This window comes from Haemaphysalis longicornis, unplaced genomic scaffold, assembly GCF_048455015.1.
Source record: "Haemaphysalis longicornis isolate Haplotype H1 unplaced genomic scaffold, Haemaphysalis longicornis Haplotype H1 scaffold_6, whole genome shotgun sequence".
NCBI classification, from domain to species: domain Eukaryota; kingdom Metazoa; phylum Arthropoda; class Arachnida; order Ixodida; family Ixodidae; genus Haemaphysalis; species Haemaphysalis longicornis.
In genome coordinates, this window is record NW_027526407.1 from 98,241,285 (window position 1) to 98,312,815 (window position 71,531).

The 71,531-nt window shown below is 46.8% G+C and overlaps 2 protein-coding genes and 1 pseudogene across 3 annotated transcripts; 1 reads left to right on the plus strand and 2 right to left on the minus strand.

Annotated features, from left to right (window-relative positions):
* Positions 1 to 5,545: 5,545 nt before the first annotated feature.
* Positions 5,546 to 31,501, plus strand: LOC144141796 (uncharacterized). Its single transcript, XM_077673288.1, has 6 exons — positions 5,546 to 5,715; positions 11,680 to 11,792; positions 16,930 to 17,007; positions 22,206 to 22,241; positions 24,198 to 24,263; positions 30,440 to 31,501. Exons 1-6 carry the CDS (start codon positions 5,622 to 5,624, stop codon positions 30,539 to 30,541), a joined length of 489 nt encoding a protein of 162 aa, XP_077529414.1. The 5' UTR covers positions 5,546 to 5,621; the 3' UTR covers positions 30,542 to 31,501.
* Positions 31,502 to 48,755: 17,254 nt separating this feature from the next.
* LOC144141797 (uncharacterized) lies at positions 48,756 to 66,663 on the minus strand. Of its 2 annotated transcripts, XM_077673289.1 has the most exons (6): positions 66,528 to 66,657; positions 64,209 to 64,321; positions 55,260 to 55,337; positions 52,953 to 52,988; positions 50,618 to 50,683; positions 48,756 to 49,015 (listed from the first exon to the last, which is right to left on the minus strand). In XM_077673289.1, the coding sequence occupies exons 1-6, from the start codon at positions 66,619 to 66,621 to the stop codon at positions 48,914 to 48,916; spliced, it is 489 nt and encodes a 162-aa protein (XP_077529415.1). In that variant the 5' UTR covers positions 66,622 to 66,657; the 3' UTR covers positions 48,756 to 48,913. The 2 variants fall into 2 exon arrangements, 1 of the variants encoding a protein (XP_077529415.1); XR_013316703.1 differs by lacking the exon at positions 50,618 to 50,683 and having other exon boundaries at positions 66,528 to 66,663.
* LOC144141675 (protein GVQW3-like) lies at positions 59,572 to 63,164 on the minus strand (annotated as a pseudogene).
* Positions 66,664 to 71,531: the final 4,868 nt, after the last annotated feature.

Sequence of the window (71,531 nt, forward strand, 5' to 3'; positions counted from 1 at the left end):
TTCAATAACGTGACAATACATCGTATGTCCATGAAATATTTAGGGGCATCAAATTGTGCCATACAAAAAGACAGCGCGAGAAACCTCAGCCGGTTTATTGTCACGCCATTTGGGTACACTGCCTAATATATGGTAAAGGGAACTCATCACGGGATAGATTGGTCATTGATGTAGTTCCCGAAGAGGAAATTGAAACAATTCAGCGGGCTACTCACCACCATGTTTTACATGGACGCTTTATAGGGGTAGCCATCTCTACAACACAATCTTCACCACACAGCCATCAGCTGTGGCCCAGCTGTTTTTTTGTCAGAATTATTAGCCCTTTTTATGTAGACGACTAGTAATAGATTTTTAAAGGAGTTGTGCAGTTACCACTCTACACAATCTATGTTTCACCTGCTACCCTATTTATCTATACATCGCTGTATAATACCTGATCTCTGCTGCTGTTTAGGTAATACATCCAGACAACTGACGACGCTTAATACAGTTGTACTGGCCTGCCCCGTTGAATCAAACGGTTGCTGCTAATAAACAAACAAATCTTCTTGGGTTGCATCTGCATTTGAGAAATATATGAGCACAAAATCTTCCAGAACAAAAAATTGTGCCTAATCACCTTATCACCTGCAGCCCCGTAGTAACAAAACATTTCCTCTAGAATCGCCAAGAGCACGTGGAGCGTCGTTACCCGTCTCACCCTAAAGCACCTGTTGAGGCCACACTTGTCGGAATTTCTATGCTAGGCTTGAAAAATGACCGAGCCTGCAAACACACTGTTTCTAATATATGCTTACCGCCGCCTGGTAATGACGGCCAAATGTTGCCTGCTTAATCACAGGACCAACGAAAAACTCAAAACATTCTGGGGCGTACGCTGCACTAGGACATACAACGGCGCAGAGCACTGGGCTTGTTTGTTGACTATAGTTCATCCTGTCTGTGCCCGGCAAAAGGAGATGATAAATGAATACTCACGGCAGAAAAATGGACGCATTCGATTCATCTACGAGCACGGCACAAGGAAGTCGAAACAGCCTCTTGCATAGAAAGGATCACGTTGTCGTCAGGAAAACAGATCTGGGATAACCCTCAGGAAACTGCTGAACCAACTGAAGCAGGTATGCAAATATTAGAATAGGCAGAATCTAAGCTAGTTGGATCATACTTGAATTATACTGGTCAGCCTAAATTTAACTGGGTACGCAGACAATGACAAGAAACAAAGCACAAGCGCTGACCTTCAGCGCTTGTGCTTCGTTTCTTGTCATTGTCTGCGTACCCAGTTAAATTTCGGCTGACCAGTATTAATTCAATGCAGGTATGCATTCTTCATCCCATGTTTTACGGCATGAGACTTTGTAGCTCTTCACACTTAATATCCCTTATGCACCCAACTGCATTTTACGTTTATTCAGGGCTCGGAATACAATGCGGGAAGCTGCTATCTAATGAGACAGTTTTTGAATGATCGGTGTGACAAGAAATAGGGATGCATTCTTACGCGAAGTAGGTTTTTCTGTATGGTTTTCCTACAGAATTTCTAGGAAATCTACACTGCACGTTGAACATAGTTATCTGTACCGATAGAACGCACTCTACATCCTGAATGTGATTACTTTAGGGAACATATCCTTCAAAATGTACCAAACGATGAGTTTGGTTGCTGTTCGGTAAAAGATATAATGCAACACTTTAGCCATAACCTTTAGAGGGAACATGTATCCAAAAGGCCACAGTAGTCAATTCCTTCGGCTTGAGCCAGTTTCTCCATGCTGTAGTGAGTTACCAAAATGCTCGACACTGTTTATGCACATTGTGAAATAGACAAGCTGTGACACTTTTGGTGATGGCTGTTAACTGGAAGATGCCACATTTACAGAAAAGTTGCGCAGACACACGAAGGTTGTTAGGTTGGTCGGATGCTGCATAATTAGATTTCGCTGGAAGCGAACGTGACGCCAGAAGCGTTTGAAATGCTATCATGGGTCATTACCTCCGCTTTGCTCTTCATACCACAGATAAGTACTTAACATAAAACAAGACTAATCATGAATCAATTATTAATGCTAGCATTACGCTACACCTTACGTGAAATACGTCTTTAAAGATAGTATGAGAGCATATTACAACTGTGCACGCTATCATATCTTAAAAAATAGCGCCTTTTACTGTCAGTGCTAGAAATAGCAGCTTCCACGTTTTCCAGTATTAATAATACTCTCGTGTGCAGTGTTTAAAGAACCGCGCCCTTAGATTTGCAGCATCAATCTTTGGACATCGCTTTGGCGAATTACGCAGTTAGATGGCGGCAGTTGTCTCTAAAGTCCCAGATGGCATCGTATGGCCGCCTTCGCTCTTCACGCTCTCATCAATCATGCTTTTGCAGCATCTGGTACTTACACGGGTGGACAGACGGCTGCGTTTCTGGGTCCCACTAAATCTCAGTCGCAAATGCGTGCCAGCACAAGTTTTGTGCTTTTGTATTGACGTTGCTAACACTCCGCTGACGTCAGTTATCTGCTTGTACTAACTTTGCTAAGAACGCGGGATTGCGCTTAATAACACGTCTATTTTAGATGCGAAGCATCTAATGCTCGGGACTGTGTCCCTCTGTCCCTCGTTGTCCGCCGTCCGCCCTCTACTGCGCATGCGCGTCTCTTCAGCCCCCTCAGCGTTCGGGCTGACGTCAGCGCAGTCCACTATAAAAAAAGTAGTTAAGCGGCGCCCGATTTTGATCCCACGACTCTCTGGCCGCAATGGGAGGTACGTGGCGCTCTTCCTACTGCACTACCAACCGAGACGGGAGCATGTGCTACGAACGCGCCTTATGTCCTTCACTCATTTAAAGGAGCCATGAAGAGAAAACAAAAGTTTGTTTTATTCGAAAGATTAGGTGTTTCATAGTACCCCAAGCGCTTTCCCGGAAGCAAATGATGCTTTATTCACTGATAAATAAGGCAATTTAAGCCAAAATTTTAAATCTCCCGCTAAAATTGAACATTCCGTGACGTGTACAATGGCGTCATAGAGCCGGTCCATGAAACAGATACTTAGTATGTCGACTCCATATAGCACCCACACGCGGGAGTCGATCGAGACGGCGGCCATTTTAAAAATACTAGTAAAACCTAGTGCACCCGCAGCCCTAGTCATGGAATCGCCTGATCCGGAGAACAAAACTCTCGCCGAGGAGCTCGGGCTTGCATTTAACAACCTCACACCACAAAAACGCTCAATTCTTCTAAGTGCACGAGCGGCAAGAGTTGTGGGAAAAGCGGTGGACGTGAAAGCGACCATTCCGCGATAGCCACAACAGACGAACGCCCAGCCGTCGGCACCGCTGCCTCGTCAGCCCCGTCGCGACGGACGAATATAGACTGGTACGTATGTGCCGTATTTCGATTACGGTTAATAATAGTTCAATTTCAGTAGCAGTATCACTTATGCCAGTTGGCCGGTGTCGTGTATGGAAAGCCGTTCGCGCGAGCTCTCTGCTTCGACCAGAAAGATACGAGCGTCAATGCGCGGTGTTTACGGCATTTTTTCCCCCAAGGTCAGAGCGATTTGACGAAGTCGGCAACGAGCGCCAGCATGTTCCAGGAGTGAGCTAACGTAAGGGTCCCTGCCGTAACTGAACAAACTGAAGTTTTCAGTGGTTGTAAACTGGAAACGAGCTCGTAACGACAGCAGCAAACCAACACCATTCGAAACTTACGCGACGACTGGCACTATCTCGTCGCTTCTTGCTGTTCCTTACGCCCCTCGTTTCTATTTTTACCTTTGCTGGTTGGCGATATGACGGCCAACCTCCTGTGAAGGGATTACGATACGAAGCAAGGTCGCGGCTGTGCGTGCTGGAACGGTTCGTTGGCCCCGAAGAGCCTCGAACCCGAAAATTCGTCTGCGCGACGGCGAGATGTCGAGCTCGGCCGGCGCGCTAGTTTCGTACGCATTGGCGCACACGCTTGCGAGTTCGTTCGGACCTTCAACCGTTTACTCGACCGTTCTTTGTCATAAAAAGAATGTGCAGTATGTTTCACGGGCATTTAGCTCGCTATGCAAGCTGTAAGCCCTGCCTAACATGCGTTTGCTTTTGCCGGCCTCCGCCAATCGCAGAGCTTAGCCCATGTGACGGCATAGGTTCTGTTGCGGGAAATGAGCTGGTGGGTCGCATGACCATTCCCGTTTTTCCTAATTATGTAGCTTATTTGAGCGAAGTTTGCGTTATAAGTGGTGTCGTTATGGTTCTAACGAGGCAATCTTTCGAATGAACCAAACTTGTGTTTTCTCTTCATGGCTCCTTTAAACTACGTCAAGAAGCTACTGATACAACGAAGGCACGCGAAGCTGAACGTCAACAAAAACGGCGAACTGAAAACTAATGGGAACTTCAGTCGACCCCATGGCTGCTTCGCGTACTAATCAGGGTTCCCCTACGGGAAGATGGTGTAATTTGTTTAGCCTACATGAGCTACCCTGAGGGTAGCCTCGTATGGCGAGCGTCCCTATGCTGACTACACCAGTGTGGCGAGTAGCAGTTTAAGAACAGCCTTGGTAGCAGGCTCTTACAAAGCGTATGTTCGAAAATAATGACTCAATTTTTTTGGGTACTTAGCAAGTTTGACCATCCCGCATAAATAGTACCCTGCAATTCCCTGCCCCATTTGGTGGTTGTATTTCCTAATGGGCACGCTGCTACGCAGATATGTTGAGCCAGTGCGACATCAATTAGTTCGGGGGATGTTGTTGATATGGAGCCGGTACGGCAAAAAAGCAAACGCTGCGGGATTTCTAGACCGTCCGCAAGAAGGCGAAGTTTTGGAATGGGGAAAAACATTTCGTTTCAGTGAGGACGTTGCTCTCGTAATGGGTGCGCAGCAGCCGCACATGAGTATGTGTATATCCCACATCCACATTCCTGACGAAAATGCGCCTCCATTTGATGGGGCTCCCCAGTCAAGACGAATGGCGGTGAGGATGGTACGCGCATTAGTGGGGACAAAATTCTTCCGCCCATAACCACAGATAAAATTTCAAGGATATTCTGCCTTTCAAATTCGGATGCTAACTGGGCCTTTATAATGTCAGAGAGTTCTCTATACATGTGTAGATGAATCGTTTGTCACACAAGCCTTCAGCACAGCCCCCTGCATAAGCATGCCTTGCACGTCCTGCCCAGTTCAAACTTTCCCGCGCCATCCTTTGCAAAAAAGGTACGCGGTATCACGTTCATGGCATGTTCACGCTTCGCGGCATCTGCAACATTACCAATCACCCTCAAGACGTGCTCGAACTGCAGTCTGTCGCACGCCACAAAATTCAATCGGAACTGCCTACGTAGAATGTCGGTCTGCAATTTTGCGTATGCCCACTTGTTAGCGTTCAGTCTACTGACGTGGTACCCGTGTCGCTTCACCACATGCTACTGTTTGGTACGATTGGCGTTCGGCACTTTGACATGCCCCCGTCGCCTGGCGACCTATCGTGAGGCTTTCCGTCTTACTTTTTCGTTTCTCCCTTCACAGAGGTTGGCATCTGTAGTCTCTGACAAACCTTCGCCCCAGGCGAAGCAAGCACGCTACGTAAATTCGATTCTTCAAACAGAGCTGTCTGAAATGCACGTCAGCATGTTCTGCGTCATGATGACACACCTGCTCCTTGTGGCTTTGAACATGGATCCCTGTTCAGCATGTAATAGAAGACCTCCCCGTAAGTTCTTGGCATTGACTTTGCATGTTGTTCTCTAGTTATTTTATCCCATTTAAATGGAATACTTAGCACAATAAATAGGCGCTTAGAAGGGGAGTATGAATAAATACGCACGAATGGCGACTTGGGAACTTTGTTCCATTATCTACCCTGTGCGAAGGAAGGAGTCGTCGAGATAAATAGAAAAGAGGGGATAATGCAAGCTTGAAACATACTCGAACATGTTTTCCCTCAGCATTCATGGCTTGTAAAAACGTAATGTCAGGTAAGAAATCCGAAGAGTTCTAAGATTACGCCGAACTCCAGTAACTTGTCTTGAAACTCGCACTTTTATGCTTGCTTATGAAAGTAATACAATAGTGAAGGAACATCAAAACGGAGTCAATTAATTTGACGAGTTTTTGGATTTAGTGACACAAATGGGGATATTTTCAATGGGCGAAATATTCATTTGTATCACATTTTATTTTTTGCAAAAACGTAAAAAAGTGACACTGAAGTGAATTTGACAGACTGTTTTTGTTTCCATCGCATAGACTGGCTCAATAAACTCTTTTCAAAGTTTATTTGGCCGGTGACGGGGTATTTATTGTACATATTCTGAAAGAATAAAACAATTTGTGCCCATCCACTCTGTAAAGAAGGATGACCTGCGAAGCTGGACACAGCCCACGGTGTGCCCGAAACAGAAGAGGTTTGTAATTTACGATTCAGCATACTTTCCAGCCTATTGACTGAATGAAACTTGGAATGATCTGAGTTTTGTTCTGGCGGACAAACATGGAGTTGTATGTTTCACTGTCGAGTCATTTGAGGAACACACCAACTCAATATGCTCGTCCACTGAGACAGCGGACAGGTCACGCTGAGCCGTGTGGCGCCCACGTTTAAATTTCCCCCCAAAACAACGGGCATGTCATCAGTAAATGCCTTAAACCTACAGCTGCGCCTGTACGCCCCCACCCCTCCTTTTACTCTCAATTCATGCGCGCATAAACCCGGAACCGGTTTTATGTGCGTGCTTAGAACTGAAAGACGCCGTTGAAAATGTCGCTCAGAAAGCTGTTTACGCTGAGCAAATAATATTGGCTCACATCGGAGTTCCAAGCGGGCAGGTTGCTTTTCATAAGGAGGGATTTGCAGTTACTTGACGAGCTGGAATCTGAGGCAACAACGGCGGCGGCTGTGGCTTTGCATAGTTTTAGCGTCCATTCGCGCTTGTGTTCGGGCCGACGCTTGTTCAATTTCCGCTCTCCCTCCTGGAAGCGGACGCCATGTGTCCGGCTCATAGCGAGTTAAAACTTGGAAGGCCTCGAGCTTTACTCTAGCGGTCAAACATGTGGCTCTCAGTCTCCTTCCCCCGTTGTACGCATATTACTGTCTGTGTACACACCAACCCGGTCCCAAGCCACTGAATTATAGATGACTGCGGACAGAGCGTTTCGACACAAGTTCACGTTTAAATCTCTCACCAGCACAACAGGCATGTTATTGGTAGCTGCATTAAGCCCAGCTCTGTGGGCACGCCATCCTCGTTTCGCCCCAAATTGTGGACGCATCCGCTGGCAACCCGTGATGGGTGCATACTTAGGCGTTAAATACAACGGTAAAACCTTCGCTCGGAAAGCCTTCGAAGCTGAAGGAATATTATGGGCTCACGCCGGCGTTCCAACCGGCCAAGTTGCTCTTCAACCGGGCTGAATTTGAGCTACTCGGCGATGTGGAATTTGAGGCGCCAACGGCGGTGGCTACAGGCTCAGCAGGGGGGCTTTAGGTTGTTTATACGCCCTTTCGCGCTTTTGTTGATTCTCGGAAATCATGTGATAACGGCGCTACCGCCGTCGTCAGCCGATTGAGGATCTTGTGTAAAAAGGAATTATGGTGTGGAGGGGAAGAAAAGTTGTAAAAGAGGGGTCGGTAGTGGCGAGTAGGAGCCCCGGTGCGGTGCAGTGTACATCTGCTTCACCGGAATGGAAACATGGCGCGTTATAAATAGACTGCTTCGCAGTAAAAACGCGATGCGACATTTGCAGCGGCAGCAACAACTACAGTACAGTCACGCGCATTCGTATTGTGATGTGATTGGACGATGTCCGAAATTGGAGTTCTTCAAAAACAGTTTGGGTTTACTTTCTGTGGAACAACATGCTTTGCATCCCGAGTTATCGTTGGTTGGGAATTCTCGATATCGTTTTTGAATCGGCGTACCGCGCTTCTGCCTCGTGGTCGGCTGTAGAATGGGCCAGATAAGCCGGCCAGCACCGCTTAGAATCGCACCGTTCACTGGCCCAGGTCTACACCGTAGTGGCTGTACGGCCTCATCGTCAATGGAGGCCCTCAACTGCGAAGTGATCCCCCCCCATCGCTTGGAGCTTATCTAGCTCATTCCTGCGTCGTAAGAGACGCACTCTCACACCAAGCAGGCAGTCGGCTGATTCTGCACTATACTTGCAAGCTGTAGGTTCTTGCCATGCCAGCAAGAAGACGCGAGCGCGTCATTGTCAGTCTGCACGCAGTCTGCCAACTCACTCGTGGAGCAATGAAGGTTGCAGAGCGAAATAGCGAATGCAGTGTGGAAAACACCAACCTAAACAAAAAGAAATCGCCATCAAAACAGGACATCATAGGATCCGAACCAGTTCACTGCGACGCACTACAGCCAGTGCTTCAACAACTCGACCTTAGCCCACACATACCAGCGAGGAAACATGAAACATACGTGGGATAATAAAACAAAGCTGAAATGTGGCCTAGTTGGTAAACCATGTTTTACGAAAAAACACCGCGTAAACGGATGGGACGAAATAAAGGGGCACAACACAGGCGCTGACTCTGAACTGAAGGTTTATTCGAAGGACGAAAGAACTTATACAGGAAATGGGCACATGTATATGGGCTCTGGCAACACAGGGAAGCACGCAAAGAAAACACTGCGCGAAAAAAACTAAACACATGAAACAGCATATGTGAGGATACAGGCCGGTAAATCATTCGAACATGGAGCTGGTTATACGGGCTTCCTTTTCATGAAGTGTAATGGCAGTTGAGATGAACATTTTTTCTTCATTGCGGTTAATGTACAACGCTCCTACAAGGTTTCTTGTCGTCTTATTGTGGTATTTAAAAAGAAAGTCGGCACTATCAAAACGTGGCTTGTACCCATGCGGCTTAGACATTTTACGATGGGTAGGCAGGTTTGCAGACGTTTAATTTTTTATGGTCCTCTAGTGCTCTCTCAGCCGTATATTCAGGCTGCGGCCTGTCTGGTGCACGTACACGTTCCCACAGGACAGCATTCGGTACACAATTCAGGTTTTACACAGTACAAAGCGAGTGCGTGCTTAACAGTGAAATTGTTCGGGTTGTTCTTTTGTTTTGCAGTTTTTTGTTCGTCAACAAACACAAGCTGTGTATTTTTTTTTGGCTAAGAATATTGCTTCTACATCATATCGGCGTCAAGCTTTCTTCAGACCATGTGCCATCTTCTGGGTGCTCGGTATGATCGCCTGTTTATTTGCCTGTTCTTTTTGCGGTTTATTCTTGCCGTACATAATATGTCTAGCAAATGTTTTGCACACAAAAATTAGCACTGTATCTGGAAACCCGGTTGCCTGGAGACGTCTAACGTGCCCGTAAAAATGTTTGCTCACAACGTTTGGCGCTACTTTACCGCATCTCCAAAGTTTCACTTGGCGATACCTCTTCACTATTTTTGACTGGCCATAGGTGTAATTAAGAAGGTGTTTTACTAAGGTTTTTTCTCTCCAAAGTTTATGTCTAGGCTTAGAAATTGCATAACCACTTCTACGGGAAGCTGGCTGGCGAACATTACCCCCCACACCATTGTTTTCAAACACCCCGAGGATTCCCTCAACATCTGGTGGGGTCAAACCTTGGATCAGCGGTTTTTACAATTCGGTTGGACGTCTCCGTTTTTACGATTCGGTTTTACAATTCGGTTTTTACAAACGTTTTTACAATTAGGTTAGACGTTTCCAGGCAGACGAGTTTAAAGATACAGTGATAATTTCCATGTGCGAAGGCTTAGCTAGACAGATTAAGCAGGGCAAGAATATAATGCAAAATGAATGACCATGTAAACGGGCGATCATACCCTACGCGCACAAGATGGCACATGGGCTGAAGAAAGTTGGATACTGATATGATGTAGAAGTGATATTCAGAGCCAGAAATAAAATAGGCACATTTTATTCGCTGACGACAAAAAAGACCGCAAATGAGGGAACAAGCCAAACAAATGTACTCTTAAGCACACACACGCCTTTGTATTGTGTAAAACCTGTGTTGTGTACCGAATACCCCTGTCGTGTGGGAGAGTGTACGCGGTGCAGACGGGCCACAGCTTCAATATTCGGCTGAGGGAGCATTGGGGAGTCGTAAAAATGGAACATCTCAAAACTTGCCTACCCACTGTAAAACGTATCAGCCGCATGGATGCAAGCCTTTTTTGATAGAACCAAGGTACCTTTTAAACACAAAAACACAGACGACAAGACAGAGTGTAGAAGCATTCTAAAATAGCCGCAATAAAGAAACAAATGCGTCTGCTCAGTTGCCATTACACTCTTCCAAAAGGAAGCTCGTACAATTAGCTCCATGTTCGAATGATTGGCCGGCATGAATGTTCACTTGCGGGTCAGTCTTTGTTGTCAGTATGCCCACGCATGCGCACATTTTTTGTATACATTCTTTTGTCCTTCTAATAAACCTTCAGTTAGGAGTCAGCGCTTGTATTGGGCACCTTTCTTTCGGCCCCATTTGCGCGCTGTTTTTTCGTAAGAGTAATAGTAGAGGCTGCTTATTTTTTTAGCTTCAACATTCCCAGCTGCTTAGATGAGTATTTCTCGAACAACGATTGTGTAATAAGCGTTTCCCGAATCTCCACCAATGTCTTAACATTGCGGCTACGTTCATTAGGCAGAAAAAGCGATCGCAAATGTGTGGTCATGCTGCTGACCGCTGTGCTAGTTAACCCTGCGCAAGAAGTGCTTCCGGTACTTCGGTTTTACGCTTTACAATAAAAGTTGTGTGTGATTTTAATTTATTATTAGCTGTATTACCTTCGCTGACTGTGCTCGCGCCTATAATATGCCTTAGATTTTATGCGGGCGTACCAGTCCCACAGGCATCTGCAGCTCCAACGAAGTGAAGTCAGCGAAGCGTCGCGTGTCGCTTGGGTGGATCTTCTTTAACTTCGTCGACTGTACTAAGCCTCACACGGCCAAGAAACTTACGAATAAAGCCATATTTTTCCGGACACAAACCTTATGACTGAGGGAAAGAATTGCGACGACCCTCTTGCGGCCGGCAGACTGACTATGTCGCATGGTCTCCGAGCCGCACAGTTGCGCAGCCAAGTCAATCCTGCTTCAGTAAGCGTTATACGAAATTTCACCGGAAATGTGCAAGGAAGAGGCAGAGAGGAAGACAGCACATTAAGATTGATTATTCTAATAAACACGGTCACGTACACTTGCAGAGAGTTTCTAAACATGGCCTAGGCCTTAGGGTCTCCAGACTTCGTTTTGCAGAGGTAATCCCACAATGTTTACAAATAACTTCAGTGTGCCTTTAACCGGCCATTGACTTCAATACATTCTCTACTCGTTAATTAATCTCTTACAACATTTTCAGGATTCTACGTATACTATCAAGCAGTTGGTTTGGTTATGTTAGTGGTAATTGATTGCACATAAACGTCCTTTTTTCATTAAGCGTTTAGCGGCCGTACCTCTGCTGTATGATCCACGTAGGAATGCTACCACAGGTAATGGTTTCTTGCTGCGTGATTAATAAGGATACACTAAAGAAAAAAAAATATATTTGTCTGTCTAGATTCTAAACTGTGCTAGCTTTTCAAGCCGTCACTTTGCGCTAGCGAATTGGCAAATAACCCTGTGTGCGTTTACAAAGCCAATCCACGCCTTTTGATGTAACACGCAGCCTTTGGACCCCGTCTTCTCAACGCGAAAACCCTCCTTGGCAATGGAATAAGACTATGTGAAAAGGAACTCCTAAAAGTGGTTCGAAAAGTTCCGCCGGAGCAAGTTGCCAAGGTCTGTACCAAGATTTTTTTTCGATGCTACCCATATGCCTGGGTGGGTACTTGTTCGACCTCATAATACTAAGCACTAGCAAGAGTAGAGTACTGGTGTAGTTTAAAAGACAGTATCGTAAGCACGTGATGTTACCAGTGTCCTTTGTGATGCGAGTGCTGCTCAATTGTGAGAGTTAAGTTCCCACTCTTCGATCGCGCAAGTGGGCACCAACATGGCAGCTCCAGTGACGCCACTGGTAGCAATCTGTAGCACCGTCAAGTACGTTACTTCAAAAAACGTGAATCTGTAACTAAGAGCGCCACAATATCTGCAAATTCTAGGAGCATAAACAAGAGATTGTTGGAGGTGTTTTGATGTGCATACGAAGGTAGCTGAGCTGATTCGATGCTACCTTTTGATGTGATCGCTTCGTTGACATGACGATGGTACAGATGAGAATACAGACTAGCCCGCCAAAGTCTCTTCTCCTTTGCTTCTGCTCACACACCTTCAGAAATAGGCAGCTATGTTCTGGTTTTTACGTACAGTATCGGTGCAGTTTCCCCAACTCGTAAAAATGTTTTTTTGTAGAGTGAATAGTCTGTCTACATTATATTTAGTTGTTAAAGCCCATACCAAGTGACAGTAGTTGAGTCTAGAAAAGAAAAAGCTATTGCAAATCAACATTAGAATATGGCGAGAGAATACATGGCGTTGCGAGAAACTGTGCCTACTAATTGTGATTACGTTTTTGAAATGAAGTCGATGTGGGCATCCCACGACATGGTTCCTTCAGAAATAACACTGAGAATCTTAAAGCTGGGTACATATTCAACAGGAGCCGACAGCAGTAAAATTTCAGTTTCTGCAAGTATGTCTTTGTTTTTAGTGTAACATATGACTGTTTTCGTTTTCTGAACATTTATTCTTAAGCTATTTTTCTGGGTCCATTCGCCAAGTTTATTGAGTGCTACATTTGCTTCAGCTATTAATTCGTCGCTTGATTGCCCGGAAAAGAAAATACTTGTATCATCGGCATATTTTATAAATAGAGCCGACGGGGCATTACTGTAAACCTCGTTCACGTACATAATAAAGGGTAAAGGGCCCAGGAAGCTACCTTGTGGCACGCCACGTGAAACCTGAAGTGGACCAAAGAGACATTCATCTAGGGCTACAGTTTGAGTACGATGTTTTAGGTAATATTCCATAAGAACGCCGGCTTTTCTCTGAATGCCATAATGTTCTAGCTTCCTAATCACAAACTCATGGTTCATAGTGTCCAAAGCCTTCGACAAATCAATATATAAGCCCAAGACTAACTTTTCATATTCCAGTTGGCTTAAAATATGTTTTTTCTGTGTTAAGAGGGCAAGTTCAGTACTGAACCCCTTGCGAAAACCGAACTGGGAGTATGATAGCAACTTATGTTTTCCTTCAAAGACGGACATTTTGTGGAAAAAAGCTTTTTCCAAGGCTTTGGAAAAGACCGCGATGTTTGATATGGGACAGTAATTTCCCATGTCATTTTTGCCACCTTTTTATGCATAATGCTTACTCGAGCGACCTGCATTTTAGTAGGAAATACCGGCTGCTCAAAACATAAATTAAATATATGCACTAAGCAAGAAGCAAGCCGGGGCGCAACATGTTTGATTGGTTTTATTTGAATACCATCGGTATCTTTGGTACTACTGTTCCTTAAATTTAAAAATTATATTTATGATCTCTGTTTCACTTACTGCAGTCAGGAACATCGAGTTACTGTTTCGTGGAAAGTTTGCTAGGTCGTTAGTAGTGGTGGTGTAGCCAACTTTATTGAAGTATTCATTGAAAGCATCCGCAATGGGCTTTCCTGTTAGCTCTATATTGTCTTCCCACATGACCTGTAGCTCCAAAAGTAGAGTTAAGCTGGACTTCCATTGTTTGCAACCGGGCCCTTGCAAAGTGATTCTTGCCGTGATAACCAAACTTATAAATATCTCCTTAAGAAACAGGACAACTTACCGTAGCGTTTATGGATCCGTGATGTTCGAGGTTTAGCCCAGACATTGTTCGAATTTGAAAAAAGTGGGGCATATGCAATAGGAATATGATGTTCAACAAGAACAGTCTCTGAAAGCGGCCGCAACGCAACACGCCTTCCTATCACAACACTATTGCTGGTATACTGTGTACAAAAGGAGTAAACACGCGCTTCCTGGAGATTAAAAGACATCTGGACGCAGCCAGGCGGTGGTAACAAGCAATAAATAAACGAGAGCCAGGGTTCACCGCAATTATGAGTTATTTTTAATTATGCACTTTTCCTAGGCGTTCCACAAGCCAGCAGTCCGGCAAGTGAGTTCCACCGGGCTCTGGGAGGCAGCTTTGAGCTGCTGTGTCAACGCTGCTGTGACCTAAAGACACAGAACACCATCCCATCCCGGGCTAGAAAAATAGCCCTTCAGGTGCAGCAGCTGTTGTCCAGCACCGTCGTTTTGAGGGCTTCTACAGTAAAGTTCTCTTTCTCGCATGTACCGCTTTTAGTGTCGTTTCTTAGTAGAGCTGTCTGTTCTGACAAAGTCTCCAACAGCCTTGTAATTGCTTCTTTTCGAAATTGTTAGGTGGCGCTGCAATGTAGCAGGCTCGTAGCGCTGAAATCACTTCATAGCACGACGGCGGCTTGGTAAAAGCTTGCTGGGCACGATTCTAGCGCATGGAACCTTATTCCTGCAAGAAGGGCTACCATAACGAGTCAAAACATGACGATAAACCTCAAATCAAAGTTTTGTCTGATGAGTGATCAGAACGTCAACAAACATCCACCACACAGATTTGTTTTTAATTCCAAGCGGATTTTTTCATACCACTTGCTTGCCTTCAATATTGTGCTGGTCATGATCATTGACAAGATATTTTTTTCATCACGTCGAGGCTAATTGGGGCCTTTAATGATGTAAAACCACCATATTTCTTCCAGAGAACCATTCAAAATAGCAAATTTTGAAATAGGCGTTGGTCTTCAGCGCAAGACACGGGCACCACGTGTGCTAACATTTTTTTTTATATCTGACAAACTGTACCGCGCAACTCAATTTTTTTTCTAGGACAGGTTTATGAAATGCTTGCCTACAAAATGCATTTTTAAAATTTTTTCTACTAGTGGTGGTTTATTACACACAACTACCAATTTTTTATTTTCTCCGACGCCTGGACAAAAATTTTGAATTTGATCATTTTTTTCGCAGTCATTATTTATGAAAACATTAAAACTGGTGTCGTTGGAAAGCGCGTGGAATCATCTGCATTTTATGTCACTGCAGTGTGTGCCTAATCAATATGTATGACCCAGAAAAAATGTTTTCTTAGACCCCTCCAAATTGGTCCATTTCCCGCGGTAACGAAAGAGTTAGCGCGCTTTAAATGCATCATGCTATGAAACGACACTTCCTGTAGAACAATTACCAAGGAAGCGTTAAACAGCTGTCGACGGTGGCTTTGGGGCTGAATGGGCCGCTTATTGCTTTCGCAATAAAGAAACACAGCGTACGGATTGCCGTTACTAATGTGGCATTGGTAGGGCAGCGTCCGATCTGCAGTACTTACAGCTGATGCGTTCTGGTCTTAACCCCAGCGTTGAAAATGTCTAGAGGGGTGTACAAAATCCTAAAAAAATTGAGGATTCTGTAGACCCCGATTAGCGCACTTTATGGATAATGCATACCCTTTTAGAGGAAAGCGATTTTGTGTTGTGGTGAACGGGCAATAGTCCTGGCCTTCGGGTCACAACCCCACATTGTAATCACGTGCTCTAGACGACCATCCATTTGCGGGAGCATTTCGGCTACGGCCCTGGAAGTTATCCCCAAAATATCCCTACCCAACCGGTCGGCTCCAAAACCCCCCCTACACAGCGTTACCCCAGCCCCTACTGTGTTGAGAGGTAACAACATGCATTTCCCACTCAGCACCACGAGAACTTACAGGCCGTGCTGGGCTCGCCCCCGCTCCCTAACACGGTTCTCAGTCGTTACACCATCCGCTGCGTGCATCCCCAAAAGTCACGGAGCATTACCGTCCCTTGCCGCCACGTCCTACAAACAGGCTTCAGAATTTATTCGGTCATGAGTAAAAAATGTAGATTAAGAAATTATACGCCATTCTCTGTACATCGCTTTATGCCATTTGAATTGTGTTGAATATGTGCTTCACGTGTGACATTGATGCCTTACTTGATGGTCATTTTACTACTAACAATGAAGAGTCGTGCATTATGTCAATTTAATACAATTTGTATTTGCCATAAAATTCTCGCTGTTCTGTGATCAGATTTTTTTTATTATTTTCTAGTGTGTATGTGATGCTATGTGCCGGGAAGATTCAATTGACCCTGTTTCTGCTAACCTTGTATTTCCGCACATTGATATTTTCAATGTAGAATTCGTTGCTTGCCGGTTTGCTTGATTTTGTTTTTATTTCTTTTTCTTTAACGGTGATAGGGCATCTGTTTCACCCGTGTCCAGTGCTGAGGCTGCCCAGCTATGCACACAAGCCTGTGGGCTTATGCGAGCTGGATATTTTGCTGTATTTGTACCTAGACAATAAAACATTATTATTATTATTATTATTATTATCCCCCGACCCACACATCACTCACCACCGCTCAGGAGTGACCAGACCAATAACCTAGTTATAGTTTTTGTTCCTTCCTCTTCAAGATACATCCCTTTCGGTTTTCTTATCCGAACTGTCCCCTTTGCGACTCCCTCGACACTTTAACTCATCCCATATTGGCCTGTCCTCTCAACCCATTCTTTTCATCTCCATCATCGAGCAGTGACTGAGGGTTCAACTAATTGTGGTTCACATATAGCCGCCACCGTCGCCGCCAGCCATCGACAGTCGGCCACGAGACGTTCCTAAGCCAACTTGCCTCGCCAATAAAGTGATTTCTCTCTCGCGTGCGCCGCCCTCATACTGCCTCTTTATATTTCCATACAAAGTTATACTGATCAATTGCAAGTGAGTTCCAAACGAACATCTGTAAGGTTGCCGCAAAGTATAGGCATCGTAAGGGCTTGGCTGTCATAGTAGTCAGGGGAATGCCGTGTTTAGAAATAAATCGATGTCAGCTGTTCGTGGACAAATATAAAGTATCTGTATATTTTTTCAGTTGCTCACTTACGGTTGCTCCCGGTACAACGCCTGCAAAGATTCTTTTGATGAGAAACATGGGACACCAGTGATCAAGGTATGCATAAATCGGAGCGCAGTTCTTCTATCTCTTTTCGCCGCATGACCATCGCTTCTAATTTTTCGCTGTTGCTTCTGCCCGATGTACTACCGAGCTGGGAAGATAATCAAGCATTGTTTCATGATAACATCCACGTGTGCACCCTAACGTCATTGATATGCAGCTCGCTCTTAGTCGCCTTTAGCGGGAAATATGCTTTTTCGTTTTCGGACTGTATGTAAAGGCACGTCTTTTTAAAACAAATACCTAATTGGTCATATGTTCTTAGACGATAGACAACGTTTCCAGTTAGGGGGGTTCTTATTACTTACGAATCTTCACAACTGTTTTATAACAAAGCACTCCAGTTGCAAAAAACAAAAAATGAAGGAAGCTCGCAGTAAGGCGTAAGACTTGAAAGTAGTGAAGCTGTAAGCAACCTTCACGACCATCACGACGGCTGTAGTCGGCGATTGCAAACGATTTGCTTGTACTTTGCTGCAGCAACGACCTTTACTCCATCTTTGTCGCTATAACGGCGAATAAGATGCAAGTCGAAGGAGCAGAACGAATGAACGCAATGCGCACACTTAAACTAGGCGCCCGCAGGTGAAACGTGCACCATAGCATGTGTTCTGTGTCGAGCAGGTGACGTGATTGTTCTCCCCATAGTCCCAGCTGAGAGGTAAGCCCTTTGACTATCGTGTACTAACTCACGGTCGTAGCCGCGGTCGTAGCCACGGTCGTAGCCGAGCCAGCTGGCTTCAAGTAAATTGATCTTCCGGACACAGGTTTTAATCCTGCCGGTGCCGGTGATTTATTTTCTTTATGCTGTTTTACTAGATTTTGTGAAACGCCGGAACTAACGAATTGCTAAACAGCTTCGCCGTTTAAACGGTGGGTAAAATGTCGACTATCACGACGGTGAAGGAATGCACTACACTTCATAGCTTTCGGTAGCATTTGTAGGTCTCTCTCCCTGGATGAGTGAATATGATACAGTTCCGACATCATACCATTAATTCACAAGTTACAACGTCGTAGTGCAACCTTTCGCACACACACAAAAAAACAAGTTACGAAATTATTTCAAATTTTCAAGCATTCCAGTGGAAGAACAAAAGTATAGGATGTCCTAGGCGTAAAGCCAAAGAACTACGCCCCCTCCCCCTACTCTAGATCGGCGGACTCTCTGGGATATTCAAGTAACAAAACCAGCTGTACAATCGAGCGCGTTAAAGATGTAAAACACCCGCCCATAGCGCATTCGAAGAAAGTGGGCACCAAGAATACACGCGCTTTGATTTTGGTCAATGCGTAGCCATTGGAAGCCCACGTCACGTGGAGAGCGGACAAAAAAAATTGTAATTACCCTGCCCCTGGCTAATCATTTCTTTACCAATACAACCGTGCGATCACAATTGTGCGGTTAATTTTAAACCTCAATTTGCACCGGAAATTCAGACACTATTCGTTCGTGCCGTTCTCTTATCCCCTCGTTCCTTCCTACCTGTAAACCCAGTTTACGGTAAGGCGACTGATACAAAAAAAGGACTCCAATGCATGCTATGAAGGGGGTTGGAAAGCAAAGCTTTGAACGACACCCACAGAAATTGCCCATGCGACGTCACTTGAATTCACACACGTGGCTCTACAAAGAGTGAAACCGGAGATTCTGCCAGCCTGTACTTGGAATTTGCGGGGGCGGTGTTCCGAACGCAGCAGAAGCGTCGGCCACGGCCGGGCTAGTGCGACGGACGCCGCCGCCGCTGTAGGCCGGCGTGAGTCGGAAGTGAGAGAAAACTGAGAGGAGCGTCTTTCGACTTGTGAGACAGCGGAATCTAGCCATCCTGATGTGCTAGCTTGGGGCTACACCACCACGTGACACAAGCGTAGACACCGAAACAATTCGGCATGTGAGGTTAGTGCTTTCTATTTATACTGATTTAAACTAGTTAGTTTAGTTAGTTTGAGAGTTGCGAGAAAGCTGAGGCAGCTTTTATAATCGCTATTTATCATAACCAGTTGCTACTTTTGCCTTTTGTAATACCTCTCCCAACACAACCGAGTGGTAATCACCAATTTAGAAAACGGAGCCCCATTCGTGGCAAGCAGTGCGCAAAAGGTAGCGTTTCTCTACCGGCCAGATGTCTGCATGTGGTTCGTACATTTTGTTTTCCCAGCCTGCAAACCAATCCTCAAACCCCGACTGCAACAAAAATTTACCGGCCCCAAATTCTGTTTCAACGTGTGGCATGCACAACTAAAGTCTCTTGTAACCTAATTTTAAACCACATAAACGCGCAGTTTTTTTTATTAAAATCGTTTGAAAACACGCCACTTCAGCCAATGCAGCACCTAGCGGAGCGTCGCCACAACGGGTCGCAACTGCGGCGAACTTCCGGATGTGACGTTCCAGTCAGGACTCCCGAGAGGCCTTCGCCTCTCCTTAGTAATCCTTTTACGTGCGGCATTACCCGAGTGAGCAGCGTAATTTTTGCATCGTGCATAAGTAATTGCTTTCCCACGTTTCCGTATTGCGAGCAGCTGAAGAAGCGCTGGGTTTTCGAAACACAAAGAGCCAATTCGAGAAGTGCCGGGCCGGTCAACGCGAGGCAATAAACCGTAGGCGAGCGAGTACGGCAGTAGCATAACGGCTGACTTCATGGTCGCGACGGCGGCAGCAGGCTCTCGGTCGACTCAACGTGCACGCGAGACGCGTGTACGGCCTACGCGAGGCGATACGCTGTTGGCGCGGCTGGTCGGTGCGTCTTTCTAGGGACCCTAGTGCGTCGAAGCGCGAATGTCAACGGCAGCTATGCGGCTCATTGCAAGCTCGGGGAGGGGCGTCTCTACGAGTGGGTAATGCGGAGAACGGCCGACGCGAGACCGTACACTGTTGTGGCGGCCGGTCGGGGCGCCAACGAGTACGGCAGGTAGCTGTGCGGCCCACTGCACGATCGCGGGCGGTCGACTCTGAGAGCGCGAGTGGCGTGAGTACGGCCGACGCGAGGCGATACCCTGTTGCCACTGTTATCACGCCGGTCGGAACTCGAACAAGTACAGCATGCGGCGCACTGCTCCGAATCGATTCAGTTGAAACAACTTCGCCGAGAAAATATAAAAACGAGTCGCTGTTTGCAAAATCTCGCTCACCGGTTAGAGAGAAAAAAAATATAAAAGTGGGGCACATTTGGCGGCATTGAGTCTCGGGAAAGGTCACTGTTTCACGATGCCAGCGAAGACACTGCAGTGCTTTCGTCGCTGCATGGCATCATTATCTAAAGACTTGGCGCGGGCCCCTTCCAAACAGGAACAAGTAAAACTGCCCATGTAAAAACAAATAACAAAGTTCTGGATTTCTTCGGTCCCAGCTTCGCCACGGCGCCTCGCGATGCCTGTGTTTTGTTTTACCGGACGATTATAGGCGCGCCTCAGCAGCTCACAGCGAAACAATGGTTGCAGGAAATTCCAAATACCTTTTCGTGCATGTTTTAAGTGTTCGAATAAACGGACGACGCGAAACACGTGACATGCGGGCCGTCTTCTCGTAGGCAGCCGTGGGAGAATCCGCCAGCTGCGCCCACTCGATTCCTGAGTGTAACGTCACTTCCGGCGGGCCGTAATGGTCACCCTTTTTTCCAGTTTCGGTTTGAAAATAGCATTTTTAATCTTCGTTTACGATGCAACGCTGCATACTTGGGACTTCAAATTTTACAGGTAGCCCTTTTTAAGGTAATCCTACCAGTAAATAGTGCATTTAAAAATGCAGACGAAAAGTTCATTTCAGTTGGCCTTTAACATATGTTTGCCGTACGACCACTTAATTCCATCGGGTGCGGGTTACCCTGGAGGTGCTGTCGAACAAGTTAATCAAGCCTTGCGAAGGCGCCGCGCAATGCACGTGAAGCTGTACCAAAACAGGCCCAAAACAACCTTCGCTAAAGCAGACGACAAAGCCGTACCGCCGACGCCGCCGCCGGCGAGGAGGCACTTCCGCGCGGGGAACGCTGGATAATTCGCCGCGCCATCTCTAGTTTTCTCCGTGAGTGAAACCTTGCGCCCCCCTCTCTCCCCCCACAGCCGTCTCCAACGCGTTAGGAGTTTGTTGTCGCGCACGCAACAAAAGCACCGTTGGCTGGTAGAGCTAGAAAGCTTTGATTTACCTAATGCTCAACGACCTCTGGAGAAATTGATTTGAATGATTTATTTTAGGGTTTAACGTGCCGACGCAACGCTGGCCATGAGGCGCGCCGTAGTGGAGGGCTCCGAATTAATTATGACCACCTGGGGATCTTTAACGTGCGCCGAAATCTGGTACACATATGAGCGTGTTTGCTTTTCGCCTCCATCAGAAATGCGGCCGCCACGGCCGGGTATCGAACCAGCGTCCTCGTGTTCAGAAGCACAATGCCGTAGCCACTGAGCCACCGCGTTGGGTAACCTGGGTAGAGTACAGCGGTTTGAGATAGGTGGCGAGGCAGTGGAAGTGGTAAGCGAACATACCTACTAAAGGCCAAGTAGTGATTTCGGATCCCAGCCATGAGGGGGCGCTAAATAATATAAGAATGGCGTGGAGGGTATTCGGCAGGCACTCTCAGATAATGAATAGGCACCTACCATTGTCCCTAAAGAAGACAGTGTACTTCTGCTGCACGTTACCGGTACTCACGTATGGACAGAAACGGGATGGCTCACTAAAAGGGTTCAATTTAAAGGGAGGACGACTCAGCGAGCAGTGAAACGGAAGATGATAGGTGTAACATTAAGGGACAAGAAGAGAGCGGAGCGGATCAGGGAACAAACGCTTGTTAAGGACATATTAGTAGAATTTAAGACAAAGAAATCCGAAGGCCAGATAACCGTTGGCCATTAAGGGTAACAGAGTGGATCCCTTGCGAAGGCACGCGTGACAGGGGGCGGCAGAAATTTAGATGGGTAGACGGGATCAATAAGTTTGCGGGGATAAATTTTTCGCTGTTAGCACAGGACCGGGATAATGGAGATCTATAGGAGAGGCCTTTGCCCTGCAGTGGGCGTAGATAGGCTGATGGTGATGATGACTTCTGCGGGATTCAAGGTAATCTCAAAAGTTTTCGGGGACGACCACCGAGAAAGATTACGCCTTCATCACTGGTTCTGGGAAAAAAGAAGTTTCAAGGCGGAATAAATAATCATGGCAGAATAACCTCTTTTCCTCTTTTTCCCCCTCTCAGATTACTGCTTGCCTCATAAAAGAGCTCGAAGACCAGGTAAGCTCACCGTATGTTTCAACATACATAATGCTAATAGAAGAACCTCCAGCAGAGTGTAAAACACTTATTGCGAACTAAATCAGCAGTTTACAGTTCAGTGGAGGATCGCGCAACTTCGTGCTTACGGCCATTGCCATGTTAGATGCAGGGAAGGAATGTCGGCGGTGGTCGTGGTAGTAGTAATTTACAAGGCTCAAGGTGATGTGGGAACGACCCCGACACACTCCTTCTTAACCAGCTAAAGACAGCAAAGGGGCGCCATTCTCAAATACAATGTCTTCCCCACGTTAGATGGTACATTGGTATTTCGTCACCTCCCACTGAGTGCATATTCATTTTATTTATTTGAACATACTGCAGCCCATGTGGTCCTATAGCAGGAGTGGGGAAGGTGTACAACTTATTTGCATGCACGGGTGCACAGCAGTCGTACATAAAAACAAAGGAAACAAAAAAGTATTCAGACATAATCTCGTGTAACATAAACAAGGTATGCATATTTATACAACGTTTGTACAAGACTTCCACGTTGTTTAGCACCATAGTGTAAGTGCCCTGCGCACGGACCCATTAAAAGCATGCACATGTTTGATATAGAACAGGTGGAAATCACCGAAAATACAATATCCGTATTATTGGGAAAAACTGCATTCGTTAGTTCTCTTGAAGTGTAGATAAAAATTTCTTTCATGTGAGGGAACGTAGGGGCCAGACAAAGAATTCCAGAGTTATATTGTTCGCGGAAAGAAACTAAACTTAAAGTGCGTGCGTGGTAAGGGGAAACGTTCAAGGTATGATTGCTTCTTGTGGTTGACGGCTTAGCTAGTGTTACATATTCGGCAGATGACAAGTCTTGATTTGTCTTGCTTTCGTATGTCTGTCTTTCTGACACCCCTCCTTACATCTCGGCTATAACTATATAAGAACGTTTCCTACCTGATTATTTCAGTCATAATTATTTTCTGGTCCAGCGTTGCTAGCACGTGAATTCACGTAGAGCATTTCCACCACTTATGCTATCACAGTCATGTTGTTTGGGAAAAACTACTCTTCCATGCACGTTATAAGGCGATCCTGTAGTTCAGAATCAGCAATCTTCCCTCCAGTGACAAATCCATGCAGCCAACAAAATATTTTGGCGTATGACAGCACCGTGCTAATCATTTGACTCACACATTTAACCTACTCCGTGGCACTGCGCAATACAGAAAGTTGTGCTTTCATTACGGGATGCCAAAGCGTAATGCTGAGTCAAATCGTATGTTCTACAACGGCACCCTCTTATAAAGTCTCGGTAACCTGATTCTTAAAGCTAGTATTTGTTACACAGGCTTGATCCTCTTTCAGCTTTTCGTGCCCATTAAGCTCTACGACGACGATCAATATCGTCTCACCGAAGCTGTGCAATTCCTCTTAACTTTGCGTTTCGTCTTTGTGGAGGAAAAGTCTACACCTGAAGCACTTACCTTTCTGCGTGGCCGGGGAAAGACAGTGAAGGACAGCTATTCTAAAACTTGACGCCCCCTCACGCGCCTTTCGAACACCAGTCAACCGTATAGTATATGACTTGTAGCCACACAATGGTGACAGAGAAAACCAAATACGTTTCTTCCACAGAGCCCGGGTATTTACTATTGCCAGAAGGTACAGAAGCGGCTCAGCACGCTAGGAAATGTTTAGCGCCCAGTAATGTATCTGGAAGATCTCACCACCGCATTCATCTGCTGCCCAACCTCTTCTACATACTCAATGAGAAACATGGCCTCTTTCGTCACTTCTTGGGTAGGCCCTGTCGGGGCATACTGTGCACTATGGTGGGCATATCCTGTGCCAATCACGAAGTTTCGATTTAAGCCCCGTGGATCCCACCGAGGTGGTTGCTCGTAGATGGCTTACCTCACTCGTGGCCACAGTGTTTCGGTATCCTAAATGCAGCTGTTTTCTTTTCTGCAGAGAGATTTTCTCACGACGAAATTCAACCTTTCGGACTCTTATGTACCAGATATGATCCTGTTCATGGTAAGATGACCAAGCAGCGTGCTGTAAGATGTATTCTTCACCTTAGGTATTTGTTTAAGTTGGCAGGTTTAGGCTGTGGCCATCACAAATACTTTCCCTGGCGTTTGATATTTTGTCCCGAGCGAATATACTGCCGAATTGGTTACGTGTACAAATACTTTCGAACTAGATCACTTGGGCGGGACCAGACATCGAAATGAATGTCATAGCGATGCATAATAATTAGGGAGGATTTCGCGCATGTTTCAGAAAAATGAATTTTCAGGCCTCCAGTATTTCGATGCTTTTAGACAAGGTGTAGCCTGGACGCGTTACTTCAAAATTTCTTTAATTGAAAGTAGTAGTGTCAGAGATGCTATACGAGAATGTTATAAACACACAATATGGACTTCTACACTTACGTCTTCCTAGTGCGAGCATTATGGGCTCCAATATTTGTGATGGGCCGATTTTGACATTGAGGTTTTTTAATATTACCTGGAGTAACTTCGCTGGTGCAGAGTTTTGAACTGCAGTCTTTGTGCGAAGGGTGGCGTCGATGTAGTAACTGCTTATCCAATATAAGGGACTGAAGGCACAACAATGCGAGTACCACGTACGGAGAAGTACCAAGAGTACCACTTATCAAAAACAGTCAAGATTACCCAGAAGTGGCGCGTCCTAACAAAATATTTAGATTCTTTGGAAGGGGCTTCCATTTTGGGTGAAGAACAATTCTGGCACGGAATCGCCCCTCTTTATTACAGGAATTCGACGGCTTCTTCAATTTTTGGCATACAAATTTCACAAACATTTTTGGCGGATTTGACAGTATTGGCTGTATTTTAAATCATCAAAGAGGGGGTACACGCGTTGTAAGTTCTCATGACATAAAGATTGCAAAAGGTATTGAAACGTCTTAAATATGTAATGATGAATTGAATACGGCCTCCACGTTTTGGATAATTTTCTTTCCGCGCCCCGGCTTTCATTTATAATGGCTGTCGCGAACGTGAGTTAAACACACAATTTTCCCTCCTCATCAGTTTGAAGTTACTGGACTTCAAATCAACGAGGGCGGCGTATTCTACATTCCGACTTTTTGTTTTTAAAAACCGCCTTCATTTGGATAGCGGCTCCTTCGCGCGTGAGAAAAGTAAAAATGCATTATCGGGGAAACCATTTAGGCATTAGTGCAGCTGAAAAACGCTTTCTAGACGCACACGCCAAGAGATGTGCCACATCGTGGCGCCACACTGGGGTGTCGCGAAGGTGGTCCATACTCCTTCCATCACCTCGGCGCCCAGGTGCACCTGCATTAACTTAAACACGCCAGCAGCCTCTATAGAACTAAACGACGTTACTGGCGTGCGTCATGACCAAGTGGACCAATCAGAATTTTAGCGTCACAACGCATCGGATGACAGCATTTCTGCGACACCAGCTCCTTAACGCTGCACGTTGCAATCTGGATTCTTTTTTGTTGGAGCAAAATGCATGGTGGACTACCACGTGAAGGCGTGTATTGCAGAAACAAGACTAAACCCCCGCGCTTCCTTTTTTGTTCCGTTGCCTCAAGTAGGAAATGGCGGCGAGCCAGTCAACCCACAATTTCCAGTCAGTCGGGGATCTGTCCATCGCGTTCTAGAAGAACAGGCTGAAGAGGGAAAGTGACTGGGGGGCCCGCAATACGGAAGAGTTTTCTAGCCATCTCCCAGGCATTTTCCACGTAATTTACAACAGCTGTTCTCTCTGGTACATAGTAAGGGAGTGTTTGGGGAGCAACTCGAAATTGGTAGAGTACCGTAACGCAATAAACACAGGACACGCCGCAGACGTACCTCGGAATTGTTTACTCGAAAGAACGTAGAGGAACAAGTGAACTTTTTGCAAGCACCAGGAGGTGATTAATCAAAATGCTGCTTATAAATTGCTTTCCTGTTCTCGGTAGCACCGCTGAAAGTATTCGGACCCTGAAATCCTCCTCTTCGTCGAACGCAATACCTTCGGTAATCTGCTGTCATACTTCCTTTTATTGCGATGACTGCAATGTTAAGGAAGCTGGCTTTACCAATTCAGTGGTTAATGAGTGCCCCCTTTTGTCATAGAGTGGTATAACCGGTGACATAGGGAAGGATTTCTAGACGCCTGTTGTTTCTTCTTGAAGTTCACATCACCTCCTGTTCTTTTTTCTGCTGATTTTTTAGCGGTAACCTTCTGGAAGCAAGCCCCAGAATGTTATATATATTTGCAGCACGCGTATTTCGCGAAGGTGGCCATAATTGGATGAGGACACAGTGAGTTTATCGGTCGCGATAAAGCAGTGGTTGCAACTGCAGTCTCGACGGACTTTGAATAACCAGGAGGAGAACTGTAAAAGATGGAGACCTATACCTCCGGCACGCGTTGCCTCCCAGCAAATTACTGATGCCATCAATATATTAGACAGATGCACCTTCAGGGATCTCGCGGATGAAACAGAAATCAGGGTAGCAATCTCTAAAACTGAGCAGGACATTCGGGTTCGCGTTCAGTAATGACTGACTATCGGGCTGCATAAAAGAAGAAATTATACAAGCGTCTAAACATTTACACAGCCGCAAGCTTCGGGGAGTGTTATCTCGATCTTGATTCTACAAGGCACAGGAGATTTTCGGACTGCGAGGCTTCTTCACTGTAAAGGAGAGGTTAGGTAGGCCCGCAAATGACAGGACAACGGGAGACTAGACACACCCAGCGCTGCGTGTCTCTAGTCTTTCCTTGTCCTGTCGTTGCGCAGTTTTCCACTTAAGCGAGGAGACTAGCTGAACCCTGTGGAAATACCGTATCATTGAAGTGGTGCTAATCACCGTGCTCCACTGGCTGTGGATGCCAGAATAGGTTTGCATAGGGTAGAGACAACATTCCATGGAAAATGAAAGCTGAATCTCAAAGCATGTTGCAGCCTGCTCCTGAACTGCATGAAGGTTCAGCAAATTTTCAGCTGTTTGTCGGCGCCGTCTCCACTGTTTCTTGTTCTGAACTCGCCCACGTTTAAGCGCCTTACGGGCTATCAATTTCTCTTGTGTAATTAAGCCTGCTTACACTTCTTCAAAAAATAAACCCCCCCCAAACGCTTTTGAACCAGCTTCATCGACGAGAAAGTTACGGCATATATCAACGTTGTATTGAAATGACTGCAGCACCTTGTATAACCAGGGGTCAGAGTGAACCAACGTGACCAGGAGTCGGCATTCAGACATACCAGGGCTCATACAACTAGCATCTTAAGCACTGGGATGAAAACTAGTTAAACCCGAGTTAAACCCGAAAAGTTTGGTACTCCCGTCGTTCCCTCACTTCAACCATTCGAACAAAATGTAAATTTTTGAAAGAGAAGTTTATATAAGCAGAACCTGTTCAAACCTATAAATCTGGAAAAGTGCTTCACAGTTTTCATCACTGGTCAGCAAAACAATATTACGCATATTTTAAGCAAAATATCTATGCGAAACTGGTACTCTCACTGTTTTTCAATTTGAAAAGAAGTGTTTCACTTTGGCGATAGCAAACAAATAAGCACGCTTGCAAAAAAATGTTTGACCAAAAAATACAAAATGGGCTCGCGGAGTCTTGTCGGGGCGGCTTTTGGAAAAAGTCGTACAGTAATGAAAGGTTCTAGTAATTCGCACGTGAGTGATGAAACGGGTGAAATTGAATTGACTCGAAGAAACTGCCACTGTGTTTAACGTGGGGGGAGCCAGACAGGAGCGGAAGAGCGTGAGAGCTGGGTTCGGACGAGAACGAAGGCATTTAGGTGGCAGACGTGGCAGACGAATATCGTCTTTTCACGGCATTTGCAGCAAAATTAGCAGATACGCAGGCAATATTTTTCTTTTGTAACGATTGCAATGTCACTGATTGTGGGTTTACGAGTGCCAAAGCGAATGTGTTCGGGAAGGTAGACAAGCGAGTCTCCTATTGTGTAATCATATGGGAGAACCCGTGCACGCAAAGCAAGATTTTCAGCATGTCTTGTTTTCTTCTCGAAGTTACCATCACTTTCTTTTGTCTTTTCTTGGGGTTTCTGGGGTACGTTTTTTGCAAACAGGACTCATCGGATTCTCATCGTAAAAGGCGTTGTGTTTTTAGCACGTCTGTTTTTTGAGGCTTTGGGTCATGTGATGAGGACATGGTGTATTTATTCCTTCTAATAAAGCAGAGGTCGCCACTGCTTTCTTGAGTCTTCCGCGGACCAGTCTCGAACAGAGGGAATCTTTTACAGAGCGGGACTCATGCCCGCATTCTGCGTTGTGCCCCTGGAAATGGATGGTGACATCAAAAAGTTTCATAGAGGCTTGTGCAGGAATCTCACGATTGCAGCTGAAATCAAAGTATTAGTCCTGAAGACTGAGGAAGACTTTGGGGTATGCATTCCATAGTAGGCTCATATTCGTACTGCACAACGCGAGGAAGTCGTCAAGATACATAAGGGCTTTGAGAACGCAAGCTTAAACGAGTGCGGACTCTGCTTTTCTACCGCAAGGTGTCTGGAAAATTTTGAAGAGGGAAGGTTTTGCACTGGACCCGCCCAAAATTCCACATCTTTGTACGTAGTGCGCAACTCCATTATCTACAGTTGTGGATGACAAGTAATCTGGTCGAGCCCTGCAAAACTTTCCATGTATGTTCAAGTCAATTTAGTAACGTGTTGATGCCTGCTCCTCTATTGTGGAGCATTTAAAAAGTTTCGCTGTGTTGATAAAAAAGAGAAATGGGAGATCATGTTCCTCAACTCTGGCCCAGCAGCTCAAACCTAAGCCAATCAGCGCTATGAGGATTTAGCTAGAGAACAGCGGCTCTTGGCCGACGCCCATTACAGCCAGCTTCTCCAATCAAGTTGTTTGACTCTTTCTTTTTCTATCTCTCCCTCTGTGGTTTTATGAGTGTGCTGATCTGTGTATTTTTCCTTTCTGCACTGGTGCAAGTCAGAGCTGCTTCCCAACCACCACAGTTATGTTGAATTATGCCTTTTCCTCTTTGCTGAAAAATAAAAAACACCAACTCTGCTTTTCTAGTTGATTGGCAGTCACGAAGATGTTAGAACATAGATCGTCCCTTTTTAAGAAACTGTTTTATAACAGAAGCTTGTTTACGCGAGCATCTCAGAGTGTACCAACGCGACCAGGATTCCGTGGCGCATACGATCCGCTTGTTCAACAGAGGGATGTGGAGCACAGACCCTTCAATCTGCGCCTTTGTTAACCCTGCAGCACAATATCGTACGAGCTGTTCGTTTATTCAGCAACGGGAGATGCAGCACAATACCGTTTTGTTATGCAACCGGGGTAAAAGCAATGAGACTGACTTATTGGCCACTTGCAGGGAGAAATTATTATAGCGAAAGCTCTAGTGGGCAACATCTTTTAGGTTCATTCGTCGCGACGCAATGACATGGAGTCGACGGCGCGCAAGCTGCGCTTTCTTTGGAGCCATTCTCTTCGATTGTTCAGGACTTCGCCGCTGTGGTAACACGTGACTACGCCAGGGTGAAACGACTGCTTTGTCTGCGCCTTATCGTCCTGTGGTAGCTGGGCCGTCTGTGCATGCAGTTTATCTCATTCCAACCGCCTGAATAGACGAGGGGTTAGCGACTGATGAACAATGCGCAGCGTATAGATGGCTTGCACTGACGTCACAATAACTGCCCCGTTTGTGACCCGCAAGCACCGTGAAAAGCTGCGCTGTTATCTGATCCTTTTATCTCTGGGAACTTTGAAAAATCTGGAAGTGAGTTATACGAACGGGCTGCGATGACGCCGTCTGCAAGCTATGTATACAGGCGCGAAGACTAGAGGAAAGCACATGAAAGCTCTGCTTTGCATGCGCTTGCTTCATCAGTTTCCCCATCGATTGCTCAGCGGCTGAGCTATCTGTGGGGACCCTTCAGCGCAAGCGAAAGGATAATTGCAATCATCCAGCAGATCTAGCTACTCGACAGGTTGTGAAATCTCAAACCAAGACAAACTTTCAAAAACGCTATACCTCGCCTGCTTTCGCTTTTGATAACTAGGTTTGCAAGTGTTAATCCTGGGCTATATCTTTTTAAATCACCTTAGAATATTCCGACTGAAGAAGGGGAAGTCGACTGTTATTACAGCTGATGAAAGACTGCTGTGCTCCTTTTGATTGCTGTTTTTTCTTCTCTTTTCGTGAAGGAATGCCTTCAAAAGTTAGATGCGGCGGCTACCAATCTTCAGACCATTGATGACACCGTGACAATTTTCAGGATGGCAATAATGGCATACGGATGGACCTGAAATGGGAAAAATTTTGCACCATTCAATGGCTTATTTCGAAATAGTGTTTAATGCGAGGGTTGTCGAAATGTTAATGGCGCCATGGAGATAAAAGGCAGGTTTGGTTCATTATTAATATTGCTGCGTTAGAATAACCCTGGCAAACCTTTTAACGTGAAATACACAAAAAGAAGCCGTCTAACAAGGAAAAGAGAGAATAGCCTTTCGACTGACTAGGGACGTTTGCGCCGTGAGGTTATGATGTATTCTAATATGTATATTTTATTGGCGCAAGGGCGTCTGAGGCCAAAGAGCACCAAGACAAGGTTATGATGTATTAAGGGGAAATTTCTTATGTTTGGATAGGCCGACGAATAAAAAAAAGTAAGAGAGGATTTTAAAGTGCTATTTGCGTTCCAGTATCGCGCCCACTTTTATAGCACTAGGAATAGTGGGATAAATAGAATTTATGAACGAACATGTAAACACAGGGCTAATGCGTTTGGCGCTCACTATGCATGCCGACGCTGCAAAGGTGTCAGGTGCGTTGGCTGGCGCAAACAGCACTGGCCAACTCGCATAAGTGACACTACAACGTACGTGGCCCTTCGTGTAGAGTGATACCCAATATTTAACTACAGAATTACTGTCAGCCATAACAAGAAGCCAGGTCAGAAAAAAACCCGTCTGCGGACTGTGGCCCTCCAGCCGTATCCATACGCCATCTGTGAAATTGGACGGTATCCAGGCTACGAAACGGCATGTTTTGGCAGTTGTTGGCAGCTTCAGTGAACATACTAACTCCCGTTTTCAATGACTGCCCTAGATACGTCCTTGCCGACGTCGAGTGGGAGAATTGAAGCGACTACGAAGCGGGAGAATTGAAATTTCGGCTTAACTTGATTGATTTCATAGTGAAGAAAACATGGTTTGCTGCGCGACAAGTTCTGAAGGCAATTTATTGCCACATATCTTTCCAATAAAACAAACTTGTAAATTGTCTTCATGGCGCCTCTAATGTGCGTGAGTTACACGCAGGACAAGTGTGATGGTCTACCTCTCCCATGTATTTGCACAACGTCGTTATTAAACACACTCCAAAGCTTCGCCTTGTGTCTTTGTAGCAGTAAAGCAAGCATTGACGATGCGATGTGTGTACGCACGAGCAGTGATTACAATTTGAGACAGAACTTTGGCAAAATAAAAATTACACACTACTCTCTGAATTTTTGGCGTTTTCCATGACGAAGCAACTCCTCACTTTTCAGCTCAGTCATGCCGTTTTGGATGAGAAGCAAAGCAGCGAAGCAGCGAAGAATAAGCAGCCGTTTTGGATTTAAACTACGTTGAGATGTTAAACACTGATCGGAATCGCAGAACATGGGCGTTCTTCGTTTTTCCTCTCCACGAGGAAATTGGTTGCAAAGACCAGAATGGAAGCCATGTCACCTATCTCAAGGAGACATCTTCGCCACTCTTCCAAAATGGTAGGCCGTCTTGGAAAATTCGAAATTGTCTACAGAGACTATTGTGATATTGCATGTACGGTATAACGAAATTAACCAGCTAAGTGATGGGATGTTCTCCATAACATTGCTAAATGGGGTGGCTTTATACTACCATGTCGCGTCTCAATTTGGGGCTAAACGTACGGACAATGCTTCCTACATGTCGTGGACGTAGATTATGCGGATGCATTGCAAGCCGTTCGTCATGTACAAGCGATAGAGTCGTTGCAGTGGATATCAACTGAGGAAACACATTCCCTTGCACAAGACAGGCTCATCCGATGGCACAATGTTGAGGACAAAGAGAGGCATAGCTTTTAAGAAAGGTCTTACGTAGTTTTACTGCGTTGTTCAGATGCCTTTGGCCTTTTATACTTGCTATAGATTCATCACTTAAACATCCTTATACACTGCAGGCAAACACCACAGCTTCCAGCTGTGGTGTTTGTTCAAACGTTTGTTCAATCAAATGTTTGTTCAATCATTTGTTGAAACGCGTAGGGGCTGTTACACTGCCGGACGCTCTTTGTCCGACCGGTTGCACACAAAACCAAAGAAAAATAAGAAACGTAACATCACACGAATATTGCAGAAGCAAACGTAACAGGCATGCTATAACCATAGGTCGTATACACTTCGATTGTGGGGAGTACAATGAACTATCCACACGCTAACGAACACGCCACCGAATAGCCAAGGTCTACACTCCCGCAAGGAGTGCAGGGCAGCAGAAAAAACAAACAAATAACCTCTAGGCTCTTCAAAAGACTTCAGATTAACGCCCAACCGTTCTATTACACACGCCCCCCCCCCCCCCCCCCCCGTGGTGTTCATCACACTGTCATTACACAATATGGTGCGTTAGAACGGTGGTTTGGGCCAGTTGGTGCATACTAACTGAATTCAAAACAGCGTAAAAAGACGGGACAAGAAACGACGACACACGGCGCCGACTAGCCTGGTTGTTTTATTCCACGGCTTGCGAAATATGCCCAAGGAAGGAAGGCGAGAAGGAAACATCATAGAAATGAAGTGCATCGAACAATACACACAAAACATACGATCCATACACGTGCATTGACCAAATCCTAGCAATGCTGATACAGCGTATCGATAGAAGACGTGGCCAGAGGAGGAGGCAAGGAAAGCAATCCTGACTAACGTTTGGATGTGGGCTAGTTGGGTCATAATTAAACTGTGAAACAGCGGTTAAAACGTTGAGAGTGTCTGTGTCTTTGTCTTCGTTTTAAGAGCTGTTTCACAGTTTAAAGCAATCCTGAGCAGTGAAGCTTGTTTCTTATGAATCCAGACAGCGGATTTCCTTACTGGGTAATTAAACAGACCGCTTACAAACACAATCGCCGCCTGCCTTATAAATGAGGTAAGCTTCACAGATTTCACGCTCACGCTGACCCTTATACGTTCGCGCAAAACGCGTATCGTGGAATCTGGGCGAGCGCCCGTGGTGGTGACAATGTGTGACGACGTTGTTGCCAGTACCTGTTTTTAGTGTGTTTGCATGCTCGCGGAGACAATCGTTCAAATAGCGCACTGTCTGACCAATATAGGTCTTCCCACATGACAAAGGAACTTCATACAAAACGGAGCACCTCATAGTTGAAGAAACTGGTTATCGCCAACGAAAGGTTTAGTTAAAAAGACTAAAAAGACGTTTCGGCTTCCATACGGAAGCCTTGTTCACTGCGCCAGTGAACAAAGCTTCCGTATGGAAGCCGAAACGTCTTTTTAGCCTTTTTAACTAAACCTTTGGTCAGCGATAACCAGTTTCTTCAACTATGAGTCTTTCATCCGACCAGACGAGATTTCGTCAAACCTTGGATTTCACAACAGAGCACCTACATTCTACAAAAGGTAGTGTGTGGCATTTTCTGAAAAAGCTGCCCTTTGGCTCATTTCTGTTCACTCACCTACAAAGGCCACCCAGTTTGTTCGGTGCAGAAAACACTACTCCTACCCCTGCGCGGCCCGCTGCCTTTTTCAACACGTGCGAAAACCCATGCACATAGGGGACGACAGCGATTTTCGCCGGCCTGTCCTTCAGCAATCCAGCTTCGTTGCGTTTCTGAAATTGCCCTAGCAACACTTAAGCTAAGTCACGTAGCAAGGCAATGGGGAATCCTGCCGACATAAGCCTCAAAACCTGCGAATCGAAAATGACCTCTACTTCATGCGGGCAAGGCCCCGTAAGAGATTACTGACACGAAATTTCAAATCTGAGATAACTATGAAAAACGCTTCCTTATTATTAGGAGATATCTCCCAGCAAATGTCAACAGCAACAGTTCGGTGTAACATATTTTAAATGCATTTTAACCTACGCCCGCAAGAGAAAGACCAGAGTGGGCCGATATGACATTATCTGCTACTTGTCCCAAGCTGCCGACGTCGGGGCTCCCGTGACGAAGCCGACGTGCTGGCTGTGGTTGGCGCGCGCTACTGTGGCGTGTGTAGCTAAATCATCCCGCTGCTGAGCACGAGTTCGCGGGTTCGATTGCCGGCCGCGGCGGCCGCTTTTCTGATCGAGGCGAAAAGCAAAAACGCCCGTGTATACGAGATTTCGGCGTACGTTGAAGATCCCCAGGTGGTCAAAATTAATCCGGAGCCCTCCACTACAGCGTGCCTCATCGCCTGCGTTGCGTCGGCGCGTTAAACCCTACAATCAATCAATCAATCAATCAATCAATCAATCAATCAATCAATCAATCAATCAATCAATCAATCAATCAATCCGGCGTGTGTACACGTCATGGCTTTGGGACTGACGTCATGCTGCCCGGGCGCGTGGGGACGGTGAAGACGTCGGCCGGTTGGGGCGCTGGCGTGCGCTCGCTCGCGCGCGCGCGCGTCCAGAGCAGCAGCGGTACGGCATGAATGGTGACGTCACGTGATACCTCCTGTCATGGCGGCCGTTGGGCGTTTGTTTTGTCTAAACCGAAACTTACATGAATAAACGGCGCCGTAAATGAATGTTTACGCTGCACTCGACCATTTTATGTGTCATTCTATGATTAGTGGGCTTGTAGGCACGCATAGCAGCGAAAAAAACGTAACACAAAAATTTTCGTATCAGTACTCCTCTAACGGAGCCCCTTAAAGCAGCTAAGGCAATGCTCCGTTTCATGATTTTTGAATGGGCAGACGAGAACGGAAGCAGGCTTTTCCTGGAGCGGGGCGCATACCCCCAGCAAACATGGCTCGGCCTGAAATACAGGAGGAGGTCCAAAAACCGCAGCTCATTGTCCGAAGGAAGTTCCCTTGTAAGCGTGAGACCAGCTAGGGTGGTCTCGAAAATGTCCGTGATGCGCTGCACATGCTCGTCCAAGTCACCAGTCACACACTCGAAAAATACCAAGAAGTCATCTACGTAGCGGAAAACACGCACGGTTTTGGAGGCAATAAGCAAAACCTCCGGTTGCCAGTCTTATCGCTCCAGCAGGAGGTAGCTAAGCTTAGGCGCGAAGCACGACCATATGCATACACCATTCATCTGAACGAAGAAGTCACTGTTGAACTCCACAAGATAATAGCTAAGGTAGAGGTCCAACAGGTCCAAGATGGTGTTGACGGTCTGGGCAAGGATCTGCAGAGGTCGCTTTCTCAGCTGAAAATCGACGACCCTTTCCTAGTCAGGAGCCCTACGGAGGTTTCTGACTACCTCCAACGGCAGTGCCCCTCCCATGTGTATGGGTTCTCCTTTGACATTAATGACCTCTACAATTCTTATTCACCCACAGAGCTCATGGAAGTTGTATCTGAGGGAATAGACCACTACGGAGCCATCCGCTTCCAGAATGCCAGTGGTGTGGACGCCAACACCTTCTTGGACCTATTGGACCTCTACCTTCGATCTTCCCTTGTGGAGGTCAAGATTGAGGTCTTCATTCAGATGAAAGGTGTATGCAGAGGGTCGTGCTTGGCGCCTACGCTGAGTGACGTCCTGCTGGCGCGATACGGCCAGCATCTGTAGGTTTTGCTTATTGCCTCCAAAACCATGCGCGTTTTCCGCTACGTAGATGATTTCTTGGTGCTTTTCTAGAGTGTGACTGGTGACTTGGACGAGCATGTGCAGCGCATCACGGACATTTTCGCGACCACCCTAGCTGGTCTCACGCTTACAAGGGAACTTTCTTCGGACAATGAGCTGCGGTTTTTGGACCTCCTCCTGCATTTCAGACCAAGCCATGTTTGTTGGAGGTATGCGCCCCGCTCCAGGAAAAGCACAAGCAGCAGAAGCCGATTGCCAATGATTGGGAACCCTATGGGTCCCCATTGGCTTCAGAGGTATCGGCTACTCACGGGTACCTTGGCTAAAAGATTGATTGAGTGCCAAGCAAACGGCTACCGAAAGTCATGTCACATGGAAAGCCCATCGGAGGCCGAGCTTTAGCAGACGGATAAAGGCGCATTTTGTTCACGCGCTTGTCGTGTGCGGTTCGTGCGCAAACAAGGCGGTTTGAGCAGTGAACAGGCAGTAACGCAGCAAAAAGTGGTTACCTAAAGAGCCACGGCACCCTGCGATGAAACAAAGCGGGCTCAAACTAAAGTCCAGCTTATTCAAAATGGCGTGAGAAATAGTGTTACATGTTCTCTAGGAATTGGTCATTTGTGTGTCCTGACAAAATGGTGTCCGTCGGACTACTTGAGCGTTGTGCCTTTGCGCATTCTTTTTCTGCACGACGGGGCTGGTGGACGGACGCGTCGCTCACACGTCTCCGTCTTTTTGGTGGCATTGAAACCGCCGTAGTATTCCTGTACATGTATGTGAGGTGCGTTTTGGTGTCGGGGGCTGTGTTTGAAGTATACCTGATTGGTGGAATAACATCGTTTGCCTGCTGTGGCCAGCCGCTGAAAACGTAAGTCCCAATTTTATTATTCCTTGCGCGATACGGGAGAGCTCGCGCTCGTTCCCGCCAAAACTGCAGCTGTTGTTTAAAAAAATTGATTGATTTATTGTAGGGTTTAACGCGCCGACGCAACGCAGACGATGAGGCGCGCCGTAGTGGAGGGCTCCGGATTAATTTTGACCACCTGGGGATCTTTATCGTGCGCCGAAATCTCGTACACACGGGCGTTTTTGCTTTTCGTCTCCATCAGAAAAGCGGCCGCCGCGGCCGGGAATCGAACCCGCGACCTCGTGCTTTAAAAAAAAATGGCGCTCGTGAGTGCTGCTTAGGGTTGTTGGTTCTTGCGAAGAATTCATTGGTCACATACCTGTGCTTCCACTTGTGTGACGCCAGCTCTAGCTATTCTTTTTCCGGCTTTGTGTTTTCCGAAGAAGCGGCCGTGCTCCCACTGCAGTTCACGATGTTCAGCATGCGTTGAAGCAAGACTCGTGTGCAGTATAAGAGTTGCGGATGTATTAGGCTGGATTAATTAAACTCTAGCTATAAATGAAGCTCTTATTTCATTATTTTGTTAAGGAATGTAAATGTAGTGCCGAGTCACACAGTATTTACACTGCCGCTGGGCTTCTCCATCGGTTCCGTTCGCATCTGGCGCATCTGACGAGGCAAAAGTGAGCGACGGCGACAGCAACACCGTAACCAGTTTAATACCCAATCAGTTAAATTTGTAGCGTCTCGTAATTTTGTCGCTTTATTTAGTTTACCTTTCAAATATAACGCATTAAAAGGTCACAAGACTTCTCATCTACCTCCAAGTTGGCATTATGTCTTGCAAAAAAAAAAAGTGAATGGTCTTGCGTTGCGAACCCATTGTGTAGTGCGTTGCCGTGTAGTCTCTGATCCCGCGTTGTTAGAAAAAAATCTCCCACCTCCCCTCGCGGGAACCCCTGTGTAGATGCGACGCATAGGGGGTTCACGTTCAGCGTTGGACAGCGGAGGAACGGCGCTGGAACGATGGAGCGTAACGGCGCAGGCAGCGCGTCTTATAGCGCGCATAACGGTGAGGGGACGCCCCGGCGCCAGGGCGTTGGCCGCGGCTATGACGCAACACAATCCAACACAATCCACTTTAATCCAATCTAATCCAAATCCAAGTCAATCCAAGCCAAGCCAATCCAAGCCAATCCATTCGAACACAATCCAATGCCCCTCGCGAGAAAGTGTTCGCTGTCGGAGAGGAGAGGGGGTGAGCGGCGGAGAGCGCAGCTCACGCGGCGAGGAGAATGGGGGAGGGTGGGACGCCGACAATAACGCCGACGCCGGATGCAGGGACAAGGCGGGTGAATGAGATGCAGTCGCATCTAAAACAAAACTTACGCTAAAAAACGTTGACGGCACGACTTTTCATTCGCGATTAAAGGAGTACTGACACCAAATTTCGACGCCTAAAAATGATATAATTGGCTTCAGTAGTTTGTACAGATGCCTCACAGAAATTTTTGCAGCGATCCGAGGCCGGAATGACATCTAAAATCGATTTTGATTGTCCAGGCCGTGAGCTTCCACAAATCGGCAGCACTAGCGAAATCGCTTTCGGCGTGCCGAAACATCGGCCTGCGTGTCTCGCCGGTTCAGGGTGACGTCATATAGTCGTTTTCGGAACCGGAAACAATATCCTGCGCTGCTGTTGTCGGTGGTATTCGTTTGGGCAGGAGACGTGGGCGTAGCTGTGTGAGCAATGCTTGTAAACGTTGCGTGTTCGACGTCTTTGCTCTTCAGTTTATGGCCGGCGCATGGTGTTCCCTTGGACTGGTGCCGAAAACTGCGCGGTGCGGGCACCGCGCAGTGCGCGATGTCGACGGACACCGCGGCGACGCGGCAGTGCGCGCCGCCGAGCTCTCCCAAGTTGTGCTATGGCAAGCTCGCGGTATGCGAAGTACTGCTCGTGGAAGCCTGTCCGAGCAAATCGACGACGACGCCAAGATGCATTATTTTCCACGCGACGACATGCAACGCTAAACGTGGACTGAGTTCGTGCGCGGCGGCGGCCGCAAGAACTGTCGCCCAAGCCAGCGGGCTCGGGTTTGCACGGGTCACCTTGGGTGTTGGGAACTCTAGGCTTAGTATCGTGGCGACTATTTGATCGCTGGTATCTGTACAACTGTGAATGACCATCCCTTACACAACTTTTCACCACACTATCATCCCCTTTTCTGCATATGGAGCTTTATTTTGGCAATAATTTCCGTTTCAGCGATCGGTGACCAAGACATCTGCCGCGGCCTGTTTTGATTCCAGCGCGCAGGTGGCGCCATCTTTCGGCCGCTTGCCGCACCGCGGTGCCGGCAGTGCTGGGTCGGAGCGCCGAACCTCCGCTTCCGGTCAGCGTAGGCTTACCATCGCGGGAAATATCTGAACGCCACTTTTAAATTCAGCGCTGATAACAACCACTAGCACAATTTTTCAACACACTAACATCTACTTTCTCGCATGTGGAACTTCTTTTTCGCGATCACATTGATTAAAAGAGTGGCGACAAGCTGTTGCTATCACGGTCTGCGCGGTTTGAGCCGCAGTGATATTAAAAAATGGACGACGGCGAAGACATCGCCGTCCTGATTGCCTCGTCAAATAAAGTTGTTCTGTCTGTAGGGTGGCAGCGACTCATCCGAGTCTGACGATTCAGACGACATGTCGACTGCGCGGGCGAGTGCGGACCATGTGCAATCGTTGCAGACGATGCGGCGAACGCATGGAGGAAAGAAAAACGTCCCTGACGTCACGGGTGAGACCGTGACGTAAGGCTGGCCCGCGTGCAGGCTGGCCTTCAAACAGGCATTTTCCCGCGCGGGGACCAAATTTGAAATTGGTTGCAATAAACATGCTATAATTAATTCTGTGTTGACGGCTGACGGCTTTCGGTTCGATTTTAGTAATTACTGGGCCAATAGGTATTCTTTACAGCATAAAAACTGAAAGCGAGAAATTTTGAGTCAGTACTCCTTTAAGGGTTTATGGGACTACAGTAGCCACAACAAAATTTGACGGAACCGCTGGTGTGTTGCCACGTCTATTGAACTTTTTTCATATTTCCTTGCGCGACTGCAATAAGACTGAAGCCCATTTTCGGTGAAATTACGGGCTGTTTTCCGAAGAAATAGCCAAGTAACATCGACCGTAAACCGCAGTACTGAAAAATAAATAGTGCAGTACGTTTCATCTTTCATTGCGAGTGTTCACAAGCTAAAAGTTTACGCTGGATATTTTCACACGTTAATGTGTTAAAGGTGCTGTGTTTAGTAAGCAGCATGCATTTAGCATTGTAGTGAACAATTTGTTTTTATGACAGGCGCTACGATGTAAAGATGTTTCCCGTGGACAAGTGGCGGATGCCGCAAAGGGAACGAGCCTTCCGAGCTGGGATATTCTACAATAGTGCTGTTCAACAACATATTGTGATCTTGGCAGGTCGGCGTGTTAGCGGGATCTTGTTTTCATTTACCTGAATGCTACTGTTTTGTGGGCATCACAAGCAGTTAAACGAAGCATAATCGGTTCGCGCTTCATGAGCACCGCTTTTTATTTTTTCTCGGCTATTATGTTTGTGTTTGCTTTCGTGTTTGTGTTGTGAACAAACCTAGTTTTTATTCTTGCCGCTGTTAAGCTCGGTTTCTGGTTGTAAATTTGATGTGGTTAATAAAAACTACGCAGAGACACCTGGTGTGTTGTGTTGCTGAATTGTTGAAAAGTTGATGCCGTTTGTTTTTTGCCTCGCGGTCCGATTTCTGTTTTGTACATGCCATTGTTCTCGAAATTATTTTACGAGGCGCAATAAATAAATAAATTATGGGGGCTCGTAAATAATTTTCTGTATAATGGCATGTATAAATCAGAAATCGGGCCGCGAGGCAACTCATTGAATAGGCATGGGTAATAAGGACTGGCCACAAAGCCAAAAATGTGCATGAAAATTGCGTGGGGTTCACCCGTAGGCATTATCATGGCAACATAATTTGCCACGCGTTGTCTATTATTGGCCTTCCAGAGATTGGCCAATTCTTGGCTTGTCACCTTTCCCTAGCGCAAGCCAATAATGGCGGCCGAGGTATTGCTAAGGTAGGACACATTGGCTACAGATGATTTGCCATGCTTGGGCTTAGAAATTTCTGCTGCTTGGAAGCCTGCTTCCGTTCTCGCCTGCCCATTCCAAAACCGTGAAACGTAGAACTGCCCTAGCTGCTTTTAGCGGCTCTCTTACGAGGTCTTGCCCGCATGAAGTGGAGGTCAGTTTCGATTCGCAGGTTGTGAGGCTCTTGTCGGCAGGCTTCACCCCTGCCTTGCTACGTGACTTAACTGAAGTGTTGCTAGGGCAATTTCAGAAACGCAACGAAGCTGGATCGCTGAAGGACAGGCCGGCGAAAATCGCTGTCGTCCCCTATGTGCATGGGTTTTCGCACGTGTTGAAAAAGGTAGCGGGTCGCGCATGGGTAAGACTAGTGTTTTCTGCCCCGAACAAAGTGGGTGGCCTTTGTAGGTGAGTGAACAGAAATGGTCAAAGGTCACCTTTTGCGGAAAAGGCCACACAAATCCTTTTGTAGAATGTAGATGCCCTGTTGTGTATGAAGTTCCTTTGTCATGTGGGGAGACCTATATTGGTCAGACAGGGCGCTGTTTGAACGATGCCCTCCGCGAGCATGCAAACACACTAAAAACAGGTACTGGCAGCAACCTCGCAACACATTGTCACCACCACGGGTGCTCGCCCAGATTTCATGATACGCGTTTGGCACGCACGTATAAGGGTAAACGTGAGCGTGAAATCTATGAAGCTTACCTCATTCACAAGGCAGGCGGCGATTGTGTTTGTAAGCCGTCTGTTATCTTGCGGTTGCATCAGCAGCTTCTTGTACCGCCCACTCTATTTCAGCCGGGGATCCTTCCTTGGTCCATATTGTTATGTCGTCCGCATAAATGGCATGTTTAACGCCAGGTATGCGGGCGAGCATTTTGGGCAGATCCTTCATGGCAAGATTGAAAAGCGTTGGAAACAAATGGAGCCCTGCGGTGTGCCTCTGTTTTGGGGTTGTTGGATGCCCAATTCATAAGGTCCGAGGCTGAGCGTTATGCTGTGGTCTCGAAGAAAATCTCTAATGTAACTGTACATTTTCTGGACACAATTCGTGCTTTCTAGATTCTGTAGGATGATATCATGGGTGACATGATCAAAAGCTTTACATAGGTCTAATGCCAGTATTGCCCGCATCTGCGTTGAGCTAGGTTCATCCAGGATGTCCTCCTTGAGCTACAGGTGACAGTCTTGTGTAGATATAGATTTCCGATAACCAATTAGTGTGTGAGGGAAGGCTTTCGTGCATTCTAGATGTCTGTGGAGCCGGTCTAGGACTATCTTCTCCATGAGTTTGCCGAGGCAAGACGTGAGGGCTATTGGTCGGATATTGATTGATTGTAGGGTTTAACGCGCCGACGCAACGCAGGCGATGAGGCGCGCCGTAGTGGAGGGCTCCGGATTAATTTTGACCACCTGGGGATCTTTATCATGCGCCGAAATCTCGTACACACGGGCATTTTTGCTTTTCGCCTCCATCAGAAAAGCGACCGCCGCGGCCGGGAGTCGAACCCGCGATCTCGTGCTCAGCAGCGCAACGCCTTAGCCACTGAGCCACCGCGGCGGGTTATTGGTCGGATATTATCTAAGCTGAGCATCTTTCCAGTCTTCAGGATGAGGACTACCTTCGCTGTTTTCCAGTCTTGGGGGAGTTGCCCTGTCTGCCAGGCACTGTTGATATATTCCGTAAGTGTTTCGCAGTCCTTGTCCGTTAGGTTGCAGAGCAATTCGTAAGTGATTTTGTCGGTACCCGGAGTAGTGTTGCGCCTTAGCTGCTGTAACGCTGCTCGGACTTCCGCTACCGTGATGCCGGCTTCCATTTCTTGGTCATCTGGCTGGAGTCCAGAGTAGTCACTGTAACGCGGCGCGTCTGCGGCAGGTAGGTATTTGGCAGCGGGCTGTTGGAGCAGCCCATCGGGCTTTACGCCCAGCTGATGCAAGAGACAGAGGACGTCGTTGGTTTGATCCGCCTTCGTCTCATTATATTGTATGAGAGCCCGTAGGAGAGCCAAAGTGCTGCGCATTCCAAGTCTCCCACTGAGACGTTCGCACAGTGAGTGCCAGTTGTTCCGCGTGAGAGATTGAGCGTTTGCTGTGCTGCAACAGATACTTTAGCTGTTCTGGCTTTGAGCTTGCGGTTGTGCTTATTCTTCTTCCATCTCTTCACGAGTCCCCTCCGGGCTTCCCAGAGATTAAAGAGATGAGGGTCGATGTCCGGGTGCTTTTCTGTTGTCTGAACTATGGTGGTACATTTTACGATCCTCTCGTTCAATTCGTTTATGCATTCGTCTAAACTGACTGGTGACTGTTCAGCTTGCTGTGAGCGAATGCTGTGCCAGTTTGTAATCTTGACTTGTTTTCCCCGGCGCTTATGGTTTGCTACTTCGACGCGAGTTTTGATAATATTGTGGTCACTTGTAAGTGACTCGTGGGAGTTGCTCCACTGGCATGTATACTGTCCTTTGAACAGGGTAAGGTCAGGGGTTGTGTCCTTTTCGGCCGAGTTTCCTTCTCTGGTAGGTTGATTGATATCATAGAGTAGAGTGTACCCGTGTCTGTTGACAAGCGCGTCGAGTGTACGTCCCTTCGCAGTGATGCGGCTGTACCCCCATGCCTCATGCAGAGCGTTGAAGTCACCCCCGATATGGTGCGCAACGCGCTTATTTGGAATACTCTCAAATATTCGATTGAAGTTTGCTCCATATGCCCGCGGCGGACTGTACAGGTTTGTTATGAATATTGTCTGTGGCTTACTCCGTTTTTTCGTAGGCTGCGGTATAATTTCAATTGTTACGGTGTGCAGGCTGTCGCCGGCGTGCGCGTGCACCTCGGTGGCCGTTAGTGATTTGTTTACTAGTGTGGCTATCTTGAGTGTGTTGTCCCGTATGTCCGCGGTATCAAATGTTTGGTACCCAGCGACACGTGCCGATGTCATTGTTTCCTGTAGGAGAATTACGTCTGGCTTGCGTGAAACATTTTGCTGGTGTTGGAGAAGCAGTTCTCTTTTGGTTCGAAGTCCTGTACAGTTCTATTGCCAAACCAGAATATCATCAGATGGGTTATTACATGGTTGTGGGAAGACCCATCATCATCGTAACCAATTCGCAAGCCGCCTGCAGACAATTGATCAGAAATGATCTGCACCACCGCACAGCCCGCCTCATCAAAGACGCGCTAGACTACAAACCGCACACGTTCCACATTATTTGGACTCCTGGGCACGAGGATTTGGCAGGAAATGAGCGGGCACAAACGCTCGCCCGAACAACTATTTACCGGGCACCTGACCAGCTCTCGTCAACGTTAAGCGGTACACAGCCGTCCTTAAGTGATGCACAGCCGTCTTTTAGCCCGCGCGAATACCTCGAGTTTTTTCGCGCGCAGCGCAAGGTACATCCCTCCCCCCATCGTACAATCACAAGGCGGCAGTCCGTCCTCCTCCGACAGATTCAGACAAACACATTACCCACTGAACATCTCACACATCGCTTTCGAAATTTACCCGGCACCCCTACTTGCTCGTTCTGCGGAGGTTACCCCAACATATTCCGCACAATATGGGCCTGTGATCGACATCCAAAGTTGACCCCCATCCCAAACCCAACTCTAGCATCCTGGGAGGCAAGTCTGGCTGACCCCGGCGCTGCGACACAGCTCCTGCTGACGTCCAGAGCGGGAGGAAGCCATGGCCACGGCTTCCCAAGACTGCGCCCTGGACTAAGGGTGCTCAGGAAAATAAAGTTTACTTCCTTCCTTCTTTGCCTCGCGCCTCTGGCCACGTGTTTTATCGCTGCGCTGGTAAGATTTGGTCAGTGCACGTGTATAGATCATAAGTTTTGTGTGTATTGTTCGATGCCCTTCATTTTTGTCATGTTTTCTTCTCCGCCTTCCTTCCTTGGGCATATTTCGCAAGCCGCGGAATGAAACAACCAGTTGCTAGACTACGCTGTGTGTCGTCGTTTCTTGTTCCGTCTTTTTGCGCTGTTCTGAATTCAATCACAATATGGACCCGCAGCGGTGGCTCAGTGGCTAAGGTGCTGTGCTGCTAAGTACAAGGACGTGGGTTTGATTCCCGGCTGCGGCGGCCGCCTTTCTGATTTTATTGATTGTAGGGTTTAACGCGCCGACGCAACGCAGGATATGAGGCGCGCCATAGTGGAGGGCTCCGGATTAATTTTGACCACCTGGGGATCTGTAACGTGCGTCGAAATCTCGTACACACGGGGGTTTTGGCTTTTTGCCTCCATCAGAAAAGCGGCCGCCGCGGCCGGAAATCGAACCCACTACCTCTTGCTCAGCAGCGCAACGCCTTAGCAACTGAGCCACCGCGGCGAGTGGCAGCCTTTCTGATAGAGGGGAAAAGAAAAACGCCCGTGTGTTCGAGATTTCGGCGCACGTTAAAGAACCCCAGGTGGTCAAATTAAATCCGGAACCTTCCACTACGGCGTGCCTCATCACCTGCGCTGCGTCGGTGCGTTAAACCCTAAATCAATCAATCAGTGAATAAAAATCAATCAAAATAAATAAATAAATAAATAAATAAATAAATAAATAAATAAATATAAAAATAAATAAATAAATAAATAAATAAATAAATATAAAAAATAATAAATAAACAAACAAACAAATAAATAAATAAATGATAAATGAACGTCCTCTCGACGGTGACCGTTTTTTTTATTATAGACTCACATAGATGCATAGAAAACAGGAACTGCATATGCAGCCAACTCGAACCAACTCGAAAAGCAGAGGTAGTGCTTTTATTTCTGAGCAAGTAGAAAGAGGCGTACTTGCACAGAGATGTGGTTCTTGGGAAGCAGCTGGAACTTTCACCAGCACAGAAAGACAAAATACACAGGTCACGCCTCTCAGCAACCGAGAAAGACAGAGAGAGAGAGAGAGAAGATTGAGAAAAAGACTGAGACCACTTCATTCGAGAAACTGGGGAGAGCATGGTTTGGTTGCACAGCACCATTTTGCTGCACACATGTGGTCTAGCAAAGTCCTCGGCCAGCTGGATGTCTTAGGTTTGATCTGCTCGGTCGGAGTTCAAAAACGCGGTCTTCCATTACTCTTTCTCATGAACAGAGCGAATTTTTTAATGTTCCACAATAGAGGAGCCAGGAGTAACACGTCACCAAAGCCACCTTGAACATCTGTGGACAGTTTTGTCGACCTCGAGGCGACATACTTGGCATCCAAAACTAGATAATGGAGCTGTGCACTACATTTAAATATACGTCATTTGAAGAGTGTCCAGTACAATAACTTCGCTGTTCCTGACACCTTGCCGAAGAAAAGCTGAGTAAGCTCTCCTTTAAGCTTGCGTTTTATAAGCCTGTATATATCTGGACGAATTTCTTGTTTTGAGCAGCCCGATGATCAGCCTTCTATGGAATGCATACCCGAATGTCTTACTCCGTCTTCAGGACTGCTACCTTGATTTGAACTTGATGCGGGCGAGCTCTGTACAAGCCGTTACGAAATTCCTTGGTGTCACCACCCATTTCGGGCGGCACAATGCATAATGGGAGCATAAGTCCCGATCTTTAAAGAATTTCTTTCTATCTGTTCGAGACTGGTCCGCGGAAGACTCGAGAAAGCAGTGGAGACCTGTGCTTTATTAGGAGCAGTAAACACACCAGGTCCTCAAAACATAACCCCCCGCCCTCGAGAAACAGGCGTGCTGCGAACAGAACGCCCTTTACCAGGAGAATGTTTTGGGTCCTGTTTGCGAAAAAGCTGTCGTAAAAATCACAGCAAAAGAGAAAAGAAATCATGTGAAGTCCGAAAAGGAAACAAGAGACGCTTGGAAACCTTGTCGTGCGTGCAGGGGTTTTCCTATTTGATGATTGTCTGCAGGGGTTTTCCCTATTTGATGATGATGATTCGTCTGGCTACTTTCAGAACGCACTCACGATGACACTTGTAAAGGCATTATTGGTGATATTTCAATCGTTGGTAAAAAGAAAACAATGGTCGCTTGCCCGCTCACTTGGCTGCAATCACATAAAGACGATACCATTCTGTTTCCCTGCCCCCGAAATTTTCCTCGGCTACTTCCAAAACATCTACCACGCTCTTCCCCGTCCGCCTGACTTCTATCACAATAAACCCAGTAAATATTTGCTCAAGGCAGTACAGTTTTCCCACGTTCGACAGCTCGCGCACCATCTCGAACCTTTTGTTACTGTTGGACTTGTTGGAATGCTGCCCCGAGAGGGCGTCGCGGAAGGTTTTTGTGCTTTTCTGTCAAAATGTTTTTATATCGTGTTTTACTTGCTATCACTGATAAGAAGCGCACATTTCTTTTTCAATAAATATACACTGCAGTTGCCCACTGCACATAAATGTATAGCCTAAAATATGCCTAATATTTTCTTTTTGCCAAACAGTAATGACCAGTCGTAACCAGTGATGAATCTCAGAGTTAATGCTTTGGAAAGGTTCGGCCTATGTAAACGTCTCTTTAAAGAATTACTTTACCTTTTGTTCGGATGGCTAAATAGAAGAACTGACAGACAAGCAGACAGACAGACAGACAGACAGACAGACAGACAGACAGACAGACAGACAGACAGACAGACAGACAGACAGACAGGCAGGCAGGCAGACAGACAGACAGACAGACAGACAGACAGACAGACAGATCAAAATTTTCGCGTTTAAGTAGACCTGAAAGACTACAGCCTTTACACAAAACATACGACACTAGTATACGGAAAGAATCGTGTTCGAGAAGGAGGAGAATTCCGGAATCTGTTTAATGTCACTGGTTTTAGTTGATTGGGTGAGCCTAGCTTTGCTAGGGGTGATGTGCATAATAAAGTCGGAGTGGTATGTCAGCTACAGTTATAAACGGCATGATTGTGCTGTGTTGTTTTAAGTGGGCTTAAATAATGTTCATGGAATCTGTGTTTGGTGGGATCCGGCCGTTCGAGAGTTGCTACTACCTTTGAGTGAATGTTCGGCAAGACCCTTTCGTGCTTGCCTGCAGTGCATATGTACTTTTATGCCGTGAATGAGCGACACGTGTAGGAGGTCTAAGGCATCTCCACTAACTTAAATCCTTCCTTCCGCGTTCTGTAATCTGAGTGTCTACTGCAAAGCAGTTTTTTTCATCTCAGCTTATACCTGCGGCAGAAACACCATATCGCTTGTACATTGTTCAAGGCTTGTAATGGATCCGCATCGCAACTATAGAAAGCGTTGACCGGATGGTCAGCCACAAATTAAACAGGTGGAATGGCGTAAAAGCAACTGTAGTTAACAACGCAGGGGAGAATGTTTCACAATTGTTGGGGTAAATATTGCTACACTGTACACGCGATATCTCGGTGGTCTCTTTAGAGAACTTCGAATATATCATGGCAACCTGCGTTGATGGCGTAGTGGCTAAGATTGTTGAATCCTGAGTACGGTAACGTGGGTTTGTTAATAAGTGTGGCTGCCTATTTTCTCGAAGAAGGAAAAGACAAAAAGCACCAAAGTTGAGAACAACCTCAAATATGTGAAAGTGATTTGAATTGTTCACTATGCATTCAAAACGGCACGACAAGCCTCAAAAGCAAAGTGTTGGATGCACCCGTAAAGGGCCTGAATAAGTCAGCAAAAAGTAATTTTCATTCCGTCAACACTTTCTCACGGGTTAGAACCATAGTTCATGCAGACACATATTACGTGTTGAATTCATTGCTTTATTTCTACAGAGACGGAACGGCGAAGCCGCCGAATTATTTTTTATTAAAGGCACTGCACAGATATGTATCCAAAAGTAGAGCAACACATTCACCGCTTGTCAAACTTCCGACAACACCAAGGTTTCGACAACCACTACTTCTAAGACTGCATAAAACCAGGATAGCGAATGGTCGCTACTTTTTCCACTTTTTCAGGTCCATCCGTATGTCATTATTGTCGTCCTGATAACGGTCATCGTGTCATCCATGGTTTGACGATCGGTAGTCACAGCATCAAATTTTTGAACACATCCCTTTACGAAGAGTGGGAACACAAACAGCGATTATAAGAAGCACGGCGGTGTTTTATTAGCTATGACAACAACTGACAGGTGTTGCTCCTGCTGGTGAATTTTAAAGTCACTTCCATAAATTCTTTCTAGACGTGAATACTTTAAGTACAGTGCTTGTGGTTGCAACTGCTTCATAACAGAATTAGTGCATGTCCCATTGTTGAACAAAAACAACCAGTGTGGTATTGTGTCGCAGAGCTCGAGAAAGCGCCGGTAAATTGGTTGTTAAATTTGCATTCATTTGCTCAACATTCTGATTGTATGAGCCATGCTGTGTCTGTATGCTGATTCCTGATCCCGCAGGTTCACTCTGGCTCTTGCCTAAACAAGGTGCTGTAAGGGGACAGGCATGTCAATGCAACGGTGATCTGTGTAGTAGCTTTTCGGTAGACGCCAATTCACTCAAAAAGGTGTTGGCTGGCTTTATTTTTTGAAGAAGTGTAAGGGGGCTCACTTGCACAAAAAATTCATTCCAGGGAAGCCTGTCAACCTTGGACAAGTGCAGGACACCAAAGAGCACACGCAGCACCACCCAAGTGCAGAACATTTACTGAATCTTCGTACAGTTCAGGAGCAGGCAGCAGCACGCTTTGGGATTGTGCTCGGAGGTTCTTGGAAAGTTGTCTGTAGCCTATGCAATACTGGCGTCTACAGCACGAGAGCACAGATATGAGCACTACTTGAATGGTTCGGTATTTCAACTGGGTGTAGGATAGTTCCCTCGGTTAAGCGGAAAAGCAGCGCAAAAGACAGGAGCAAGGAGGAACAACATGTGTCTAGTCTTCATTGGTAGCCGTCTCTTGTAATGTTTTTGCGTTTAAGCAATATACACCAACTTGCGCACGTTACCTCTCTTTCACAGTGAAGTACCCTCGATGTCAGAAAGTTTCCCGTGCTTTGTGGAAGGAAGATCGGGTCCGCATTCTCCGAAGCTTGCAGCTCTAATTATTTACGCGCCATGTATATCTTGTTTTCTGCAGCACGATTGTCAGAATCCAATGCAGACATACCCGAAGGTCCTGCTCAGTTTTAAAGAATTGCTATCTATACTTGTGTTGCATACGCGAGAGCCCTGAAGGCGCCTTTGTCAAATATCTTCATCTCACCACCAATTTCTGGGGAAACAACGCATGCCTTATGTATAAGCTTCGATCATCGAAAGCTTTCTTCCCGTTCCAGGCTGTTCTGTCGAAGTTTGTCGAGACACCAGCATATTGTCTCTGACACTACTACTTTAGGTTAAAGGTGTTCTGAAGATATGCGTCAACGCTACACCTTGTCTGAATGGCATAACATATGTGAAGGCTGCAAATTACTTTCTTCTGACGCATGCGCGGAAGCCTCCCTTGTTATAAATGTGCATGACATTACCTTCAATGTCTGATCCTATTACGTGAATTTATTGAGAAATATTTGGACACGTAACAACTTCAGCCGTGTCGTTCCTCGAGACAAAATGCCAAAACCCAGGGAAGGACTTGTGGCGCCAACTGCCTGATCATAACCCAAACAAATACCTAATATGAATGATGCCTCTTACAGCACACTGTTTGGCCGACTTACCAGGAAGGCAATCATATCTGGTACAAAAGTGTCTGAAAGGTTGAATTTCGTCCTGTAAAAAGTTTCCTACATAAGAGCAGAAAAAAAGCTGTATTAGGATGATGAAGGAATCGTGGATACAAGTGAGGTGAACAATATAGAAGTACCACATCCGCGGTACTCACAGAGCTGAAACTGGAACTTCATCAGTGGCACAGGACATGCCCGCCTTGCGCAATACTTGCCCAAGAGCTCCTTACGAAGTGGTGGTAAAGGCCACGTTTTCTGACAAATATCCCGAAGAGTTGGAGCACCAGATAAAAGCGGTGGTAAGATCTCCGAGATACATTCGAGGGTGCGGAAAATGTCGTGTGGCAGAGCCCGCTTCTGTGCTCTTCGGCAATGATAAACCCTAGGATTCAGTGGAGAGAATGTATTTGGTGTTTGCGATCACCATACTTGGCCTATACATTATGTACTATATCGCTCAGTAGTATAGGTAAAGCCATTCAGGCGGTTTTAAATTGTAAAATAGCTGGCGTTCGCTGTATTTTCCAGGCCGCACAGAAAGGTAAGTGCGCTGCAGGTGTGGATGTTCCCCACCAAAGACGTAGCGCTAAAGGAAGCGAAATTACAGAGCTTTACTGAGGTGGTAAGAATTGTTTTGGCCAAGCTAAAAGGGACATGCAGACAAAATACAAATTTTGTCTCAATTAAAAAAAAATGGATGCTTTGGTAGTGCCCCAGTGCTTGTGCGGCAGCAAACGACGCTTTCTTCATTGAGAAATAAAAAAAAAATATTAGCCAATAGTTAAATTCTCCCGTTAACTCGTGTGTTCCGTGAAATCTGCATGACGTATTCAGAGGAGGTGTTCAAGCGAGGGTTAGTGCGCTGTTTAATCTGCAGAGAACTCCAAACCACCTTGTTTAGTGTCAGTCCTCCTAGATGGCGCCACTATACTGCAGTCCGCACTCGCTGTGTTTCTAACCGTATTTTCACTTGGCATGTTTTGTGATGCATGGTAGCAATCGTTCTGTAGAACACTGGGTATGCTATGCAAACAAGGGTCACTTAAGACAATGTCACTGACGCCATTCGCCCAGGGTTGGGATAGGGAACTCGAAGGCGCCGGACTTCTGTTCAACTATAACAAGCCTAGTGCACGCGGTACCAACAGCAGTACGCACTGGTACTCCCACGTTTACGTGTACGTTCGTAACTTTCAGAGTGTCCGCCATAATTTTTACTGCAATAAAATGAATACGCATTAAATTGAAGCGCAGACAGCTCGTTTTCAAGCTTATAAGCCCTGCATAATGTGCGTTTGCTTTTGCCGGCCGCAGCCAATCACATAGAATCACTTAATACGTCGTAGGTTCTATTGCCGGAAATGAGCAAGTGGGTCGCGCGGCCATTCTCATTTTTTTCTTCAAATTACATAGCATATTTGAGTGAAGGTTGCGTTAAAAGTGGTTTCCTGAGGGGTATTCTATTAAGGCAGTCTTTATAGTGAAGCAAACTCGCGTTCCGTCACCATGGCCCCTTGAATAGGAGCTCCAAGTGGAAGGTGCATTAAGCCTCTGTATCAAATACTAGCTTTGAGGTTGATGTGGCTGAGGCTTTCTACGAGGGTGCCAATGTAGAGAATGCGATTTCACTCAGCAGGTCGCTGTGGCGTCGCGTAATGGAAGCAGGAGTTTTTGTATTGGGCAGTGCCCTAGCGCAGGTTAAATGTGCGAGTGAACAGAAACGCGAGTTGCTGTCATTTGCCGAGTTTTTTGTTGATTGCATGAATTGGTCACTGGAAGGAATTCTGCTGAGGCTGAACGACGAGACTGCCTTAGAGCGTACAAAGGAAAGTGTCCGTGTTACGAACGACATGGATGTGCTAGTAGAAATAGTGGAGACGTTCTACGTGAATTCGCACGCTAGCACCGCTGGATATGAAAATAATTCTGACAGGAGTACTGTGGTAGGCAACGTTCCCAACATAGTTATAAACGAGATGTAATAAGCCATGTAGTAAAGCAATATATATACACTGAACAGGAGGTAACGGAATAACAATGTACCATCTAAACGTAGAAAGAGTCGTATTTTTCAATGGTGCCGATTTCCTGTCATTCGCTGGTTGAAGGAGGAGTGTGTTGGGGACACTCACCAATCCCCACAAAAATTACTCCTGCTCAGACCACCCCCGATATTTCTTGGCTGCAATAACATGGTCGCAAGATCTACATTCCGTTATCCTTAATCAAGCTGTAAATTGATTGTTCAGTTCGCAATCACTTAGTTATAGTGTAATGATCAAACTTCTGTTACGATAACGAACATATAAACATCCGTTAAGCTTACATTGTCTTTGAGATCTTGTATCAGGCAGGCAGTCATCTGAAAGGTGGAAAGAGGAAAAAAGGAGGTAGGCTGCGATGCTAACTGTATGTCGCCTTAAAACATCTTTTTGCAGAGAAGCAGTGACGAAGAAGTAATTTCTCTCGGAGGTCGTCACAAAAAATTATAATGCTTTGAATCCCACAACAATGTGGCTGTAGAAAGGAATGACAGAAGGTGCAACGGAGAGGAAAGCTGTTAAAAACACAAATACTTTACCAAAAAAAGCTTGATATGGGTGAGTTGGTACATTAGGCTTAATAATTACTACGGCGCAATGAAACAGGGACGAAAAAGAAACACGCGCAACAACACAGCGCCCGGAACTGTGTTGTTGCACGTGTTTCTTCTTCATCCCTGTTTTATTACGCTGTATTGATGATGCGAAATTTGTTTAAAACGGCCACGGATATGAATTTGCTAAACGCTTCACCATGAACTAGAAATTTATACAAAGACGGTGTTTGTAGATTCGGCCGATTACGACGGCATTGCCGCAACAGGACATAGCAAACAACCGTGCATACCTTTCATTCGACGTAGATTGTCTTGTAGGTTAAAATGTCGTAGTAAGTGTGAAGTGTCACTTTGAGCTTTTCTGGTGTGGCGTGCGACCGGACAAGTGCGGATATAAAACACTTGTCAATAAAGCCGTCTCGAGTTTTAAATGCAGAGCATTTCAGTAACTCACGATGTCACCCACGTTGACGTATGTAGTCCGCACCGTCGTTGTCCCTACTATATAAAAAAAATACTATCCGGCGCCCGGTTTCGATCCCTCGAACCTGCGGGCGGAACGCAATGTACATGGTGCTCTACCCACTGCGCCACAAAGCCGACACAGAATGGGACGTTACGAACGCGCCTTATATCGTTGACTCATTCAAATTACTGCTGACGAGCGCTCTCTCGTCAGCAGTTGCCACAAGTGCAACAACATTAACGTAACGCAAACTACTTAACGCCGTGCGCCCCCGGAAATGCTCTGCATTTGATCGTGCCCTCGCGAGGGGCATGTTTCACTGCGTCTTCTCTCGGTCGCGGGACCCGTGGCGCCATCTGGCGGAGGCGCGGCACAACTCGTAGCACTTTGAAAAGATGCGGCGCCAGCCAGCTGTGTGTGTGCGTGCCGCACTTGTACAAATGGCGAGTGCATTGGCTGTCCACAGAGCAAAGCATTCGTGCAAGTAAGCCATTGCAGTCAGTCAGTCAGTCAGTCAGTCAGTCAGTCAGTCAGTCAGTCAGTTAGTTAGTTAGTTAGTTAGCAACTCCGCAGGCATTTGCGTTTTTATAGTGGTATATAAGACCCAATTTGTGTCACTCGCTTTACGTAAATTTGGTTCGAAGAAATGAAGAAGGGAAGGTGGGGGTGAGATAAGGGTAGGAATGCATACATTGTCTTAATTTTTCTGCAATGCGAGGTTTAAAACGGACCGCAGCTTCGCGATGGCATGATTGCTGTGGCGAAGAGAGGACCAGGCAAGTGCGCGGAATTTACAAACTTTTGTGGACCTCATCACATGGGCTTCGGCTTGGGCTTCAAAAGGAACGCATTGACAATAATCAAAGTGCCCACATCTTTTCAGCTACATTCCAGGAATGGGGGCGCTTCGCATTTTTAGCCCCGCTAAATTTTAAATGTAGTTGATTTAGTTAAGTACCATAAAGACTCCGCCATTTTGAGGTCTGTGTTGAGAGCAGAGGCTATTCGTCTGTCTCTACGCCTTGAAACTCGTAGCCTTTTGTCCGTCCGCTAGTATATTTCAAGATTTCGAATAATGTATGAGCTTGTGAATGAACTAGTTACAACATCGTAACTATGTTTGCTCATTCAAGGGCAGAAGCCAACAAATGCCACGCATAGCCGAGACCAGCACCGCATTGCTTCGTTATCGTGAGAGGGGACGTTTCACAGTACCGTTTCGGCAGTCCCAGTGCCTATGTTCTAGAACACCAAGGAAGGTTAGAAAAAAAACCCCGACAACTGATTACCTTGTGTATCATCAAGAAAGGTACGACCAATTGGGTATTTATTTCATAGAGAAGCAAAAATGTTGGTGGACAAGTCCGCAAAAAAAAATTTATTTCCAGCTAAAGGCTACCGAGAGCGATCTGTGCATCGATCCTGTAAGCGTGCATTCGTGGCTTGTTTTTACCAAACAACGCTTGAATATTTATCCAGCCGGCTAGTGAATCGGTCAGAAGCCAAAGAAGAAAATTAAAAGTGATGGCCATAAGAGGTGAAACAACTGTTTTCCGAATTATGCATACCTTGATCAGCGGAGTCCCATGTCTATCTTCAAAAAAATCCTTGCAGGCGTTGTATCGGGAGCAAGAATATCTGAGTAACTGGAAAATATGCACATAGTTTGTTTTGTCTACGGGCATCTGGCATCATTTTATTTTTAAATACGCCATTCCCATGACCACTATGACGGGCAAGTCCGTGCGATGCATATAAGTTGCGGCGATGTTACAGATGTTCATTTGGAACTCACCTGTAATTGATCAGTAAACGTTCCAACAGAAATGTTCAGATAGTATGATGGTGGCAAAAGAGAGAGAGAGAGAGAGAGAGAGAGAGAGAGAGAGAGAGAGAGAGAGAGAGAGAGAGAGAGAGAGAAAACGCTCTATATCCAAAGAAAGTTAGCTTGCCAACGTGTGGTCAGCGCCGGCCAAATGGTGGCGGCGATAGTTCCCACTCGGGGGAACAGAATTAACAAAAGCTTGATGTGGGCGAGTTGGTACATACTGCTAAAAAAATTAATCGGCGCTAAAACAGGGACGAGAGGAACACGTAAATCGGCACCGTGTTGTGAGTTACGTGTTCCTCTCGTCCCTGTTTTAGTGCCGAATTATTTTTTGAACAGAATTAATTGATCCCCCGGGTTGCGAGCCGCTTAGCGTGTCCTGTCATTGTTCGATCATGCGGTCTGCATGGCTTGAGATAGTGTCCAAGGGGGCAGTTGGGGGAAAGGAACTGAAAGGGATGGGTCTTGTGGTGGAGGGAACGGCCAGGAAAGTAACTGGTTTGGGGAAGTCGCCATAGGCGTTCCTAAGCTTTTGTGAGTTACGAGTGGGTAGAGGCAAAGCAGCGGAGGGAGCGATGATAATTCTCGGTGACATCTTGGTATGAGTGCAGCGGATCGCGTGCCGACCGGGTACGGTGGTGGAAAGTGGGGGCGAGCACTGCGCGGCTAGTTAGTTCTTGAGGTGCTGTATAGGCGGCGTCGTTGCCTCCCACCCCAGTTTGTACCGGGTGTCCAGATGATGCCGATTGGTTGGGTAAGAAGGTTTTGGAGGGTCATATTGAGTGCCGTAACCAAAATTGTACCGCGATACCAGGAATGATGTTTTGGACGGCCGTACTCGAAACGTGATTGCAATCTGTGATGCCGAGCTGGTGTTGAGGGCGATTGCTATTGCCGCCTGCGCCATAAAACAACATCGCTTTGAACCAAAAATGTATGTTTTAACGCTAACGTGGGTTCGTGAGGGTCTAATCAATGTTCAATTTTGCTTGGCGCGTGTGTGTCCTTTCGCCAGCGGGCATTTTCAACGCAGAAATACAGTAAATCTCATCAGCTGGAAGAACTGAAGATCGGACGCGGCTCCACCAGTACCACATTAGTAGCCGTGAAGCGCCTCCTTGCGAGGGGTTCGACAGCAAGTGTTATTTCGAAGCACGAGGAAGTTAAAGCGCACGCTTCAACTCGGTAGTTGCGAGAAAGAGGGCCTCATTGAACAAGTCTTCTAAGCGAGGCGTTGGCTGGCAGCTGGAGCTGTGCGGCGATTTTTGAAGCGCAGGATATGAGGAGCTTCTGTCTGTCTGGGTAACAGCAACCAAACGCTACGTTCTAGAGCTCCGAAGAATTGACTTTGGGAAGGAAATTGTATTTACAGAAACACATGCGTTGCACCGTGCAGTATTGGAAAGGAGTTTTATCCATTTCCACCTCTACAGCCGCTTGTTCGTGTGAGCCAGTGACAGGGGAGTCGGGGGCAAGAGTTTCGATCACGCGTAGCGATTTTGTTCTAGTTCAATAGGGAATCTCCGGCTAATCCTGTTCTGTGAAAGGCTACAGAGGAGGGAACACCCGGGAGAGGTGTGGTCGGGCTGTAGTGTGTGCCTCGTCATGGCCCTAAAACCCAGTGTGGACAGGAGTCCCCACTGAGTGGCCGTTCACATTAGTACACCGCAGATAAAGTAACTGGGAGTACGCATCAAAACGGGCTAACAGGCAATGAGCGAGACACACCATCGTCCTCAACCCTCTGCTTACACGGTGGTAGGATCGGGGAGCGGCGCATTGCGTAGGAGACAGATAGAAGCCGTTCGAAAGCATGAAAATCGGCGTTATGTAAAGTGAGGCCAGCAGCAAGATTACCAATACAGTTAACGAGAGGAAGATTTGATAGTTTTTGACGACAGTACGAGGAGTCAGGTGATAAGTCAGGTGCCTTAGCTTAACCGGACTTCCAGCACGGGTAAAATCCAAAACAAGCTGATAAGTAAAGATAACTGAATATTGCCGCGAAGCATGCCTCCTGACTTATTTATTTATGCCTGCTTATCGACGCCTGGCTGCGGCCGGCCATCTTGGGGTTCTGAGCAAAGCGCGTGTTGACGCTTTTTGTATTTCGTATACCACCAATCTTGGATCGACAGGGAAAGTGTGGTGCGTTGCGGTCGCTTTCTCGGACTGTTCTTGTTTAACATTAAATGCATATTCCAAGCCGAACTTTCTTCAAATACAAACCACTTGGGGCTAAAGCTCGAACATCACGGATGTATAAAAACGCTACGGTAACTTGTCATGGTTGTTTCGAAAATTTTACAGGTTGTGCTCTTACGGCAAGAATTCTTTTGTAAGAGGCAAGTTGAAAACAATGAGTCTACTCTACGTCCAGTTATGGAGCTACGGGTCATGCGCGAAGATTTCGATCACGATGCGCTTAAAAAATCTGAGGACACGTACGCATTTATTATGTTCCGGGAATACAAAAACATGAATATCCAGGTTAGCACCTTTGATGCCTTGCATAGTTTCGATCCTTTTGTCGAAGTGCATTGCAATCCTGGCGCTGGATACTCTTTCCTTCGCGATCCACCTTAATGCTTTCTAATAGCTTCGATTTGTTTCTTACGCACTACACCGCTGCTCGTTCATGCCGCCGTGTAAAATGGGAGAGTTGACGACCGGTGATGAATTTTGCAGCTTGTTCTTATTCCAGGCAACGCGGGGCTGTTTCACCATATGGCCATCAGTACTCAACACCACAAACACTTTCGAGCTATGGGAGGCAGCTCTGACCAGTTCCCACCCTGAGGTTAAGAGGGACTTGTTTCTTAAAGCCTGGAGAGGAATGGCAGTAGAGGCTGGGGCCCACCCGCCCGTAGCCAAACATGAGCCACCCTTTCCCCCAAAAATATTTCCCTACCTCTATATACCGGCGTGGACGTCTGCCTGTCGCTATTGTGGAGCTAAGCTGGCCAGGTTATGCGCCTATAAAGGAGTAGTTTATTTTATTTTTGTAAATTTCGTAGCGGAAGTCAAGGCCTGACGCCGGTATCTGTGCTCTAGCTCACGCCTTTGAGGGTTTAGTGGTAATACGGCTTACGCATAAGGACATCACCGTCATTTCTGGTGCATGGCTATCAGCTTACTCAGACATGATCGAGGTAAGAGCGGTGGATAATTTGAGACCCTTCTACCGTGCTAGAGTGCGTCAACATGGCAGCTACAGGGATGTCAGTGCAAGCTATCACGCCTTCGAAGGAACCATTTCTATGTTCCGCAAGCCAGACGCCAGATTCAGCAGTGGAGTTGATCTGACGTGCGTCACGCCAGATTCAAGGTGGTGCGTCAGGTAGGGGTGTAGGAGCAGCTTCCCAGGCTCGCCGGAGGCCTCTCAGAAACCGGTTCCCAGACGCGCTGATGGAGGGCGCAGCGGTTTCGCACGGGGCGGTTTCTCTCGCTTCCGCTAGGGGAGGAAGAGGGGATGGAGCCTCGTGCCGCTGCTAATTCGTTTGCGTGAGCCGTAGAATTTGAGAGGTGACGGCGCTTCCTTTCAAGGGGGAGTGCCCATGTACAGGTGCCGTCATAAGTAATTTCAACCCGGTAGCGGTTGCCGAACTCCATAGGAACGCCGTGTTGCTTCACCGGCGGCAAATCATATGACGACAACGCGCATGTGCGCCTGCCGATATTAATAGCCCCCCTATACATTTCAAACCACTTCTTTTAACTTGGCTTTGAGCACTCTTCGAAGCCTACTGGTCTGGGTGGTGGTACTGATAGGAATCACATCTGACGGCGTCGTCTTTTCCACACTTTCAGCGCACACGAGCTGCCGGAGAAGCGGCGCTCTCACAGGGATGTGCACTGACAGTTTTTAGAGCAAAGCTTTACTACTTCCGTCTATCGGTTTCGCCGCGGATGCGCAAATTCACCTTTTCACCTCAGGCACCCCCCCCTCCCCCCCTTCTGCGACACACCCCTCGAAGCGCAACGCGTGATTCGCCGGGCCCGCTTTCGGCGCTGCGCTCAAGGCCCCGTTTTCAGTCGTTCTGCTGAACTGATCAGCTGACGCGCAGTTGCGGGAGCTCAGCTGATCGGCAGCCGACCAACCCCGCTGCCTCCCAAGCATGCGGCACCGGGTCGTCTCTGGCTACGTGGGTCATCTTGCGCCTGGCGAAGAGGAACAACGAGTTCACTGCGAATGAAAGGGAGGCGGACCACTTCTGTGAGCGTTGCACAGGACCGAACGGCGTTGAGCTGTGGTCGACAATACTGCTGCATCAATGGTTAATTAGGCAAAACCAACATACAATCAGACTAAGCCAAGCTTTTGCTTTGCATATCCAAGGTTGCCTGAGCTAAGCCACAGCGATTTTTTTTTTAAATTTGTTTAGGTGTGTATGCTATCAGCGCCATCACCGGGACCAGTATGCTGCGCAAAAATGCTCGAATATCGGTTACAAGAAGTGGGTTAACATCTCAAGATGGGGTATCACCGTTTGCCGCCGGTCCAGCTACGCGGTACTCCCATGAGGTTCCGTCCCAGCTCCCGTGTTCCAATTCTCACGGCACCAGTACATTCGAACCGAGAGGAGGGAACCATAGTTATGCTATTTCAGCAGATTTCAGACTGGGTGGAACTATGTTTACCTATTTTGCTGAATGGGCCACCCAAGACTTTCGTTTTATAATTACCACGAAGTGACCTGCGTACCAGGGATCTCCAACGCGGGTTTTTGGGGAAAGCTGTCGTTTCAGCTGAAGGAAATCATATACGCCTCAAGCGCTGCCTGTAAGGGCGCCACTAAAATCCCTCTAGCGGCAAGTTTCGAAAGCAGGTGCGGGAGATCTCGCCCGCTGCTCAATGTCGCCGCTGCTTTTGCGGCCCGTTCACGATTGAGATTTACCGTTTGTATGCGTTGGAAAAACATATTTATGTGGAGCAGTCACTTTGTTCACAAATATAGGGCATTTAATAATGTTTCTAACGCGATCTTAGTGATCTTAATTCGGTCTGTACAAGCGCCAGGTGTGTGTCACAGGCCGGCGTCGCGAAACCGGCGTGTGCGTGGAGCTGATTATAATTCCACTGTCCTAAAATTTACTAACAGTGTGTCCTCAAGCAGCGTTTCCTCAGACGTCCATGCTACGGCTATACACTTGTGTAAATCGGTTTTGTGCGCTTGCACAACCTAGCCGAGCGCTCATACCTGACAGCGTGCTAGTTACGCTTGCCAATGTCATACCACAGATACTGATCACTGCCCTTGGCAAGCCGGTGTGTCATAAATTTCCCCAAAATTCTACGAAAGAAGTACGATGGACAATAGAAAATTATACTCAGTGATCCGCACACGACAAAACATTTAATCCTGGGTCGTTCGTCGTGAGGTGAGCGCCGGCAAACATCGATTATCTGCTGCATATATCATCCGCGAGCAGCATGGAGACGAGCTTATACAGTAATCCGGGACCCGACCCAATGTTTCTTCAAAACATAGTCTTATGACCGAGGTAGTCTGAAATACGTAGCTCAAACTGAAAGCACAGTGCTTTATCAAATACCACATATTCCCAACTACACCTTTTATCGCTTGTGAACTTCCTACCTTATGCTTCCAAAAACGCGACGGACGAGTGATCAGCTGTTCGTTTAAGCCGAAAAACAAAAATAAATGGAACGCACAACTTCTGTGCTTGATTTCTAAAACGTTCATTTCTTGATTTCGCTTCGTATTCCCACTCAATGATAAATAAGCGTCCCCTTCCCCTCCTCAATGTTTTCCGATATATAGAGTGGATTTCGCATATAATTGCTCTGCTTATTCCTACCTGGCTTACGTTTTGGCGAACTTCTCTAGCATTTCCGAAGCTTAACTGGATTTTGCATTCCCGTACGAGCTATTCTGTTTGTTCCCAACTTGCAGACAATTTATTTTTTCGTGGTTTCACTAACTTTATTTGGTTCTGGCTATACGGCGTGAGTAAGCATATACGCCTTGGCGCAAAGCCTTGGTATGTACTTGAAGCTTCGTGTAGCTTATATTCCCATAAAGGCACAAGGTATTGTCAGGTTTTCGGTAATCACATCAACGAAACATATTTTTATACGACATATATATTCGAAACCAAGCGACATTTGTTGTCCGCGCTGCAAAATAGAATCAACTTCTTACTGTGCCAGTATCAGGTCTAAACGAAGCGACAATAGAATTCACTTGTGCTTAACGTATTCGGAGGTGACACTGGTGATATGCTGCTACCGTCACCGACGCCCATAATGGCGGCCACGTAGTCCGCAGAACCGCGTTCTCGGATAGTCCTTGTAGGTGTTCGAGCACTCTACCAAGACGCAGCTGTTTTTTGTAGTGCCCTAAATGTACTATTAGCTAAGAGACGAGGCCATAGCAAGTTGTGTAGGTTTGCGGAAAGGCAAAAAATGCGAAAGAGAACCGAAACATTGCATGAGGCGCTATCAGCCACGCAGCGCGAATACCGCAAAGGACGCGGAGAAGCGGCGGCAGGCGACGCAGCGATCGCTGCTCTCGAGGCGTATGTGAGGTCTGCTAGAAAAGTATCCTACCTTTGGCCGAACAAAAAAAAGTGGCTTAACTGGAGCGTTGGAAACCTAATCCCCCTCAAAGTAGTCTTCTTAGGATTTCTCACAATTCTCTCAGCGGTGCTGCCATGGTTGGACGCATTCAGAGAAGGACTCTTTCGGCATTGAGTTTAGCTCAGCTGTCGTTGCAACCATAATGTCCTCCCTTGCCTGAAATCGCGCTCCTTTCAATGACCTCTTAATTTTGGGAAACAGCCAGAAGTCGCAGGTGGCCATATTAGGAGAATAAGGAGCCTGTTGAACTACAGGAGCCTGGTTTTTCGCCAAAAAAGCCTGAATCAAGTGCGAGGAATGTGCAGGCGCATTGTCGGGATGGATGCGCCAATTTCCTGTTGACCACAACTCCGGTCTCTTCTGCCGCACACAGCTCTGTAGTACTCTTTGGTGATTGTTTGACCCCGTGGTGCGTACTCGTGGTGTAACACACCGCGGGAGTCAAAGAACGCAATCGGCATCACTTTGACGTTGCTGCGCATTTGGCGGGCCTTCTTTGGTCTTGGTGACGGGGGATGTTTCCACTGTGACGACTGAGATTTGGTTTCCGGGTCGTACCCGTCACCCAAGACTCGTCACCTTTGATTAAGGTGTTCATGAAGTCGGAGTCACTGTCTATGGAATCCAGTGTGTCCTGTGAGACTACAAAACAAACTTGCTTTTGCTCCACCGTGAGCAGCTTCGGCACGAATTTCGCCGCAACTTTCTTCATGGCCAAATCGGTCATATTGAATGTGTCGGAAAAGTGCTGATGCCCACTTCCGCAATTTCTCGGATAGTCACACGACGGTCCCGCATGACAACCGCGCTCACTTCGGCAATGACCTGGTCATTTCGGCATGTTGATGGCCGAACGGAACGTGGCTCGCTCTGCAGCGATGTTCGGCCGTCTTTAAACCGATTATACCACTCCTTAGTCAGTGCGCTGCTCATAGCAACGTCACCGAAAGCTTTCTGAATCTTCGGAATGGTTTCCACTTGGCTGTCGCCCAGTTTCTGGCAAAATGTGATGCAGTAGGGCTGCTGCAGTCGCTCCGTCATTTACCTTGCAATAAAAAAAACCGATGGCAGCACTGCGCACTACCTCACTCAAACGCTGCGTCGCAGCGACTGACGCTATCGGCAGGCGGGGAAAAATTTACACATGCGCACGAAGGTTCAAGGTCGGCTTATGCAAGCGCGCTTGTTTCATATCCATTAGGTGTTCGCCAAAAAGAAGTCGGACACTTTTTTAACATACCTCGTACGTTCTTGCTATTGCTATCCTGATTTCGTGGATTATAACGTGCTCATAAAACTACGACCAGTTAGGAAAAGCAGAAATTTCACGGCCAACAATGTTCTAAACTTTTCTGCAAATGTACTGCGTGGGCGACACTTCGAATTTCGTACTTTTAACGCGGGATATACTTTCAGACAAAGAAAGGTATCTAAAGGACAGAAGAAACAAGCCTACAAATATTTTTATCTCCAAGACTGTTGGAAGCATTTTAGAAGAGGTCGACCGCTAAAAGCCTTTTTAGCAGAAAGCAACGCTGCGTATAATCCGGAATATAGCTGCCTATTTCTGAAGGAGTGCATGCAGAAGAAAAGCACACTTTGAAGGGGGTTGCCTGTATCGTCCTCCCCTTTGTTGTCATGCTTAACGAAGCGTCCGATGAAAGCGGGGCATCGAATAGGTTCAGCTGCGTTAAGCTGAACAAGTAAACCCCTGGAGCAAGCTGGTGTTGCTGCTCCTAGAATTGGCATACGCAGTGGCACCCTTAGTTACCGATTGATGTTCATTGAAGTAAAGTACTTCATAGCGCTCTGAATATCTGGCACCGACGTCTCTGTAGCAGCACTGTTGGTGTCCGCTTGTGCGATTGAACGGGGTGAACTTAACTGCCACTCCTGACCAGCGCTGGGAAAGTTGAGAGCAATGCACCAGAATAGACGCTGGTGACGTCTTGTGTGCACCCTGCACACTTGTTTTGCTGAAAAACTAAACCAGTGCTCTATATCTATTTTGCTTAGTGTTGTGAGGTCGCATATTTACCCACCTAGGCATCTAGTTAGCATCGAATAAAAACTCTTGGTACAAACCTTTGCGACTTGCTCCGCCGGAACTTCTCGAACCACTTTCAGGATTTCCTTTTTGCACAGTCTCACTCCCTCACCAAAGAGGGTTTTCGCTTTCAGAAGGCGTGGGCCAATAGCTGCGTTTTAGATTAAAAGGCAAGGACTGGCTCGGCCAACGCATCAGGGGTTCTTAGCAGAACATCTAGCGTAACGGGAGGGCTTGAAAAGTTAGCACAGTTTAGTATTTAAAAAGACCCTGCAACACTCTTTGAGCAGTGCAAGTAAACCTGCGCGACGTGTAGATTACACTGCCAGGAATACCTGAGCCAAATATTACACGTGCACGTGAAGCGCTGAGTGCGCAAATCGATGCGAAAGACACCGAAAAACCAACCGCTCTCTCTTCAGTTGTCCTCATGCAACCCCTGGCATGGCCTAAGGGACGTCACATAGACCATGGCTGCCCGATCGGCTGTCACTGGTCAACTTCGCGGCTAGATTCTCCCATTTCCGTCGTCGTCATCGCTGTGTACGAACTTCTTCTATGGCTGAACCTGTAGGCACAGTTTTGCCGTTTCTTTTGTGTTTTGAGTGCGCGCGGAGTTTGAGTGATCAGCTCAATACTTCCCTTTCAACGGGACCACTCGACTACAAACGTTTATTGCTTCAAAAACGCCCTACCAGCCCGAGCGCACCCTTGCGAGCAGGCACCCATGCCTGCTTTTTTGTGGCACCAGACCGGAAATACCCCCTCCTCGTTGCGGAGAAAAGGGGAAAACTACCCGGCATGTGATATATCGAAGGCCGCCGAAGAGAACGCCGCGAGCCGCTCCCTCTCCGGGAGAGAGCGCGTTGCCCGCGGTCGAGTTGAGCGGGAACGATTATGCGCGATTTCTCATCGCGCGTAGTTTCGTTAGTTGTGAACGGATTTTCATAATTCTTGCGGGAAGAGATTCCTGGGACAATAGAATTTATCCCAAAATACATTACTAGTAGTCGATGGCAAGTGTTGCAGGGTCCCTTTAAATAGTAACAATATTTTTTGTTTTTGTGTAACCTTACGAATAATGCCGCATAAAAGCCTTTACTGAGGTAGCATTCCTACATAGATCATACAGCAGAGGCACGGCAGCTAAATGCTTAAAGAAAGTAATAAGTTGATGTGCAATCAATGTCCAGTCAACAAAACAATACTATCTGCCTGATAGCAAAACTTACAGCAATAGGGCCTATTCTATTCTAACAATACTGCCGATTGCAGCAACAGTGCCGAATCAGCCGACTGTCGGCCTGGTGCGAATACGTCTATTACGACACAGGAAGGGGCCAGGGAAGTTTCAAAGGGGGGTCAAATCACCTCGCAGTTGCGCTTCTCCGATGACGCCAAGAAGGTTCAGCCACTGCGTAGGGCTGGGCTAGTGAACGTATGATTCTAAGCGGTTATGGCAGGCTTATCTGACAATTTCTATAACCGACAACACGGCAGGAGCGCGGTATGCCGATTCCAGAAGACATCGAGAACCCCCAGCCAACGATAACGCCGGAAGCCAAGCACGTTGTTCCACAGAAACGAAGCCCAAACCGGTTTTATCTGCTCCAATTTTGTACATCGTTCAATCACTTCGCAAGGCGAATATGCGTCACTGTACTGTAGTTCCTGCGGCCGCCGCAAATAACGCACTGAGTTTCTAAATAAATACCGTTTTACATACTGATTAAGGCATTACAATTCTGTTATTTGTACCAGTCTATTCAATGAAAACCAAAACTGAAGTTTGTCAAATGCACTTCAGCGTCCCTTTAGGGAATACTTTTTTGCCAAAAAGAAAATGTGAAACAATTAACTATAAACCGCAAATATCCCCATTTGCCCTCCTGAATCATGTAATGAACTCTGGTTTTACGTTTCTTCTCTATTATATAGACTCTTGTATGCAGCATAAAAGTGCGAGTTTCAAGATAAGTTACTCCAGGTGGGCGGAATCGTACAACGGTTCGGCTTTCTTACGCGGCGTTTTCAGAGGTCATGATGGCCGAGGGAAAACATGCGCGGGCAGGTTCCGAGCTTCCTTTATCCTCTCTAGAAATTTTATCTCGATGATTCATTCTATGGCACACGGTAGCTAACGAATTGATGCTGCTAAGTCGCCATTCGTGCCCCTTTATTCATACTCCCTTTTCCTAACACGATAGCTAACGAAACGACGCTGTTAAGACGCGGTTCTGGTCAATTTATTCATACTCCCTTTTTCCCTACGCCTATTTAATATACCAAGTATTTCAAATAAGTGTGACAAAATAACAACCAGAGAATAACGTGCAAAATCTATGCGAAGAACGTACAGGGAAGTCTTGTATTACATCCTGAACAGTGATCCAGGTTTGACGTCACAACGAGGAGCTGTGTCATCATTACGCAGCAAATTTTGACGTACATTTCAGCCAGTTCTATTTGAACAATGCAATTCAATGTAGTGTGCTGGCACCTGTGAAAAAAAAAACAAATTTTATCCGTAACTTTGTTAACAGCGAAGTTGTTTCGCAATTCATTGATTCAGGTGTTTTACCAAACTCAGTATAAAAGTATAAAGAAAAGAAATCACCTGCACCTGCAAGATTCAAATGTATGTCTGGTAGTTCAACGGAGGTAGTCGCCTTACCCTCTCGGCTACGACCGTGGGTTGGTACCCTAGAAAGAGAGAACAAACTTTATTGTCCCGCAGGGCCTAGGTCTAGGTCCTAATTTCAATCGTGAATTCACCGGTACACGTAGTACCGCAAAATGTTCGTGCGGATCCGGTGCACATGTTCATGGAGGGCTTCCTTGGCAGCCTGGATGTTCACTTACGGCGGAGAGATAGCCAGAGCTCCGAGGACATGATGGAGGCGAAGGATTGGGCAAGAGATGGTGGGGCGCATTCCCAATAAGAATGAGGAATGGATGGTTATGAAGAACAGGTGGGACAGGACGGGTGGATAGGGCGCCGATAGATGCGGTGAAGATATTATGGAAGGGGAATGAAGAGGTTTGAGTCTGCCGAATGAGGCACGATGCCTGACGAGTAAGAGGGGAACTGGGGCATGGGTACCAGGTGCATTATAGGTGTTGGATATGTAATTAATAACGGCGGGAAACACGGTGCTGAGTGCGAACCATCAGCGGGTGGCACATGGTTGACCAGGACATGGGCAGACCCGGGAAAGGTGCTTCGGTCAGCGCGTTTTGTAGGGCGTTTCCGCACATACGAGCGCGGCCAGGAAGCTAAACCCACATAAAAATTCCCCGCATTTCCCCGAGGGGAAGAATGTGAAAGTGCGAATGCACGAGTTGAATTGGCGCGGTTCGGTAATGTTCGCGAAAGAGAGATCACACACACACACACACAACTACAAAGAAAGAAAGATGCATTTATTCACAGACACCTATTTGTGTTGTCGTTGTACTTGATTGCTAGAGCGGATCTCAGCTTTGAAATTTCGTGTCAGTAGTCCTTTAAGCGGGTGCATTAGCCCTTCTCACGCCCGATTCTTGGCCAATCCCCCACGTGGGTATGTGCCATGTCAGCGGCCAGGCAGCGCGCGCCCATCTCCCCCGCGTTACCAAGGAATACGAGGAGATTCCTGGCCAATCCCCCACGTGGGTATGTGCTATGTCAGCGGCCAGGCTGCGCGCGCCCATCTCCACGTGCGCGGACATCGCCGGTGGACGCAGGTTCAGGGTCGCTTAAGAAGTGTATTGCACTTAAAAAGTGGCCGAGGATTCGAATTAAGTATCGAAATGACGAAGTCAGCTGTGTATGGGCGGGTCCCAGGGTGAGCGAAATTGGGAAGGGCTGCTTGGAAGTGGGAGACAATGTATACCGACGTGGTGGTAGGGACGGTGGGAGTAGCGTGCTCTATTCCAAGGGAAATGACGTATTCTTCGAGGTAGTTCGATAAGTTAAAGAAAGAAAAGAAACCAGGGCAGTGTCAGAAGAGTGGAGGTGGAGAAATTAAGCCGTGTCTGTTAAGTTTCCATACTGGCGTCAGTAAATTAAGCGACGGAACCGTGAGAAAGTAGAAAATGAAGTCGTCTGGAGAGGGCCTGAACGTGAAGTGCACGACAGTAGCGATCAGGGTTCATATTCATATTGGTATCTATCATGGTTCAAAATACCCAACCCGTAAATAACCGGAAGTGACAAGAGGAGGGACTTCCGGTGGTATGGGGGTAGTGCAGAATTGGGGTAATTAAGTGCGTCAAGAATAGCGCAACCTTGTGCAGACGTATGTAGGAGCTCGAGTTGGGTGCGGCGATGGCACGCGATGCGTCCTTTAAGAGTGTTGTATATCCCGAGTTCCAGAAGGGTGTAGCGGGGGCGTATGAGGGCACTCCCACCGCGATGCGGTAAAGTGTACGGAGACAGGCCTCGAAGAACAAGAGCTGAGACGGTGAGCGGTGCAAGAACGGAATTGCGTTGGTATACGGGACATAACAAACACGTCAATAATGCGGATCAGGTGATGTTCGTGCAGTCCAGCTCTTCGGTTAGCGACCCGGCAAAGGAGATGGGAAAGCTGGTGATCTAATTGTGGAGTGTCCGCAGAGTCGGTACAGAGCTGCCCGCATAATGTAAGGTGAGACCGAGGATCCGGAGGGTCTCAACGTGTGGTATGCGGCTGCCGAAAATTGGTACCTGGGCGTTTTCACGAAAGATCAGACAGGGGTTTCACGTCGACATCTTTGATTTTGGCGGCACTTTCATATATTGCTCCTTGTTGGCAGGGTAAAATATATGGGAAGTTATTTTGCGAAAAAAAAAAAATTCCCTTTCTCCAAAAAATTCCGAAAGTTGGAATTGTTGGAAAGTAACGTTGAACGGCTTGCGGAAAATTTGAAACTTTTACTACTATAAAACAAAACCTACTGAAGCTATCGCCATAGTTCTGTTTATGTGAAGACTTTACATATTCTTAAATGATTTACTGTATTCGTGTTTGGCGTGTCCAGCTAATTTTTTGAATAAAACTTTTTAAATCGAAAACATTGTTAAGAATTGCCCAAATGTTTCTATAATGATTATCTCTTTGTAACGGCCATTTCTCACGCTACGTTGCGCTTTTAAGCTTCTTAGAAACCACTTAAGTATGTCCCCACAATACTACTAGCAAGGCCATATTTTGCGCTTTGTAGCTGTAAAACAACAAAACTAGTGAATATGTTTTTGTAGGTGAAAGACCGCAAACTTGGCTTTAATTGGTGAAAGATTGAAAAAAAATCAAGAATGTCATTTTTTTAATTGTCTTTCAAAATATAAGAAACTGCATTACCTAGCTGCAGTAGAGTGCTTTTTTTTTCAAACTGAGCCGTCTTGACCTCATAATCTAAAATTAGCACGAATTGACAAAAATAGAAAGTTCGCTAAAAAATGTGAACTATCTGTTTACCGGCAGAGGGAAACGGCCTCACATTTGCACAATTTTCAAAAATGTTTTCAATTGGGGTATTTTTATAAAAAACAAATTCGCTTTGCACGCTGAACACAAATGCAGTAAATTATTTGGGAGTATGCAAAGTCTTCACATAAAAAGAACTTGACCGATAGCTGCAATTGTTCTGGTTTTACAAAGGTAGAAGTTTCAAATGTTGCGGGAGCCGCTGAACGCACCAATGACCCGAGCCGACTTTGGGAATTCTTTTGCGGAAAAGAAAACTTTTCTCACCACAAAATAACTGAAGATATGTTCTCCCCTGTGCACAAGGAGCTATATATAAAATTGCCGTTAAAATCAAAGATGCCGACGCTTTTTTGATCTCTCGTGAAAACGCCCACCAGAGGAAGAAAGCGGTCCGTCGCAATCCCTCGCTTGTGAATGACTACAAGGAGAGCGAATCTTGAAGCGGAACTAGAGAGGCCGACAGACGTGACGTAGACTTGCATGTCATCACATGCTTGCTAGAGAGTTTCCTCCGGTTAAGTGTGGGCTGCGCTTGGTTGAGCAGAGCGTGATTGCAACCGTGTATATGGTGTAGGAGGGAGGAGGATGGCATCTAATAGTGAAGGAAGCGAGGCTAAAACGATGCAAAAAGGGTGGGTGACAAAATGGAGCCTTAAGGGGTACCAGCTGATAGAATGAGGGGAGGTAGAGCCAGAGATAGAAAAAATTACACCCGCATTTCCCCAAAGGGGAGCATGGGGAAGTGCGAATGCACGGGTGATGCTATGAGGGGGAGTTATGTTGAACTGTGTTGGCATTCGCCCGTTAGTTGCATTTAACACCCCCGCGTGATGAAGTGGGGATTCACACACCCCGTTAGTCGTTCTCTGGAAATCTTGGTGAATTAAAGTGTATGTTCGAGGAGATCACACACACACGCAAGTAAAGTGAAGCGACAGTATTCTTTATTCAGCACTTGTAGGTGTTGTCGTTGTAGTTGACGGTCATTATGACCGCCTTGTGGTCACTGAAATGTACGGTCAAGAGTTGTTGCAAGACCGCGCGTATCAGACAGTTCCTCGCAAAGGCCAGGTCGATGTAGCTGCCGTTGATGGTGGTGGGAGCCTCTAGCGGTAGGCACGTCATGGAGTGGTTGGCGAGCATGTATTCCATCAACCACTCGCCGCCCTTTCGCACGTCCACGTTAAAGTCCCCAACAACCACGACCGGGTCCGAGGGCTTTACGCGCCTGGCCACACTCTCCATCGCCGCGTCCACGTATTCGACGACGTCGTCGCGCGAGATGTTTGGCGCGAGGTAGAGGGTGACGACCACGATTCCGTCGCCCGAGTACGCGTCGGTGTAGACGGCACTGTACGGCGGCTCGTCCCTGACCGGCGAGGTGGACACGGCGTGCGACACGAGGTTCGCGTAGACGTGACCGACGAGGTAGACGCCGCAGTACTCGCCCCGACTTCCGCTCCTGGCGAAGCAGCAGTCGTCGATGGCGTCGGTGGCCTGGGGGCAGGCTCGGGGCGGGGTGATGCGAAAGAATTCTTCTTGGCCAATCGCCCTAAGTGGATATGTGCTAAAGAAATTAGGAACTCTTCTTGGCCAATCGCCCTAAGTGGGTATGTGCTGCGGACGGACGGACGGCGGTGGACGCGTGATTCAGGGTCGCTTAAGAAGTGCATTCGCACTTAAAAGAAGTGGTCCGGTTAGAGAGAAAGGAGCGGATATAGGTATAGAAGCGAGATCTGCAGTTCGTTTTGGTCAAGTTAGAGAGAATGGCAGTGTGTTGAACATTATCAAAGGACTAACGAATGTCGAGAGTAAGGATGCCACAGTGCTGATCAGAGATAGGAAAGCCGTAAACGTCGTGGAAAATACGGTGGAGGGTATCCAAAGTGGATATTTAATTGCGGAATC

What these genes read in the sequence shown, in the direction of transcription:
- LOC144141797 (XM_077673289.1), bottom strand. Translation starts at nt 66,621, where the DNA reads ATGTACGTCAAAATTTGCTGCGTAATGATGACACAGCTCCTCGTTGTG. An exon ending in ATGTAATACAAGACTTCCCT is followed by an intron (nt 64,322 to 66,527) that starts GTACGTTCTTCG and finishes TCTAAAACGCAG; the next exon opens with CTATTGGCCCACGCCTTCTG. An exon ending in CGGCGGAGCAAGTCGCAAAG is followed by an intron (nt 55,338 to 64,208) that starts GTTTGTACCAAG and finishes CATATTTTCCAG; the next exon opens with TTACTCAGATATTCTTGCTC.
- LOC144141796 (XM_077673288.1), top strand. Translation starts at nt 5,622, where the DNA reads ATGCACGTCAGCATGTTCTGCGTCATGATGACACACCTGCTCCTTGTG. An exon ending in ATGGGACACCAGTGATCAAG is followed by an intron (nt 17,008 to 22,205) that starts GTATGCATAAAT and finishes TCCCCCTCTCAG; the next exon opens with ATTACTGCTTGCCTCATAAA. An exon ending in CAGATATGATCCTGTTCATG is followed by an intron (nt 24,264 to 30,439) that starts GTAAGATGACCA and finishes CTTTTCGTGAAG; the next exon opens with GAATGCCTTCAAAAGTTAGA.